The sequence below is a fragment of the Coregonus lavaretus genome (genome assembly GCF_964263955.1).
Source record: "Coregonus lavaretus genome assembly, contig: HAP1_SCAFFOLD_382, whole genome shotgun sequence".
NCBI lineage: Eukaryota > Metazoa > Chordata > Actinopteri > Salmoniformes > Salmonidae > Coregonus > Coregonus lavaretus.
The window spans coordinates 158,555-230,643 of record NW_028163971.1 but is presented as its reverse complement, the minus strand read 5'-3'; the positions used below and the strand labels follow the sequence as shown (position 1 = coordinate 230,643).

General features: G+C 46.4%; 3 protein-coding genes across 5 annotated transcripts; 2 read left to right on the top strand and 1 right to left on the bottom strand.

Annotated features, from left to right (window-relative positions):
* Positions 1-12,589: 12,589 nt before the first annotated feature.
* LOC311117621 (TSC22 domain family protein 4-like) lies at positions 12,590-47,719 on the top strand. Of its 3 annotated transcripts, none has more exons than XM_084192555.1 (5): positions 12,590-13,288; positions 20,159-20,854; positions 32,962-33,119; positions 44,503-44,554; positions 47,445-47,719. In XM_084192555.1, the coding sequence occupies exons 2-5, from the start codon at positions 20,159-20,161 to the stop codon at positions 47,583-47,585; spliced, it is 1,047 nt and encodes a 348-aa protein (XP_084048681.1). In that variant the 5' UTR covers positions 12,590-13,288; the 3' UTR covers positions 47,586-47,719. The 3 variants fall into 3 exon arrangements, with proteins under 3 accessions (XP_084048681.1, XP_084048682.1, XP_084048680.1); XM_084192556.1 differs by having other exon boundaries at positions 12,600-13,334; XM_084192554.1 differs by having other exon boundaries at positions 12,601-13,125.
* On the bottom strand, positions 44,726-46,955 carry LOC311117611 (uncharacterized protein; the record flags this gene model as incomplete). The annotated part of the gene is made up of 3 exons (XM_084192546.1): positions 44,726-44,765; positions 44,905-45,805; positions 46,949-46,955. The coding sequence occupies 3 exons, from the start codon at positions 46,953-46,955 to the stop codon at positions 44,726-44,728; spliced, it is 948 nt and encodes a 315-aa protein (XP_084048672.1).
* A 1,566-nt stretch (positions 47,720-49,285) lies between the features above and the next one.
* On the top strand, positions 49,286-71,243 carry LOC311117610 (eukaryotic translation initiation factor 4E type 2-like). Its single transcript, XM_084192545.1, has 8 exons — positions 49,286-49,502; positions 52,224-52,308; positions 61,056-61,190; positions 61,329-61,433; positions 63,896-63,944; positions 68,112-68,215; positions 70,615-70,751; positions 70,837-71,243. Exons 1-8 carry the CDS (start codon positions 49,486-49,488, stop codon positions 70,874-70,876), a joined length of 672 nt encoding a protein of 223 aa, XP_084048671.1. The 5' UTR covers positions 49,286-49,485; the 3' UTR covers positions 70,877-71,243.
* Positions 71,244-72,089: the final 846 nt, after the last annotated feature.

Below are 72,089 nucleotides of genomic sequence, written 5' to 3'. Positions count from 1 at the left end.
TAGCCTATAGGCCAATACAGCAGTAGGTCTATAACTCAGAGATAGCCTATAGGCCAATACAGCAGTAGGTCTATAACTCAGAGATAGTCTATAGGCCAATACAGCAGTAGGTCTATAACTCAGAGATAGCCTATAGGCCAATACAGCAGTAGGTCTATAACTCAGAGATAGCCTATAGGCCAACACAGCAGTAGGTCTATAACTCAGAGATAGCCTATAGGCCAACACAGCAGTAGGTCTATAACTCAGAGATAGCCTATAGGCCAATAGAGCAGTAGGTCTATAACTCAGAGATAGCCTATAGGCCAATACAGCAGTAGGTCTATAACTCAGAGATAGCCTATAGGCCAATACAGCAGTAGGTCTATAACTCAGAGATAGCCTATAGGCCAATACAGCAGTAGGTCTATAACTCAGAGATAGCCTATAGGCCAATACAGCAGTAGGTCTATAACTCAGAGATAGCCTATAGGCCAATACAGCAGTAGGTCTATAACTCAGAGATAGCCTATAGGCCAATACAGCAGTAGGTCTATAACTCAGAGATAGCCTATAGGCCAATACAGCAGTAGGTCTATAACTCAGAGATAGCCTATAGGCCAACACAGCAGTAGGTCTATAACTCAGAGATAGCCTATAGGCCAATACAGCAGTAGGTCTATAACTCAGAGATAGCCTATAGGCCAATACAGCAGTAGGTCTATAACTCAGAGATAGCCTATAGGCCAATACAGCAGTAGGTCTATAACTCAGAGATAGCCTATAGGCCAATACAGCAGTAGGTCTATAACTCAGAGATAGTCTATAGGCCAATACAGCAGTAGGTCTATAACTCAGAGATAGCCTATAGGCCAATACAGCAGTAGGTCTATAACTCAGAGATAGCCTATAGGCCAACACAGCAGTAGGTCTATAACTCAGAGATAGCCTATAGGCCAACACAGCAGTAGGTCTATAACTCAGAGATAGCCTATAGGCCAATACAGCAGTAGGTCTATAACTCAGAGATAGCCTATAGGCCAATACAGCAGTAGGTCTATAACTCAGAGATAGCCTATAGGCCAATACAGCAGTAGGTCTATAACTCAGAGATAGCCTATAGGCCAATACAGCAGTAGGTCTATAACTCAGAGATAGCCTATAGGCCAACACAGCAGTAGGTCTATAACTCAGAGATAGCCTATAGGCCAATACAGCAGTAGGTCTATAACTCAGAGATAGCCTATAGGCCAATACAGCAGTAGGTCTATAACTCAGAGATAGCCTATAGGCCAATACAGCAGTAGGTCTATAACTCAGAGATAGTCTATAGGCCAATACAGCAGTAGGTCTATAACTCAGAGATAGCCTATAGGCCAATACAGCAGTAGGTCTATAACTCAGAGATAGCCTATAGGCCAACACAGCAGTAGGTCTATAACTCAGAGATAGCCTATAGGCCAACACAGCAGTAGGTCTATAACTCAGAGATAGCCTATAGGCCAATAGAGCAGTAGGTCTATAACTCAGAGATAGCCTATAGGCCAATACAGCAGTAGGTCTATAACTCAGAGATAGCCTATAGGCCAATACAGCAGTAGGTCTATAACTCAGAGATAGCCTATAGGCCAATACAGCAGTAGGTCTATAACTCAGAGATAGCCTATAGGCCAATACAGCAGTAGGTCTATAACTCAGAGATAGCCTATAGGCCAATACAGCAGTAGGTCTATAACTCAGAGATAGCCTATAGGCCAATACAGCAGTAGGTCTATAACTCAGAGATAGCCTATAGGCCAATACAGCAGTAGGTCTATAACTCAGAGATAGCCTATAGGCCAACACAGCAGTAGGTCTATAACTCAGAGATAGCCTATAGGCCAATACAGCAGTAGGTCTATAACTCAGAGATAGCCTATAGGCCAATACAGCAGTAGGTCTATAACTCAGAGATAGCCTATAGGCCAATACAGCAGTAGGTCTATAACTCAGAGATAGCCTATAGGCCAATACAGCAGTAGGTCTATAACTCAGAGATAGTCTATAGGCCAATACAGCAGTAGGTCTATAACTCAGAGATAGCCTATAGGCCAATACAGCAGTAGGTCTATAACTCAGAGATAGCCTATAGGCCAACACAGCAGTAGGTCTATAACTCAGAGATAGCCTATAGGCCAACACAGCAGTAGGTCTATAACTCAGAGATAGCCTATAGGCCAATAGAGCAGTAGGTCTATAACTCAGAGATAGCCTATAGGCCAATACAGCAGTAGGTCTATAACTCAGAGATAGCCTATAGGCCAATACAGCAGTAGGTCTATAACTCAGAGATAGCCTATAGGCCAATACAGCAGTAGGTCTATAACTCAGATAGCCTATAGGCCAATACAGCAGTAGGTCTATAACTCAGAGATAGCCTATAGGCCAATAGAGCAGTAGGTCTATAACTCAGAGATAGCCTATAGGCCAATACAGCAGTAGGTCTATAACTCAGATAGCCTATAGGCCAATACAGCAGTAGGTCTATAACTCAGAGATAGCCTATAGGCCAATACAGCAGTAGTAAAATACAAAGGCCTAAAGCCGACAAATAAAAACAGTAGAAAATATCCTGATGAAACTCAGGCCTATATAAATATCCTGATGAAACTCAGGCCTATATAAATATCCTGATGAAACTCAGGCCTATATAAATATCCTGATGAAACTCAGGCCTATATAAATATCCTGATGAAACTCAGGCCTATATAAATATCCTGATGAAACTCAGGCCTATATAAATATCCTGATGAAACTCAGGCCTATATAAATATCCTGATGAAACTCAGGCCTATATAAATATCCTGATGAAACTCAGGCCTATATAAATATCCTGATGAAACTCAGGCCTATATAAATATCCTGATGAAACTCAGGCCTATATAAATATCCTGATGAAACTCAGGCCTATATAAATATCCTGATGAAACCCAGAGATAGCCTTTATAAATATCCTGATGAACATTCTGGTTCTTTCACATGAATCTCTCTACTCTATGCCTGTCTGCATCTCTTTCTATCTGTCTTGACTTATTTCTAGTGAAGTGCAACATTGTATCAAGTAGTCCAGGTTTTTTACCTTGTGGGGCGTTGACCCTGGTTGCTTCTGTGTGTCGCTCTGGATGGGAGTCTGTTGGATGACTAATGTGATGGGAGTCTGTTGGATGACTAATGTGATGGGAGTCTGTTGGATGACTAATGTGATGGGAGTCTGTTAGATGACTAATGTGATGGGAGTCTGTTAGATGACTAATGTGATGGGAGTCTGTTGGATGACTAATGTGATGGGAGTCTGCTGGATGACTAATGTGATGGGAGTCTGCTGGATGACTAATGTGATGGGAGTCTGTTGGATGACTAATGTGATGGGAGTCTGTTGGATGACTAATGTGATGGGAGTCTGTTGGATGACTAATGTGATGGGAGTCTGTTAGATGACTAATGTGATGGGAGTCTGCTGGATGACTAATGTGATGGGAGTCTGCTGGATGACTAATGTGATGGGAGTCTGTTGGATGACTAATGTGATGGGAGTCTGCTGGATGACTAATGTGATGGGAGTCTGCTGGATGACTAATGTGATGGGAGTCTGCTGGATGACTAATGTGATGGGAGTCTGCTGGATGACTAATGTGATGGGAGTCTGTTGGATGACTAATGTGATGGGAGTCTGTTAGATTACTAATGTGATGGGAGTCTGTTGGATGACTAATGTGATGGGAGTCTGTTAGATGACTAATGTGATGGGAGTTTGTTGGATGACTAATGTGATGGGAGTTTGTTGGATGACTAATGTGATGGGAGTCTGTTAGATGACTAATGTGATGGGAGTCTGTTGGATGACTAATGTGATGGGAGTCTGTTAGATTACTAATGTGATGGGAGTCTGTTGGATGACTAATGTGATGGGAGTCTGTTGGATGACTAATGTGATGGGAGTCTGTTAGATGACTAATGTGATGGGAGTTTGTTGGATGACTAATGTGATGGGAGTTTGTTGGATGACTAATGTGATGGGAGTCTGTTAGATGACTAATGTGATGGGAGTCTGTTAGATGACTAATGTGATGGGAGTCTGTTAGATGACTAATGTGATGGGAGTTTGTTGGATGACTAATGTGATGGGAGTCTGTTGGATGACTAATGTGATGGGAGTCTGTTGGATGACTAATGTGATGGGAGTCTGTTGGATGACTAATGTGATGGGAGTCTGTTGGATGACTAATGTGATGGGAGTCTGTTGGATGACTAATGTGATGGGAGTCTGTTAGATGACTAATGTGATGGGAGTTTGTTGGATGACTAATGTGATGGGAGTTTGTTGGATGACTAATGTGATGGGAGTCTGTTGGATGACTAATGTGATGGGAGTCTGTTAGATGACTAATGTGATGGGAGTCTGTTAGATGACTATTGTGATGGGAGTCTGTTAGATGACTAATGTGATGGGAGTCTGTTGGATGACTCATGTGATGGGAGTCTGTTGGATGACTAATGTGATGGGAGTCTGTTGGATGACTAATGTGATGGGAGTCTGTTGGATGACTAATGTGATGGGAGTCTGTTGGATGACTAATGTGATGGGAGTCTGTTAGATGACTAATGTGATGGGAGTCTGTTAGATGACTAATGTGATGGGAGTCTGTTAGATGACTAATGTGATGGGAGTCTGTTGGATGACTAATGTGATGGGAGTCTGTTAGATGACTAATGTGATGGGAGTCTGTTGGATGACTAATGTGGTGGGAGTCTGTTGGATGACTAATGTGATGGGAGTCTGTTAGATGACTAATGTGATGGGAGTCTGTTATATGACTAATGTGATGGGAGTCTGTTAGATGACTAATGTGATGGGAGTCTGTTAGATGACTAATGTGATGGGAGTCTGTTGGATGACTAATGTGATGGGAGTCTGTTGGATGACTAATGTGATGGGAGTCTGTTAGATGACTAATGTGATGGGAGTCTGTTGGATGACTAATGTGATGGGAGTCTGTTAGATGACTAATGTGATGGGAGTCTGTTGGATGACTAATGTGATGGGAGTCTGTTGGATGACTAATGTGATGGGAGTCTGTTGGATGACTAATGTGATGGGAGTCTGTTGGATGACTAATGTGATGGGAGTCTGTTGGATGACTAATGTGATGGGAGTCTTTTGGATGACTAATGTGATGGGAGTCTGTTAGATGACTAATGTGATGGGAGTCTGTTGGATGACTAATGTGATGGGAGTCTGTTAGATGACTAATGTGATGGGAGTCTGTTGGATGACTAATGTGATGGGAGTCTGTTGGATGACTAATGTGATGGGAGTCTGTTGGATGACTAATGTGATGGGAGTCTGTTGGATGACTAATGTGATGGGAGTCTGTTAGATGACTAATGTGATGGGAGTCTGTTGGATGACTAATGTGATGAGAGTCTGTTAGATGACTAATGTGATGGGAGTCTGTTGGATGACTAATGTGATGGGAGTCTGTTGGATGACTAATGTGATGGGAGTCTGTTAGATGACTAATGTGATGGGAGTCTGTTGGATGACTAATGTGATGGGAGTCTGTTGGATGACTAATGTGATGGGAGTCTGTTAGATGACTAATGTGATGGGAGTCTGTTAGATGACTAATGTGATGGGAGTCTGTTGGATGACTAATGTGATGGGAGTCTGTTGGATGACTAATGTGATGGGAGTCTGTTGGATGACTAATGTGATGGGAGTCTGTTGGATGACTCATGTGATGGGAGTCTGTTAGATGACTAATGTGATGGGAGTCTGTTAGATGACTAATGTGATGGGGGTCTGTTGGATGACTAATGTGATGGGAGTCTGTTGGATGACTAATGTGATGGGGGTCTGTTGGATGACTAATGTGATGGGAGTCTGTTGGATGACTAATGTGATGGGAGTCTGTTAGATGACTAATGTGATGGGAGTCTGTTAGATGACTAATGTGATGGGAGTCTGTTAGATGACTAATGTGATGGGAGTCTGTTAGATGACTAATGTGATGGGAGTCTGCTGGATGACTAATGTGATGGGAGTCTGTTGGATGACTAATGTGATGGGAGTCTGTTGGATGACTAATGTGATGGGAGTCTGTTGGATGACTAATGTGATGGGAGTCTGTTATATGACTAATGTGATGGGAGTCTGTTAGATGACTAATGTGATGGGAGTCTGTTAGATGACTAATGTGATGGGAGTCTGTTGGATGACTAATGTGATGGGAGTCTGTTGGATGACTAATGTGATGGGAGTCTGTTAGATGACTAATATGATGGGAGTCTGTTGGATGACTAATGTGATGGGAGTCTGTTAGATGACTAATGTGATGGGAGTCTGTTGGATGACTAATGTGATGGGAGTCTGTTGGATGACTAATGTGATGGGAGTCTGTTGGATGACTAATGTGATGGGAGTCTGTTGGATGACTAATGTGATGGGAGTCTGTTAGATGACTAATGTGATGGGAGTCTGTTGGATGACTAATGTGATGGGAGTCTGTTAGATGACTAATGTGATGGGAGTCTGTTGGATGACTAATGTGATGGGAGTCTGTTGGATGACTAATGTGATGGGAGTCTGTTGGATGACTAATGTGATGGGAGTCTGTTAGATGACTAATGTGATGGGAGTCTGTTGGATGACTAATGTGATGGGAGTCTGTTAGATGACTAATGTGATGGGAGTCTGTTAGATGACTAATGTGATGGGAGTCTGTTGGATGACTAATGTGATGGGAGTCTGTTGGATGACTAATGTGATGGGAGTCTGTTGGATGACTAATGTGATGGGAGTCTGTTGGATGACTAATGTGATGGGAGTCTGTTAGATGACTAATGTGATGGGAGTCTGTTAGATGACTAATGTGATGGGGGTCTGTTGGATGACTAATGTGATGGGAGTCTGTTGGATGACTAATGTGATGGGGGTCTGTTGGATGACTAATGTGATGGGAGTCTGTTGGATGACTAATGTGATGGGAGTCTGTTAGATGACTAATGTGATGGGAGTCTGTTAGATGACTAATGTGATGGGAGTCTGTTAGATGACTAATGTGATGGGAGTCTGTTAGATGACTAATGTGATGGGAGTCTGTTAGATGACTAATGTGATGGGAGTCTGTTGGATGACTAATGTGATGGGAGTCTGTTGGATGACTAATGTGATGGGAGTCTGTTGGATGACTAATGTGATGGGAGTCTGTTATATGACTAATGTGATGGGAGTCTGTTAGATGACTAATGTGATGGGAGTCTGTTAGATGACTAATGTGATGGGAGTCTGTTGGATGACTAATGTGATGGGAGTCTGTTGGATGACTAATGTGATGGGAGTCTGTTGGATGACTAATGTGATGGGAGTCTGTTGGATGACTAATGTGATGGGAGTCTGTTAGATGACTAATGTGATGGGAGTCTGTTGGATAACTAATGTGATGGGAGTCTGTTGGATGACTAATGTGATGGGAGTCTGCTGGATGACTAATGTGATGGTTGAGTTACTGACGTGATCTTCCTGTCTGGGTTGGCGCCCCCCCCCCCCCTTGGTTTGTGCTGTGGTGGAGACCTCTGTGGGCTATACTCGGCCTTGTCTCAGGATTGTAAGTTGGTGGTTGGGGATATCCCTCTAGTGGTGCGGGGGCTGTGCTTTGGCGGAGTGGGTGGGGTTATATCCTTCCTGTTTGGCCCTGTCCGGGGGTTTCTTCGGATGGGGCCACAGTGTCTCCGGACCGCTCCTGTCTCAGCCTCCAGTATTTATGCTGCAGTAGTTTATGTGTCGGGGGGCTGGGGTTAGTTGGTTATACCTGGAGTACTTCTCCTGTCTTATCCAGTGTCCTGTGTGAATTTAAGTATGCTCTCTCTAATTCTCTCGTTCTCTCTTTCTCTCTGAGAACCTGAGCCCTAGGACCATACGTCAGGACTACCGGGCATGATGACACCCTGCTGCCCCCAGTCCGCCTGGCCTTGCTGCTATTCCAGTTTCAACTGTTCTGCCTGCGGCTACGAAACCCCTACCTGTCCCAGACCTGCTGTTTTCAACTCTAAATGATCGGCTATGAAAAGCCAACTGAGAGACCTGAGCCCTAGGACCATACGTCGGGACTACCGGCCGTGGTGACTCCTTGCTATCCCCAGTCCGCCTGGCCTTGCTGCTATTCCAGTTTAAACTGTTCTGCCTGCGGTTATGGAACCCCTACCTGTCCCAGACCTGCTGTTTTAAACTCTAATGATCGGCTATGAAAAGCCAACTGAGATTTATTCCTGATTATTATTTGACCATGCTTGTCACTTATGAACATTTTTGAACATCTTGGCATGGTTCTGTTATAATCTCCACCCGGCACAGCCAGAAGAGGACTGGCCACCCCTCATAGCCTGGTTCCTCTCTAGGTTTCTTCCTAGGTTTTGCCTTTCTAGGGAGTTTTTCCTAGCCACCGTGCTTCTACACCTGCATTACTAGCTGTTTGGGGTTTTAGGCTGGGTTTCTGTACAGCACTTCGAGATATTAGCTGATGTAAGAAGGGCTATATAAAATAAAATTGATTGATTGATTGATGTAGATGTTGAGCGGCTTCACTGCAAGTAGATTGTATGTTTTAAATATTCAATAAATATACAAATAAATACAAATTAACAACAAAAAAACAATGTATCAAAATCACTGGGTCGGCCCGAAGCTGTCACTAGCAAACTTGCAACATTTACATTTAGCAGATGCTCTTATCCAGAGCGACTTACAGGAGCAATTAGCGTTAAGTGCCTTGCTTAAGGGCACATCGACAGATTTTTCACCTAGTCGGCTCAGGGATTAGAACCAGCGACCTTTTGGTTACTGGCACAACGCTCTTAACCACTAAGCTACCTGCCGCCCAGGTAGCCTATTCCGGGCCCTCAGAGTTTCCTGCGGCAGTGAGCTCAGGACTGACAGCTGTTTCCCCTGGATATATGGGATCATCAGATCATGATATTTTGCTCTTTCAGACCGAGGCTTTGTGATTATCGAGGATCAGGAGTGTTGGAAAGATTTTTTCAAATACTGTGGAACGATCATTCGCAATGGAAGTTTAAAAAACTGACTTAGTTGACTTGTGTGAGGTGAAGAAAAAATTACTCAGATGCTCAGCTTATTCGATTCATTATACTATTCAGCAACTCAATCAGCTAGACCTATTGCTACGAGCAGCAACTCAATCAGCTAGACCTATTGCCACGAGCAGCAACTCAATCAGCTAGACCTATTGCTACGAGCAGCAACTCAATCAGCTAGACCTATTGCTACGAGCAGCAACTCAATCAGCTAGACCTATTGCCACGAGCAGCAACTCAATCAGCTAGACCTATTGCTACGAGCAGCAACTCAATCAGCTAGACCTATTGCCACGAGCAGCAACTCAATCAGCTAGACCTATTGCCACGAGCAGCAACTCAATCAGCTAGACCTATTGCCACGAGCAGCAACTCAATCAGCTAGACCTATTGCTACGAGCAGCAACTCAATCAGCTAGACCTATTGCTACGAGCAGCAACTCAATCAGCTAGACCTATTGCCACGAGCAGCAACTCAATCAGCTAGACCTATTGCCACGAGCAGCAACTCAATCAGCTAGACCTATTGCCACGAGCAGCAACTCAATCAGCTAGACCTATTGCTACGAGCAGCAACTCAATCAGCTAGACCTATTGCTACGAGCAGCAACTCAATCAGCTAGACCTATTGCTACGAGCAGCAACTCAATCAGCTAGACCTATTGCTACGAGCAGCAACTCAATCAGCTAGACCTATTGCTACGAGCAGCAACTCAATCAGCTAGACCTATTGCTACGAGCAGCAACTCAATCAGCTAGACCTATTGCTACGAGCAGCAACTCAATCAGCTAGACCTATTGCCACGAGCAGCAACTCAATCAGCTAGACCTATTGCCACGAGCAGCAACTCAATCAGCTAGACCTATTGCTACGAGCAGCAACTCAATCAGCTAGACCTATTGCCACGAGCAGCAACTCAATCAGCTAGACCTATTGCTACGAGCAGCAACTCAATCAGCTAGACCTATTGCCACGAGCAGCAACTCAATCAGCTAGACCTATTGCCACGAGCAGCAACTCAATCAGCTAGACCTATTGCCACGAGCAGCAACTCAATCAGCTAGACCTATTGCCACGAGCAGCAACTCAATCAGCTAGACCTATTGCTACGAGCAGCAACTCAATCAGCTAGACCTATTGCTACGAGCAGCAACTCAATCAGCTAGACCTATTGCCACGAGCACTACCCAAATTGCGGGCTTCTGAAGTAGGCCTACACACTTGTGATTTGAAATAATCCACAGCTATTTTTTTTTTATGAAGCTAATGATCCTCTGTGGATAAATCATGCTCGCTGGTGAAGTATTTTGAATGATTTTATTTCCACAGGAGTAATTATATAATTTTGGTGAAACATCAATTTGCTTTAGGGCAATCCAGCTTCCTAACAGTGCACTATGCACCCGCCAACTTTCGTTTCCAATCCGACAACGATGAGACAGCCTATAGGGAGGAGGTCAGAGATCTGGCCGTGTGGTGCCAGGACAACAACCTCTCCCTCAACGTGACCAAGACAAAGGAGATTATTGTGGACTATTGTGTCCACATCACCAACAAACTATCATGGTCCAAACACACCAAGACAGCCGTGAAGAGGGCACGACAAAGCCTATTCCCCCTCAGAAGACTGAAAAGATTTGGCATGGGTCCTCCGATCCTCAAAAAATTATTCAGCTGCACCATCGAGAGCATCCTGACTGGTTGCATCACCGCCTGGTATGGCAACTGCTCGGCCTCCGACCACAAGGCACTACAGAGGGTAGTGCGTACGGCCCAGTACATCACTGGGGCCAAGGTTCCTGCCATCCAGGACCTCTATACCAGGCATTGTCAGAGGAAGGCCCTCAAAATTGTCAAAGACTCCAGCCACCCTAGTCATAGACTGTTCTCTCTGCTACCGCACGGCAAGCGGTACCGGAGTGCCAAGTCTAGGTCCAAAAGGCTCCTTAACAGCTTCTACCCCCAAGCCATAAGACTGCTGAACAATTCATCAAATGGCTACCCAGACTATTTGCATTGACTCGGTACCGGTACGCTGCTGTTACTCTGTTAATTATTTATGCATGGTCACTTTAACTCTACCCACATGTACATATTACTTCAACTACCTCAACTAGCCGGTGCCCCCGCACATTGACTCTGCACCGGTACCTCCCTGTATATATAGCCTCCCTACTGTTATTTTATTTTACTTCTGCTCTTTTTTTCTCAACACTTTTTTGTTGTTGTTTTATTTTACCAGTTTATATAAAAATAAATAAATGCATTGTTGGTTAAGGGCTGTAAGTAAGCATTTCACTGTAATGTCTCCACCTGTTGTATTCGGCGCATGTGGCCAATAAAATTTGATTTGATTTGAAGAGGCTGAAACCAGCGATCTGTATATAATACGCTCATGTCTCCGCCCTAACAATGGGAGTCTTTGTCCCTAAGGCGGGAAGGCAGGCAACACGCTTAGGTCTGCATATTATTCCAATAGAAACGCATTGGGTTTATTCTGGACAGATTTTGGAGATAGTGAGCCCTCTCGCTTCGCCTCTTCCTCTCTGCTGAAACTATATCACCGGAGAAAGCATCCGCACGAGCGAAACAGCGCCCCTCTATATGTAGCCCATGTATGTGATGCTGTCTGGCCAGAAATAGTATGACATGCCATACTCTGGTCCAGACAGCATCAGATACATGGTCTACACCTACTGAGACAGAGGGGGCGCTGTTTCACTCGCTCGGATGCTTTAACTGAGACTGATGTATATTTTTGTCGGCGTGCGTCTCCGTCAAATAAATGACCAATATTTCAATATTTTATTTGGAAGGGCAAGGAGGTACGGTCAACACGTCATCAAAAAACATGGCAGACATTGGATGAATATAAAATCTTCAGCCTCAGTGACAATAGTTTGAATAATTCAATGGATGTTTTGTGCACAAAGGTGATGACTAAAGTGTCTTATTAGGAATATTCAAATCTGATTTATCTAAGTGGCCATGTATGGAAATGTATTTCCGGGCCGGGCGTCAGTTAAACTGTAGTAGCAGTCGAAACCGTGCTTCCAGACCGGAGCTTCGAGACCGGAACCCTTGCTGCTAACACCTGTAAAGCTGTAGTAATCTGATCTGGCCAGCAGGGGGCCTGTAAAGCTGTAGTAATCTGATCTGGCCAGGCGTCAGTTAAACTGTAGTAGCAGTCGAACCCTTGCCCCTGGCTGCTAACACCTGTAAGGCTGTAGTAATCTGATCTGGCCAGCAGGGGGCCTGTAAGGCTGTAGTAATCTGATCTGGCCAGCAGGGGGCCTGTAAGGCTGTAGTAATCTGATCTGGCCAGCAGGGGGCCTGTAAGGCTGTAGTAATCTGATCTGGCCAGCAGGGGGCCTGTAAGGCTGTAGTAATCTGATCTGGCCAGCAGGGGGCCTGTAAGGCTGTAGTAATCTGATCTGGCCAGCAGGGGGCACCATAAACACGAGGCTCCACGGGGGCGTAACTTCCGGGTTTATACAAGTTGTCAACAGTTTGCTAAATAGAAAAACATGTAGCTAGATACTGAGACCACAACCGGTTCTTTTATAGCTGAATCAGAAAGCTACCCTTATTTTTCCTGTAGCGAAAGAGAGACAGGGGAGGGAGGGAAGGACTGAAGACAGACAGACGGCGCCGCCGCCGCGGAAAGCAGAAGTAGCGAGTTACAGTAGTTAACTAGCTAGCTAGAATGTTTAGCTAGCTAGCTAACTTGTATTGTGAAAAGTATCAACGGGCTGGTGTGTGTGATAACTCCAGCCTGCTCTCCCTCTACTGATGCTGGTCTCTGTCTCGGCCGGGGCTCCATGGAAGAGCTGCTAGCACAGTGCGGAACAAGGAACGGGACTGCAGCCGATTCTCCTCACCCCTGCCCGGCCAAGCCCTCTGCCGGGTACGGTCCCTACTCATCTCTCCGGTCCAACGGGATATTATTACTGTGGGGTGAGCCTGGAAACGGGAGCTACGGCCGACAGAGCGAGCCTGCGATGGGGCCAGAAGTACTTTTCCAACTTTTTCTACAACTTTTATAGAAGTCTTCTTATTAAGTTGAGATTTATTTAGCCCTACGTCGAACTGGTTAAGGTTCTGCAGTGTGTTTGTCCAGCTGTGATGAGATGAAACATCTCTAGATGCTCCACAGACCCTGGAACCCTGAACAAGGTGCGTCATCTTTGGCCTGAAACAAACTGAAACAAATAATGTTAAAGTAAGTTGGGCAAGAGAGAGAAGGAGAGATTTAATTGAAATTGAGAGAGGGAGAGGAGGAGAGAGAGATTTAATTGAAATTGAGAGAGGGAGAGGAGGAGAGAGAGATTTAATTGAAGTTGACAGAGAGAGAAGGAGGGACATGCGGAATGGCACAATGTTGTGCAACTGCAGCCTGCAATGTGGACATTCCTCTATCTGCAGGAATGAGCATCCCAGTGGTTCCTGCATGGCTCCCCCCTTTAGGGTTAGCAGTAGGTTAGTACTACGCTACACTGGTCTAACAGGAATACTCAGGGTTATATCTGTCCTATGAAGACCCTAGCCCTCTGAAGGCTACTGTAGATTACTGCTAACCCTACTGTATATCATTGTCCTCTATGAAAACCAGTGTTGTGAAGTAATACTGTAATATCTATATTAGGGTTGGGCGATATTTGGGGAAAACTCTTCTACGATATGCTACTCCAAATATCGTGATATCCGACATAATCCTTTTGCGCCTTTAATGACTAGAGCATTCCGAACTGCAATGTTGCACTTATTTACAATATTATAGTCTCATTATTGAATGAGAATCTTATAATGGCGAAAAAATAAGCCTTAAGTTAATTAATTTAGACTTCATTTTCAAGATATTGATACAGCCTAACTGATAAAACAGTTTTTATTTGTGAAGTTCAAAATTGTATCTTGATGTGCAAGACTCTCTATATATACAAAAGTATGTGGACACCCCTTCAAATTAGTGGATTCGGCTAATTCCGCCACACCCATTTCTGACAGGTGTATAAAATCGACCACACAGCCATGCAATCCCCATAGACAAACGTTGGCAGTAGAATGGCCTTACGGAAGAGCTGTGACTTTCAACGTGGCACCATCATAGGATGCCACCTTTCCATCAAGTCAGTCTGTCAAATTTCTACCCTACTAGAGCTGCCCCCGGTCAACTGCAAGTGCAATTATTGTGGAAATGTCTAGGAGCAACAACGGCTCAGCCGTGAAGTGGTAGGCCACACAAGAACACCGAACGGGACCGGCGAGTGCTGAAGCGCGTAGCGGTAATAAATGGTCTGACCTCGGTTGCAACACTCACTACCGAGTTCCAAACTGCCTCTGGAAGCAACGTCAGCACAATAACTGTTCATCGGTAGCTTCATGAAATGGGTTTCCATGGCCGAGCAGCCGCACACAAGCCTAAGATCATAATGTGCAATGCCAAGCATCGGCTAGAGTGGTTTAAAGCTCGCCGCCATTGGACTCTGGAGCAGTGGAAACGCATTCTCTGGAGTGATGAATCACGCTTCACCATCTGGCAGTCCGATGGACAAATCTGGGTTTGGTGGATGCCAGGAGAACGCTACCTGCCCAAATGCATAGTGCCGACTGTAAAGTTTGGTGGAGGAGGAATAATGGTCTGGGGCTGTTTTTCATGGTTCATGCTAGGCCCCTTAGTTCCAGTGAAGGGAAATCTTAACGCTACAGCATACAATGACATTAAAGACGATTCTGTGCTTCCAACTTTGTGGCAACAGTTTGGGGAAGGCCCTTTCCTGTTTCAGCATGACAATGCCCCGTGCACAAAGCGAGGTCCATACAGAAATGGTTTGTCGAGATCGGTGTGGAAGAACTTGACTGGCCTGCACAGAGCCCTGACCTCAACCCCATCGAACACCTTTAGGATGAATTGGAACGCCGACCGCAAGCCAGGCCTAATCGTCCAACATCAGTGCCCGACGTCACTAATGCTCTTGTGGCTGAATGAAAGCAAGTCCCTGCAGCAATGTTCCAACATCTAGTGGAAAGCCTTCCCAGAAGAGTGGAGGCTGTTATAGCAGCAAAGGGGGAACCAACTCCATATTAATGCCCATGGTTTTGGAATGAGATGTTTGACGTGCAGGTTTCCATCTCCAATGTTTCATACACACATAAAGCTTATTTCTCTCAAATGTTGTGCACAAATTTGTTTTCATCCCTGTAAGTGACCATTTCTCATTTGCCAACATAATCCATCCACCTGACAAGTGGAAGCTGATTAAACAGCATGATCATTACACAGGTGCACCTCGTGCTGTGGACAATAAAAGGTCACTCTAAAATGTGCTGTTTTGTCACAATGCCATAGATGTCTCAAGTTGAGGGCGCATGCAATTGGCGTGCTGACTGCAGGAATGTCCACCTGAGCTGTTACCAGAGAATTTAATGTTCATTTCTTTACCATAAGCCGCCTCCGTCGTTTTAGAGAATTTGTCAGTACGTCCAACCGGTCTCACAATCACAGACCACGTGTATGTGAGCGGTTTGCTGATGTGGGTGAGCGGTTTGCTGATGTCAACGTTGTGAACAGAGTGCCCCATGGTGGTGGTGGGGTTATGGTATGGGCAGGCATAAGCTACGGACAACGAACACAATTGCATTTTATCGATGGCAATTTGAATGCACAGAGATACCGTGATGAGATCCGGAGGCCCATTGTCGTGCCATTCATCCGCCGCCATCACCTCATGTTTCAGCATGATAATGGATGGCCCCATGTCACAAGGATCTGTCCACAATTCCTGAATGCTGAAAATGTCCCAGTTCTTTCATGGCCTGCATACTCACCAGACATGTCACCCATTGAGCATGTTTGGGATGCTCTGGATCGACGTGTATGACCGCATGCTCCAGTTCCGGCCAATATCCAGCAACTTCGCACAGCCATTGAAGAGGAGGGGGACAACATTCCACAGGCCACAAACAGCCTGATCAACTCTATGTGAAGGAGACGTCACGCTGCATGAGGCAAACTGTAGCATTAACAACTGTTCTAGTGATGATACACAAACTGTAGCGTTAACAACTGTTCTAGTTATGAAATAGAGTTAACACATTGCCGATACGAACTGTCAGACAGACAGACAGACAGACAGACAGAGAAACGGATGTCTTATAACCACACTTACTTCCTCACCACCAGCATTTCTTCCTTAGTTCCTTCCTGTCTTTGGATGCCAGTGTATAATCCATTAACCCTGTGGTAGCAGGGTAAGTGGTGTATAATCCATTAACCCTGTGGTAGCAGGGTAAGTGGTGTATAATCCATTAACCCTGTGGTAGCAGGGTAAGTGGTGTTCCTGCCTTACTAGATGTGCAGGCGTTGCATTGGAACAACCAATGGTTTCGTGCCACATCATCGACTGCTCAGTCGGTCATCAGATTGTTGTACCATATGATGTGGTTATCTGACATGTTAAACACCTATCCAGCTGTTGAGAAATCTGTCATGTGTCTAATGTTGTCCTGCAGGAATACCACCTGTTTCTTCTTAATCATAATTATGTAGTAATGTTGGCGGTAAACTGTCACAACTAGGCTGGTTTAGATCTGTCAGCACTAGGCTGGTTTAGATCTGTCAGCACTAGGCTGGTTTAGATCTGTCAGCACTAGGCTGGTTTACATCTGTCAGCACTAGGCTGGTTTAGATCTGTCAGCACTAGGCTGCACAATCTGTATTCACACACACACTTCAGGGCTCGAAATGAAGGGGACGATAAAAAAATATCACTTTCACTCTAGTGGTAGCATGAGACGGAGTCTACAACCCACACAAGTGGCTCAGGTAGTGCAGCTCATCCAGGATGGCACATCAATGCGAGCTGTGGCAAGAAGGTTTGCTGTGTCTGTCAGCGTAGTGTCCAGAGCATGGAGGCGCTACCAGGAGACAGGCCAGTACATCAGGAGACGTGGAGGAGACCGTAGGAGGGCAACAACCCAGCAGCAGGACCGCTACCTCCGCCTTTTTGCAAGGAGGAGCAGGAGGAGCACTGCCAGAGCCCTGCAAAATGACCTCCAGCAGGCCACAAATGTGCATGTGTCTGCTCAAACGGTCAGAAACAGACTCCATGAGGGTGGTATGAGGGCCCAACGTCCACAGGTGGGGGTTGTGCTTACAGCCCAACACCGTGCAGGACGTTTGGCATTTGCCAGAGAACACCAAGATTGGCAAATTCGCCACTGGCGCCCTGTGCTCTTCACTGATGAAAGCAGGTTCACACTGAGCATGTGACAGAGTCTGGAGACACCGTGGAGAACGTTCTGCTGCCTGCAACATCCTCCAGCATGAACGGTTTGGCGGTGGGTCAGTCATGGTGTGGGGTGGCATTTCTTTGGGGGGCCGCACAGCCCTCCATGTGCTCGCCAGAGGTAGCCTGACTGCCATTAGGTACCGAGATGAGATCCTCAGACCCCTTGTGAGACCATATGCTGGTGTGGTTGGCCCTGGGTTCCTCCTAATGCAAGACAATGCTAGACCTCATGTGGCTGGAGTGTATCAGCAGTTCCTGCAAGAGGAAGGCATTGATGCTATGGACTGGCCCGCCCGTTCCCCAGACCTGAATCCAATTGAGCACATCTGGGACATCATGTCTCGCTCCATCCACCAACGCCACGTTGCACCACAGACTGTCCAGGAGTTGGCGGATGCTTTAGTCCAGGTCTGGGATGAGATCCCTCAGGAGACCATCCGCCACCTCATCAGGAGCATGCCCAGGCGTTGTAGGGAGGTCATACAGGCACGTGGAGGCCACACACACTACTGAGCCTCATTTTGACTTGTTTTAAGGACATTACATCAAAGTTGGATCAGCCTGTAGTGTGGTTTTCCACTTTAATTTTGAGGGTGACTCCAAATCCAGACCTCCATGGGTTGATAAATTTGATTTCCATTGATCATTTTTGTGTGATTTTGTTGTCAGCACATTCAACTATGTAAAGAAAAAAGTATTTAATAAGATTATTTCATTCATTCAGATCTAGGATGTGTTACTTTAGTGTTCCCTTTATTCTTTTGAGCAGTGTATAAAATACAACAGTGGTTTCATACTAAAATGTTTAAACATAAAGACGAGGCTGATGAAACTGATCACAGCATTTAGCTTCAAAGTTGATAAACTATGAATAATTCCCAGAAGCAGAGCAATATGTTCACTCGTCTCGGCCATATTCATGAATGTTACAAAATGCGGGAGAACACCGTTCTCAAACGCACACCAGATGCAAGCGGTTTTTATAACGCGACAGAGCTGGATATACAGCCTAATGGTAGAAACTTAGAGGGAATATCAGAAGATGCAACAACAGGATTCAACCTTACTGCCTTTGGACAGTAGAAGAAGAATAAATGCTGGTTTCAAGATCAGGAAATCTTCGCTATTTTTCTATGGTGGGATTTTGGCTGTAGGCTATTGAAAGCAAGGTAAGATAGGGTTAAACGTCCAGGCTTTGATATGGCTGGCTAGGGTTAGGGTTAGGGCTAGGGCTAGGGCTAGGGTTAGGGTTAGGGTTAGGGTTAGGGTTAGGGCTAGGGCTAGGGCTAGGGCTAGGGTTAGGGTTAGGGTTAGGGTTAGGGCTAGGGCTAGGGCTAGGGTTAGGGTTAGGGTTAGGGTTAGGGCTAGGGTTAGGGTTAGGGTTAGGGTTAGGGCTAGGCGTCGCATATGGAATTATTTAGGTTATGGAAATGTATAATATTAGAATATCATTCCAATGTTGGGCAAATAGGCCTATTAGAATGCACATCTGACTCCGTGTCTGCGGTCCGCCGTCCCGGAGCTGAGGTTTCGTGTGCCAATAGTTGTGGCATTTGCCTTGTCTGTAGTCTATGGCTAGCTACTATGGTATTCTGACCTGAACTGAATGCACATTGTAAAATGTGCAAAGTATTTCTGCGTCACGCTACAACACTGCCTGGCTGGGGGCTGGCTGGGGGCTGGCTGGGGGGCTGGCTGGGGGCTGGCTGGGGGCCTGGCTGGGGGCTGGCTGGGGGCTGGCTGGGGGCCTGGCTGGGGGCTGGCTGGGGCCTGGCTGGGGGCTGGCTGGGGGCTGGCTGGGGCCTGGCTGGGGGCCTGGCTGGGGGCTGGCTGGGGGCCTGGCTGGGGGCCTGGCTGGGGGCTGGCTGGGGGCTGGCTGGGGGCCTGGCTGGGGGCTGGCTGGGGCCTGGCTGGGGGCTGGCTGGGGGCTGGCTGGGGGCTGGCTGGGGGCCTGGCTGGGGTCTGGCTGGGGGCCTGGCTGGGGGCCTGGCTGGGGGCCTGGCTGGGGCCTGGCTGGGGGCTGGCTGGGGGTCTGGCTGGGGGCCTGGCTGGGGGCTGTGTGCAGAGCTGAGTGACAGATACATTTTTAGAAGCCCTGTGTACAGGCATAAAAGTTTGTTTAATTTACTTAAAACAGAAGTCTACTGAAGTGAGACTTTGTCCTTGTTCCTTGGCTATTTACATTGTTTTGTTCAGAAGCTAGGTTGTTTTTCAATGTTTGAGTTTCAACTGCTAGGGAGAAGCAACGCGGATACTAATCAGACTCTCAATCTCACAGGCACAAACATGATTCACATTACCACAGCAACCTCCCGCCCTTTAAAGGGGCAGGTCAACATTTTGGTTAAAAGACTAGGGTCACAAAACATTTAATAAAATCAAACAATATACCACATGACTTTTTACTAGTAATACATGTATTGTTTTAGAAACATTACAAAGCACATCCTTTTTTGCCATGTGTGTTTTCTTGGTGTAATTTTACTGAAAATAATATTTGTCTGGTTAAAAAAAGAGTGAGAGAGAACTCACTGCATGTCTCTGTGTGGTTTTAGATGAGTGGGGGGAAGAGGAGTGGCTTCCAGATTACAGTCTAACAACTGTTGTCTGTCTCTCTCTCTGTCTCTCTCTCTCTGGCTGTCTCTCTCTGGCTGTCTCTCTCTGGCTGTCTCTCTGGCTGTCTCTCTGGCTGTCTCTCTCGCTGTCTCTCTCACTGTCTCTCTCGCTGTCTCTCTCTCTCGCTGTGTGTGTTTAGATGAGTGGGGGGAAGAAGAGGAGTGGCTTCCAGATTACCAGTGTGACGTCAGACTACACCGGGAGCTCTGGGGAAGCCCCACCCCCTGTCCAGGCCTCTAGCCAATCAAATGCCTCCCTGCAGTCCTCCAGCCAATCCACTGCTTCCTCCCAGCCTGGCCCCTCCCACCAGCAGGGAAGCTCCTCCCAGCCGACGACTCCTCTCTCTCTGAGGAAATACAACTCACAAGATGCTGTGGGGCAGGGCTCCAGGTTCCGAGTTGTCCGATTGGGCCATGGAGAACCCTATCACCGGGGTCGATGGACCTGCACAGACTTTCTGGAACGAGAGGAAGGGGTGGGGCTTAGATGGGTGATGGACAGCATGAGACATGCCCACTCTCTGGAGTCGCTTGAGGGGATTGGTCTAGAGAGGGCAGGGGGAGGGGCTGGCGGCAGGCTGCTGGGACAAGTGCGCACTCTCAGGACGGGACACCTTGTGCACTCTCAGGGTACCTCCCACTTGCTGGGCCAGCCAATAGGGTCAGATGGGGAGGGGTTTGGAGGGCTCAAGCCCCTCCTCCACAGCGACCCGCCCTCCCCCACACATCTGGAAAGATTCAACTTACGATTGGTCGACTCCATGCCCCCCTTGCCCAGCCCCCGCCCACGGAACATCCCACCCCCTCTACGCCTGGATGTGGACGCTACCGGGAGGGTGAGAACACACAATACACACACATAATACACACACACAATACACACACACAATACACACACAATACACACATATAATACACACACACAATACACACACACAATACACACAGATAATACACACACACAATACACACACATAATACACACATATAATACACACACACAATACACACAGATAATACACACACATAATACACACACATAATACACACAGATAACACACACACATAATACGCACACACAATACACACACACAATACACACACACAATACACACAGATAATACGCACACATAATACACACACATAATACACACAGATAATACACACAGATAATACACACACATAATACACACAGATAATACACACAGATAATACACACAGATAATACACACAGATAACACACACAGATAACACACACAGATAATACACACAGATAATACACACAGATAACACACACAGATAATACACACAGATAATACACACAGATAATACACACAGATAATACACACAGATAATACACACACATAATACACACACATAATACACACACATAATACACACAGATAATACACACAGATAACACACACAGATAACACACACAGATAATACACACACTTTCCTACATTCCCAACCAGAAGTTTGTTGATAGCGTGTGTAAGAAAGTGTCTCTCCCCCTCTGCCCCTCTCCCCCCTCTCTGTCTCTCTCTCTCTCTCTGCCTCTGTCCCCCCTCTCTCTCTCTCTCTCTCTCTGTATCTCCCTCTGTCTCTGCCTCTCTCTGCCTCTGTCCCCCCTCTCTCTCCCCCTCTGTCTCTCTCCCCCCTCTCTGTCTCTCTCCCCTCTCTCTCGCTCACTGTCTCTCGCCCCTCTCTGTCTACCCCTCTGTCTCTCTCCAATATTTCTCTCTCCCCTCTGTCTGTCTCCCCCTCTCTCTCTCTCTCTCTGTATCTCTCTCCCCCTCTCTCTCTCTCTCTCCCCCTCTGCCTCTCTCTCTCTGCCTCTCTCTGTCTCTCGCTGCCCCTCTGTCTCTGCCTCTCTCCCCCTCTCTCTCTCCCCCTCTCTCTCTCTCTCTCTCTCCCCCTCTATCTCTCTCTCTCTCCCCCTCTCTCCCCCTCTCTCTCCCCCCCTCTAACTCTCTCTCTCCCCCTCTCTCTCTCCCCCTCTCTCTCTCCCCCTCTATCTCTCTCTCTCCCCCTCTCTCTCCCCCTCTATCTCTCTATCTCTCTCTCTCTCCCCCTCTATCTCTCTCTCTCTCCCCCTCTCTCTCCCCCTCTATCTCTCTCTCTCCCCCTCTATCTCTCTCTCTCCCCCTCTCTCTGTCTCTCTCCCCCTCTCTCTCGGTCTCTCTCTCCCCCTCTCTCTCGGTCTCTCTCTCCCCCTCTCTCTGTCCCTCTCTCTCTGCCTCTCTCCCCCTCTCTCCGTCTCTCTCTGTCTCTCTCTGCTGTATCTCTCTCCATCTCTCTCCCCCACTCTCTCTGCCTCTCTTCCCCTCTCTCTCGCCCCCCTCTCTCTGCCTCTTTCTCTCTCTCTCTGCCTCTCTCCCTCTCTCTCGGTCTCTCTCTCCCCCTCTCTCTGTCCCTCTCTCTCTGCCTCTCTCCCCCTCTCTCTGTCTCTCTCTCCCCCTCTCTCTGTCTCTCTCTGCTGTATCTCTCTCCATCTCTCTCCCCCACTCTCTCTGCCTCTCTTCCCCTCTCTCTCGCCCCCTCTCTCTGCCTCTTTCTCTCTCTCTCTGCCTCTCTCCCCCTCTCTCTGTCTCTCTCTGCCCCTCTCTCTCTCACCCCCTCTGTCTCTCTCTCACCCCCTCTGTCTCTCTCTCACCCCCTCTGTCTCTCTCTCTCCCCCTCTGTCTCTCTCTCACCCCCTCTGTCTCTGTCTTGTGGGGTATGCATGGGTGTCCGAGCTGTGTGCCAGTAGTTCAAACAGACAGCTCGGTGCATTCAACATGTCAATACCTCTCACAAATACAAGTAGTGATGAAGTCAATCTCTCCTCCACTTTGAGCCAGGAGAGATTGACATGCATATTATTAATGTTAGCTCTCCGTGTACATCCAAGGGCCAGCCGTGCTGCCCTGTTCTGAGCCAATTGCAATTTTCCTAAGTCCCTCTTTGTGGCACCTGACCACACGACTGAACAGTTGTCCAGGTGCAACAAAACTAGAGCCTGTAGGACCTGCCTTGTTGATAGTGCTGTTAAGAAGGCAGAGCAGCGCTTTATTATGGACAGACTTCTCCCCATCTTAGCTACTTTTGTATCAATATGTGTTGCAGTCATTTCAGTCGCTGTAGTAGCTGACGTGTATAGTGTTGAGTCATCCGCATACATAGACACTCTGGCTTTACTCAAAGCCAGTGGCATGTCGTTAGTAAAGATTTAATAAAGTAAGGGGCCTAGACAGCTGCCCTGGGGAATTCCTGATTCTACCTGGATTATGTTGGAGAGGCTTCCATTAAAGAACACCCTCTGTGTTCTGTTAGACAGGTAACTCTTTATCCACAATATAGCAGGGGGTGTAAAGCCGTAACACATATGTGTTTCCAGCAACAGACTATGATCGATAATGTCAAAAGCCATGCTGAAGTCTGACAAAAAAGCCATCACAATCTTTTTATCATCAATTTCTCTGCGCCAATCATCAGTCATTTGTTTAAGTGCTGTGCTTGTTGAATGTCTTTCCCTATAAGTGTGCTGAAAGTCTGTTGTCGATTTGTTTACTGTAAAATAGCATTTTATCTGGTCAAACACAATTTGTCCCCAAAGTTTACTAAGGGTTGGTAACAGGCTGATTGGTCGGCTATTTGAGCCAGTTAAGGGGGCTTTCCTATTCTTAGGAATAACTTTTGCTTCCCTCCAGGCCTGGGGGAACACACTTTCTAGTAGGCTTAAATTGAAGATATGGCAAATAGGAGTGGCAATAAATTCCGCCATTATACATATATATTATATACATTATTCCGCCAGTAATTTTCCATCCAAGTTGTCAGACCCCGGTGGCTTGTCATTGCTGATCAGTAATTTTCCATCCAAGTTGTCAGACCCCGGTGGCTTGTCATTGCTGATCGACAATAATAATTTGTTCACCTCTTCCACACTTACTTGACGGAATTCAAAATTACAATGCTTGTCTTTCATAAATTGGTCAGATATACTTGATGTGAAGTGTCAGTGTTTGTTGCTGGCATGTCATGCTTAAGTTTGCTAATGAAAAAGTTATTAAAGTAGTTGGCAATATCAGTGGGTTTTGTGATGAATGAGCCATCTGATTCAATGAATGATGGAGCTGAGTTTGCCTTTTTGCCCAAAATGTCATTTGAAGGTGCTCCAAAGCTTTTTACTATCATTCTTTAAGTCATTTATCTTTGTTTCATGGTGTAGTTTCTTCTTCTTTTTATTCAGTTCAGTCACATGATTTCTCAATTTGCAGTACGTTTGCTAATCGGTTGTGCTGCCAGACTTATTTGCCATACCTTTTGCCTCATCCCTCTCAACCATACAATTTTTCAATTCCTCATCAATCCACGGGACTTTAACAGTTTTACAGTCATTTTCTTAATGGGTGCATGCTTATTAGTAACTGGAATAAGCAATTTCATAAATGTGTCAAGTGCAGCGTCTATTTGCTCCTCATTACACACCACAGACCAACAATATTATTTACATCAACAACATAGGAATCACTACAAAACGTATTGTATGACCTCTTATACACTATATTAGGCCCAGCCTTTGGAACTTTGGTTTTCCTAGATATGGCTACTATATTGTGATCACTACATCCAATGGATTTGGATACTGCTTTCAAACAAATCTCTGCAGCATTAGTAAAGATATGATCAATACATGTTGATGATTTAATTCCTGTGCTGTTTGTAACTACCCTGGTAGGTTGATTGATAACCTGAACCAGGTTGCAGGCACTGGTTACAGTTTGAAACTCTCTCTTGAGTGGGCAGCCTGATGACAGCCAGTCAATATTTAAATCACCCAGAAAATATACCTCTCTATTGATATCACATACATTATAAAGCATTTCACACCTGTTATCCAGATACTGACTGTTAGCACTTGGTGGTCTATAGCAGCTTCCCACCAGAATGGGCTTTAGGTGAGGCAGATGAACCTGTAGCCATATTACTTCAACAGTATTTAACATGAGATCCTCTCTAAGGTTCTGAATATAAACAGCAACACCTCCACCACTGGCATTTCTCTCTTTTCTGTAGATCTTATAACCATGTGTTGCTACCACTGTATCCTCAAAGGTAATATCTAAGTGAGTTTCAGAGATAGTCAGAATATGAATGTCATCTGTTACTAGCAAATAGTTGATTTCATGAACCTTGTTTCTTAAGCTACGTTAACGTGGGCTATTTTGAGCACTTTTCTTCTGGGATGCTTACTTGTTTTTATTGCTTTACTGGGAAGCTTAGCGGCAGTAGATGTGCTCATGTTCTTTATGTTAGTGCAGGGTGAGCTGCACACTGTGGACTGCCTCCTTGGGCACACCGGCTCATTGCTAACAGCATAAATCTGGTTCATATACACATGATTACTGCATACAATAGCTGTAGGATCAGCAGAGGCATTTAAGGGACATTAAAGGGCAGTTAAAGGGACATAAATTAGGTTACTTATATTGTGTCTTCCAATGCCCCTGTTGTAATGTACATTTGCTGAAGCATTTTGACAACTGCGTCACAATGGTAGGGATTAGCTGAGCTGGGCTTGGGTCATTGCTAAATCATTGTCTCAATGCAGCCTTATAATGCTGTGAAAGGATCCAGGAACCCAAACGATTTGGGTGGATCCCATCCTCCTTATAAAATGTGTTTTGTTTCCAAAAGTTATCGAAATTGTGACCAGAAGTTACACCTATTGAGCTGCAACACCGACAGGGCGGAGATGTATCCAACAAGCGCGAACGCCGTCCAGCCACCGGCGTAGAAAATGTAAACATTCCACTCTGCGTTTTCCCCAGTTTCTTACGTAGGCTGGCGACCTGCGTGATCAAGGAAGCCACCTGGTGACCTGCGTGATCAAGGAAGCCACCTGGTGACCTGCGTGATCAAGGAAGCCACCTCAAGCCTATAATCCTCGCCAAGTAAACAATTGCTGCATTGGAACTCTGAGTGATCCGGTTTGTCCAGAAACAAAGCGTAGTAGATGCAGCTCCTACAGAACTGGAACCGTTCATTTAGTTCTCCAGACAAAGAGGCTCCATTGGAAAACTCATCTGGGACTAACTTCGTTAGCTTGATGGCTAGCAGCTTAGCTAGGTTAGCGGCTCTTTCAAGCAGACTTTAACCTGTCAGTTAAGCGAGATTCCGGGACAAGAGATAGTGGTCCTAACTGGTAAAAGCTAACCGCGATGCGGAATCCATGCAAAAACACGTTTGGTGTTTATGTTTAACAAAGATTGGTCATATTTTAGTTAAAATAACAAACCGAGTGTTTCATGCATACAGTGTTCAGCAGTGCTGATAAGTCATTGTCTCAATGCAGCCTTAAAATGCTGTGAAAGGATCCAGGAACCCAAATGATTTGGGTGGATCCCATTCTCCTTATAATGCGAGCTTTGTTTCCAGAAGGTATCAAAATTGTCAATAAATGTTACACCTACAGAGCTGCAAGAGTCTCGTAGCCAGTTATGGAGGGCTAAAAGTCTGCTGAACCGTTCAATGCCATGATTTAGGGAGGGCAGAGGGCCAGATATTATGGGGTGTTTGTTGGTGTCAAGTAGAGACCCAATCAGTTCTTCTATGGGGTTGGTTTGGGTTAGTGAACTGAGCCTCAGAACCAGCTGGCTGAGGGGACTCTTCTCTTGTTTCATCTCTTGACATTGTAGAGCTGTGTGATGGAATGTTTTGGGGTCACTTGTTTTTAGATGGTTGTAAAATTTGATGGCTATTTTTTCTATTCGAATAAGGAGGGGGTATTGGCCCAATTCTGCTCTAAATGTGTTATTTTGAGTTTTTCTTTGCACTTGCAATGCAGTCTTGCAAAACTCTGCATGCAGTATTTCGATTGGATGTTTGTCCCATTTGGTAAATTCAGTATTAGAGAGCAGACCCCATACTTCGCTGCCATATAGAGCAATTGGTTCTATAACTGATTGGAAAAGTTTGACCAGATTCTGTTCCTTTTAATGACATAAAATGCTCTTCTTGCTTTCTCTCAGCTCATTCACAGCCATGTGAAAGCTACCTGTGTTGCTGATATTTAGTCCTAGATATGTGTAATTTTTGGTGTGTTCTAATAGAACTGTGTCCAAATAGAATTTATATTTGTGATCCTGATTTCCTGACCTTTTTTGGAATATCATTATATTCGTTTTCTTTAGATTAACGGTCAGAGCCCAGGTCTGACAGAATCTGTGCAGATGATCTAGATGCTGCTGTAACCCCTCCTTAGTGGGAGACAGTAGCACCAGGTCATCTGCGTACAGCAGACACTTGATTTCAGTGTTGTGTAGGGTGAGACCAGGTGCTGCCGATTCTTCTAATGTTTTAGCCAATTCATTAATGTAGATGTTAAATAGTGTTGGACTTATTGAGCAGCCCTGTTTCACTCCACGTCCCTGAGAGAAGAAGTCTGTTTGCTTGTTGCCAATTTTAACTGCATATTTGTTTTTAGTGTACATTGATTGAATAACATCATATGTTTTCCCTCCAATACCACTTTCTATTAGTTTATAAAAAAGACCTTTGTGACAAATTGAATCAAATGCTTTATTGAAGTCTACAAAACACGAATAGATTTTGCCTTTGTTTTGGTTGACTTGTTTGTCAGTTAGATTGTAGAGGGTAGAAATGTGGTTTGTTGTGATTTGTTAAAAACCCAATCTGCCTTCTGCTCAGGACGTTGTGTTCATCAAGAAAACGACGTAGTCTGCTATTTATGATACTGCAGAGAATTGTCCCCAAGTTGCTGTTAACACACATTCCTCTGTAATTATTTGGGTCAAATTTGTCTCCATTTTTATAGATTGGTGTGCTCAATCCTTGGTTCCAAATATCAGGGGAAATGACTGCAGTTAGGATAATGTTGAAGAGTTTGAGTATAGCCAATTTGAATTTGTGGTCTGTATATTTGATAATTTCATTTAAAATACCATCAGCACCACAGGCCTTTTTGGGTTGGAGAGTGCAAAGTTTTTCCAATAATTCTTGTTCTGTAATTGGGGTATCCACAGGATTATGATAGTCTTTGACTGCTGATTCGAGGATTTGTAATTGTTCTTGTACATCTTGTTGTTCTGGGCTCTTTGTTATATTGCTGTAGAGGTTTGCAAAGTGATTTCTTCACATATCCCCATTCTGGATAGCCAATTCCTCATTATGAGGTTTGTTTAATTTATTCCAATTCTCCCAGAAGTGGTTTGATTCAATGGATTCCTCAATTCCATCTATCTGATTTCTAATGTGCTGTTCCTTTTTTGTTCTTAGGGTCAATGAATAGCATTCTCACGTAGGTGTTCCTCTTCTCCAGGTGGGAAAGGGCAGTGTGGAGTGCAATAGAGATTGCATCATCTGTGGATCTGTTGGGGCGGTATGCAAATTGGAGTGGGTCTAGGGTTTCTGGGATAATGGTGTTGATGTGAGCCATGACCAGCCTTTCAAAGCACTTCATGGCTACAGACGTGAGTGCTACGGGTCGGTAGTCATTTAGGCAGGTTACCTTAGTGTCCTTGGGCACGGGGACTATGGTGGTCTGCTTGAAACATGTTGGTATTACAGACTCAGTCAGGGACATGTTGAAAATGTCAGTGAAGACACTTGCCAGTTGGTCAGCGCATGCTCGGAGTACACGTCATGGTAATCCATCTGGCCCTGCGGCCTTGTGAATGTTGACCTACTTAAAAGTCTTACTCACATCGGCTATGGAGAGCGTGATCACATAGTCATACGGAACAGCTGATGCTCTCAAGCATGCTTCAGTGTTGCTTTCCTCGAAGTGAGCATAGTAGTGATATAGCTCATCTGGTAGGCTTGTGTCACTGGGCAGCTCACGGCTGTGCATCCCTTTGTAGTCTGTAATAGTTTTCAAGCCCTGCCACATCCGACGAGCGTCAGAGCCGGTGTAGTACGATTTAATCTTAGTTCTGTATTGACTCTTTACCTGTTTGATGGTTCGTCGGAGGGCATAGCGGGATTTCTTATAAGCGTCCGGGTTAGAGTCCCGCTCCTTGAAAGCGGCAGCTCTACCCTTTAGCTCAGTGTGGATGTTTCCTGTAATCCATGGCTTCTGGTTGGGGTATGTTCGTACGGTCACTGTGGGGATGACGTCATCGATGCACTTATTGATGAAGCCAGTGACTGATGTGGTGTACTCCTCAATGCTATCTGAAGAATCCCGGAACATGTTCCAGTCTGTGCTAGCAAAACAGTTCTGTAGCTTAGCATCTGCGTCATCTGACCAATTTTTTATTAACCGAGTCACTGGTGCTCCCTGCTTTAGTTTTTGCTTATAAGCAGGAATCAGGAGGATAGAGTTGTGGTCAGATTTGCCAAATGGAGGGCGAGGGAGAGCTTTGTACGGGTCTCTGTGTGTGGAGTAAAGGTGGTCTAGAGTTTATTTTCCCCTGGTTGCACATTTAACATGCTGGTAGAAATTTGGTAGGACGGATTTAAGTTTCCCTGCATTAAAGTCCCCGGCCACTAGGAGCGCTGCCTCTGGATGAGCGTTTTCCTGTTTACTTATGGCCTTATACAGCTCATTGAGTGCAATCTTAATGCCAGCATCAGTTTGTGGTGGTAAATAGACAGCTATGAAAAATATAGATGAAAACTCTCTTGGTAAATAGTGTGGTCTACAGCTTATCATGAGATACTCTACCTCAGGAGAGCAAAACCTAGAGACTTCCTTAGTATTAGATTTCGTACACCAGCTGTTGTTTACAAATATACACAGACCGCCACCCCTTGTCTTACCGGAGTCAGCCGTTCTATCCTGCCGATGTAGCGTAGATCCCGCCAGCTGTATGTTGTCCATGTCATCGTTCAGCCACGACTCGGTGAAACATAAGATATTACAGTTTTTAATGTCCCGTTGGTAGGATAACCGTAATATTAGGTAATCTCATTTATTTTCAAATGATTGAAGATTGGCTAATAGGATGATGAAAGAGGCAGATTACTCGCTCGCCGTCGGATCCTTACAAGGCACCCCGACCTACTTCCACGATATCTCTGTCTCTTTCTCCTGCGAATGATGGGGATTTGGGCCTTGTCGGGTGTCTGTAGAATATCCTTTGCGTCCGACTCAAATCTTCGTCCAATACGAGGTGAGTAATCGCTGTCCTGATATCCAGAAGCTCTTTTTGGTTATATGAGACGGTGTCAGAAACATTATGTACAGAATAAATTACAAATAATGCAAAAAAACGCACATAATAGTACAATTGGTTAGAGGGCTGTAAAACGGCAGCCATCTTCTCCGCCTCCGTTTTTTGAGCTGGTTGAGAGATGCCAAGAGTGTGCAAAGCTGTCATCAAGGCAAAGGGTGGCAAAGCACCCCCACACCATAACTTCTCCTCCTCCATGCTTTACGGTGGGAAATACACATGTGGAGATCATCCGTTCACCCACACCGCGTCTCACAAAGACACGGCAGTTTGAACCAAAAATCTCCAATTTGGACTCCAGACCAAAGGACAGATTTCCACCGGTCTAATGTCAATTGCTCGTGTTTCTTGGCCCAAGCAAGTCTCTTCTTCTTATTGGTGTCCTTTAGTAGTGGTTTCTTTGCAGCAATTCGACCATGAAGGCCTGATTCACTCCTCTGAACAGTTGATGTTGAGATGTGTTACTTGAACTCTGAAGCATTTATTTGGGCTGCAATTTCTGATGCTGGTAACTCTAATGAACGTATCCTCTGCAACAGAGGTAACTCTGGGTCTTCCATTCCTGTGGTGGTTCTCATGAGAGCCAGTTTCATCATAGCGCTTGATGGTTTTTGCGACTGCACTTGAAGAAACGTTCAAAGTTCTTGAAATGTTCCGTATTGACTGACCTTCATGTCTTAAAGTAATGATGGACTGTTATTTCTCTTTGCTTATTTGAGCTGTTCTTGCTATAATATGGACTTGGTCTTTTACCAAATAGGGCTATCTTCTGTATACCCCCCCTACCTTGTCACAACACAACTGATTGGCTCAAACGCATTAAGAAATTAAGAAATTCCACAAATTAACTTTTAAGAAGGCACACCTGTTAATTGAAATGCATTCCAGGTGACTACTTCATGAAGTTGGTTGAGAGAATGCCAAGAGTGTGCAAAGCTGTCATCAAGGCAAAGGGTGGCTATTTGAAGAATCTCAAATATAAAATATATTTTGATTTGTTTAACTCTTTTTGGTTACTACATGATTCCATATGTGTTATTTCATAGTTTTGATGTCTTCACTATTATTCTACAATGTAAAAAATAGTAAAAATAAAGAAAGACCCTTGAATGAGTAGGTGTTCTAAAACGTTTGACCGGTAGTGTATATTTCTCAATGACTTTCTTAGATTTTTGCTATCATTATCAAACCATTTTTCATTATCTGTTCTTTTTGGTTTGCTCTCATGTTTATTTAGATTAGCCAAGGAGGCTAATTTGTAAAATATAAAGTTAATGTTCCAAACGGCCAAATTTACACCTTCATTGCTGTAGGAGAATGTTAAGGCTAAAAAGTTGTCCAGGAGAGATTGTATTTTTTGGCTACTAATTGCTTTTTGGTAGATTTCTGTACTGTTTGCACTCCATCTATAGGCCTGTTTAGTACCATGTAATTTATTGGGCCGTGATGTTCATGGTTGGTTTCTGCTCTTCTCAGATACACTGTGATTTTACTGTGGTCTGAGAGAGGTGTTAGTGGGCTGACTGTGAAGGCTCTGAGACTCTGTGTTGAGGTCGGTGATGAAGTAGTCTACAGTACTGCTGCCAAGGGATGAGCTGTAGGTGTACCTACCATAGGAGTCCCCTCCAAGCCTACCATTGACTATGTACAGACCCAGTGTTCGACAGAGCTTCAGGAGCTGTACTCCATTTTTGTTTTTTACTTTGTCATAGTTGTTTCTAGGGGGGTATGTGGGGAAGGAAAGGTTGTTGCTTCCCGGTAGGGGTTTGTCCCCATGACTGTTAATAGTGTCTAGTTCTTCTGCTGTTCTAGCATTCAGGTCTCCACAGACCAGCACATTGCCTTGGGCCTGAAAGTGACTAATCTCCCCCTCTACAATGGAGAAACTCTCTTCATTGAAGTAGGGTGACTCTGAGGGGGGAATGTATGTGGCACAGAGGAAGACAGCCTCCTTGTTGATTTATAGTCAGATAAAGAATTCTCCTGTTTTGATCAATTCGATTGAATGAGTTAGTTCAGATTTATACCATATTAGCATTCCCCCTGAGTCTCTGCCCTGTGTGATTCCTTTTAATTTGGTGGATGGTACGATTATCTCCCTATAATCTAGTGGACAGCCAGTGGAAACATCACCTCTGCACCATGTTTCCTGTAGTACTACAATATCAACATCATCAATTTCTTTAAGGAAGTCTGGGTTTCTGCTCTTCAAAAATATTTCATAACTGTTTTTTTCTCCGTCTCTCCCCTCTCTGTCTCTTCTCCCCTCTCTCTCTCCCCCCTCTCTCCGTCTCTCTCTGTCTCTCTCCCCCTCTCTCTGTCTCTCTCCCCCCTCTCTCTGTCTCTCTCCCCCTCTCTCTCTCTCTCCCCCTCTGTCTCTCTCCCCCTCTCTCTTCTCCCCTCTCTGTCTCTCTCCCCTCTCTCTGTCTCTCCCCCCCTCTCTGTCTCTCCCCCCTCTCTCTGTCTCTCTCCCCCCTCTCTCTGTCTCTCTCTGTCTCTCTCCCCCCTCTCTCTGTCTCTCTCTGTCTCTCTCCCCCCTCTCTCTGTCTCTCTCCCCTCTCTCTCTCTCCCCCTCTCTGTCTCTCTCTCCCCCTCTGTCTGTCTCTTCTCCCCTCTCTCTGTCTCTCTCCCCCTCTCTCTCTCTTCTCCGTCTCTCTCCATCTCTCTCCCCCTCTCTCTGTCTCTCTCTCCCCCTCTGTCTCTCTCTCCCCCTCCACTCTCTCTCCCCCTCCACTCTCTCTCCATGTCCACTCTCTCTCTAGTCTCTATTGAGAGTGTCTCATTCCCAGCCCAGCTCCCCTGGACCCCCTCTACAGGGTAGAGATGGTACTTTCCTACCCAGTCTGACTCCCATCCAGACTTCTTCGGCCTGGTCCATGTTCGGCTCCGGGGAGGCTGTCCATCTGCCGGGGGACGACAGGTATGGTGTGGTGTGGTGTGGTAGACCCCCCTCCAGTGCAGTGTGTGGATTTGACCTCCGTCATGTTTCTGTTGGGTGGAAGGAGGTGTTTTTGAGCGAGCGCTGTGTTTCTCTATTGTGTGTGTGTGTGTGTGTGTGTGTGTGTGTGTGGGGGGGGGGGGGGGGGGGTAGCAGCAGAGCCCCAAATACCTCACAGTGTGATAGAGAGGCCACCCAGAGTTGTGTGTATACGGATGAACCCCAGGTTGGACTTGTGAAAGTATCACTCTCCTGTCAGTCATGCCGGCTCAATGCCAGGCTCCACACCTTCCCAGTTTCTCTGCTCAGAATAGAGAAGTAAGGCAACTAGTGCCTGCACTTCACAGTACAGTGAACACAATCACAGATATGGCCTAAATACTGCAACACCCCCCACACACACAAACACACACACACACATATCTCCATTCTGGTTGTTTATAACCCTAACCCTAACTTGGCATTTTATTAGGGATCCCCATTAGCTGTTGTGAAAGCAGCAGCTACTCTTCCTGGGGTTTATTAGGGATCCCCATTAGCTGTTGTGAAAGCAGCAGCTACTCTTCCTGGGGTTTATTAGGGATCCCCATTAGCTGTTGTGAAAGCAGCAGCTACTCTTCCTGGGGTTTATTAGGGATCCCCATTAGCTGTTGTGAAAGCAGCAGCTACTCTTCCTGGGGTTTATTAGGGATCCCCATTAGCTGTTGTGAAAGCAGCAGCTACTCTTCCTGGGGTTTATTAGGGATCCCCATTAGCTGTTGTGAAAGCAGCAGCTACTCTTCCTGGGGTTTATTAGGGAGCCCCATTAGCTGTTGTGAAAGCAGCAGCTACTCTTCCTGGGGTTTATTAGGGATCCCCATTAGCTGTTGTGAAAGCAGCAGCTACTCTTCCTGGGGTTTATTAGGGATCCCCATTAGCTGTTGTGAAAGCAGCAGCTACTCTTCCTGGGGTCCACACAGAACATGAAACATGACATAATACAGAACATTAATAGACACGAACAGCTCAAGGACAGAACAACATCCATTTAAAACAAGAACAATCTAACTAGAAGGTTCTGAACTGAGAAGAAACCCATAGAGACACCTACTATTCTAGGACTTCATTTGACTATATTACATTGATATTCAGTAGCATCTAGGCTGTCTGTTACACAGCCTACATATCAGGACATACACTGTCTGTTACACAGCCTACATATCAGGACATACACTGTCTGTTACACAGCCTACATATCAGGACATACACTGTCTGTTACACAGCCTACATATCAGGACATACACTGTCTGTTACACAGCCTACATATCAGGACATACACTGTCTGTTACACAGCCTACATATCAGGACATACACTGTCTGTTACACAGCCTACATATCAGGACATACACTGTCTGTTACACAGCCTACATATCACGACATACACTGTCTGTTACACAGCCTACATATCAGGACATACACTGTCTGTTACACAGCCTACATATCAGGACATACACTGTCTGTTACACAGCCTACATATCACGACATACACTGTCTGTTACACAGCCTACATATCACGACATACACTGTCTGTTACACAGCCTACATATCAGGACATACACTGTCTGTTACACAGCCTACATATCAGGACATACACTGTCTGTTACACAGCCTACATATCAGGACATGCACTGTCTGTTACACAGCCTACATATCAGGACATGCACTGTCTGTTACACAGCCTACATATCAGGACATACACTGTCTGTTACACAGCCTACATATCAGGACATACACTGTCTGTTACACAGCCTACATATCACTGTCTGTTACACAGCCTACATATCAGGACATACACTGTCTGTTACACAGCCTACATATCACGACATACACTGTCTGTTACACAGCCTACATATCACGACATACACTGTCTGTTACACAGCCTACATATCACGACATACACTGTCTGTTACACAGCCTACATATCAGGACATGCACTGTCTGTTACACAGCCTACATATCAGGACATACACTGTCTGTTACACAGCCTACATATCAGGACATACACTGTCTGTTACACAGCCTACATATCAGGACATACACTGTCTGTTACACAGCCTACATATCAGGACATACACTGTCTGTTACACAGCCTACATATCAGGACATACACTGTCTGTTACACAGCCTACATATCAGGACATACACTGTCTGTTACACAGCCTACATATCAGGACATACACTGTCTGTTACACAGCCTACATATCACGACATACACTGTCTGTTACACAGCCTACATATCAGGACATGCACTGTCTGTTACACAGCCTACATATCACAACATACACTGTCTGTTACACAGCCTACATATCAGGACATACACTGTCTGTTACATAGCCTACATATCAGGACATACACTGTCTGTTACACAGCCTACATATTAAAAAAATAAAATAATTTAACCTTTATTTAACTAGGCAAGTCAGTTAAGAACAAATTCTTATTTACAATGACGGCCTACACCGGCCAAACCCTGACGACGCTGGGCCAATTGTGCACCGCCCTATGGGACTCCCAATCACGGCCGGTTGTGATACAGCCTGGAATCGAACCAGGGGGTCTGTAGTGACGCCTCAAACACTGAGATGCAGTGCCTTAGACCGCTGCGCCACTCGGTCTGTAGTGACGCCTCAAGCACTGAGATGCAGTGCCTTAGACCGCTGCGCCACTCGGTCTGTAGTGACGCCTCAAGCACTGAGATGCAGTGCCTTAGACCGCTGCGCCACTCGGTCTGTAGTGACGCCTCAAGCACTGAGATGCAGTGCCTTAGACCGCTGCGCCACTCGGTCTGTAGTGACGCCTCAAGCACTGAGATGCAGTGCCTTAGACCGCTGCGCCACTCGGTCTGTAGTGACGCCTCAAGCACTGAGATGCAGTGCCTTAGACCGCTGCGCCACTCGGTCTGTAGTGACGCCTCAAGCACTGAGATGCAGTGCCTTAGACCGCTGCGCCACTCGGTCTGTAGTGACGCCTCAAGCACTGAGATGCAGTGCCTTAGACCGCTGCGCCACTCGGTCTGTAGTGACGCCTCAAGCACTGAGATGCAGTGCCTTAGACCGCTGCGCCACTCGGTCTGTAGTGACGCCTCAAGCACTGAGATGCAGTGCCTTAGACCGCTGCGCCACTCGGTCTGTAGTGACGCCTCAAGCACTGAGATGCAGTGCCTTAGACCGCTGCGCCACTCGGGAGCCAAACAGGACATACACTGTCAGTTACACATAGTCAGAGGGTGATGCGTGCAGCTGAACGCACCACTGGGTGCTCACTGCCTGCCCTCCAGGACACCTACGCCACTGGGTGCTCACTGCCTGCCCTCCAGGACACCTACGCCACTGGGTGCTCACTGCCTGCCCTCCAGGACACCTACGCCACTGGGTGCTCACTGCCTGCCCTCCAGGACACCTACGCCACTGGGTGCTCACTGCCTGCCCTCCAGGACACCTACGCCACTGGGTGCTCACTGCCTGCCCTCCAGGACACCTACGCCACTGGGTTGTTCACTGCCTGCCCTCCAGGACACCTACGCCACTGGGTGCTCACTGCCTGCCCTCCAGGACACCTACGCCACTGGGTGCTCACTGCCTGCCCTCCAGGACACCTACGCCACTGGGTGCTCACTGCCTGCCCTCCAGGACACCTACGCCACTGGGTGCTCACTGCCTGCCCTCCAGGACACCTACGCCACTGGGTGCTCACTGCCTGCCCTCCAGGACACCTACGCCACTGGGTGCTCACTGCCTGCCCTCCAGGACACCTACGCCACTGGGTGCTCACTGCCTGCCCTCCAGGACACCTACGCCACTGGGTTGTTCACTGCCTGCCCTCCAGGACACCTACGCCACTGGGTGCTCACTGCCTGCCCTCCAGGACACCTACGCCACTGGGTGCTCACTGCCTGCCCTCCAGGACACCTACGCCACTGGGTGCTCACTGCCTGCCCTCCAGGACACCTACGCCACTGGGTGCTCACTGCCTGCCCTCCAGGACACCTACGCCACTGGGTGCTCACTGCCTGCCCTCCAGGACACCTACGCCACTGGGTGCTCAATAGACACCACTAGTCTGCTGAATAGACACCACTAGTCAGGTACCTCCACCTTTTATTACCATTGTCATTCTGTTATTTCATTAGTCCTGCATGTTGCAGCTCAGAGCCTAAGATTTCCACTGTACCCTACAATCACACCTGCAACACTTGTGACTATTAAACACAGATGTGCCAAGTTTTGAGGGAGTGTGCGATTGGCATGCTGACTGCAGGAATGTCCACCAGAGAATATCATTGTAATTTCTCTACCATAAGTTGTTTTAGAGAATTTGGCAGTACGTCCAACCGGCCTCACAACCACAGACCACATGTAACCAGCCCAGGACCTAACCCTAACCTAACCCATCCAGCCCATGACCTAACCCTAACCACACCAGCCCAGGACTAACCCTAACCCTAACCCTAACCTAACCCTAACCCATCCAGCCCAGGACCTAACCCTAACCACACCAGCCCAGGACCTAACCCTAACCTAACCTAACCCTAACCCTAACCACACCAGCCCAGGACCTAACCCTAACCCTAACCTAACCCTAACCTAACCCTAACCCATCCAGCCCAGGACCTAACCCTAACCACACCAGCCCAGGACCTAACCCTAACCTAACCTAACCCTAACCCTAACCACACCAGCCCAGGACCTAACCCTAACCTAACCCTAACCACACCAGCCCAGGACCTAACCCTAACCTAACCCATCCAGCCCAGGACCTAACCCTAACCCTAACCACACCAGCCCAGGACCTAACCCTAACCCTAACCCTAACCTAACCCTAACCCTAACCTAACCCTAACCCTAACCTAACCCTAACCCATCCAGCTTCTTCACCTGCGGGATCATGTAAGACCAGCTGATGAAAGTGGATTTGCACAACCGAAGAATTTATGCACAAACTTTCGGCGTTGTAACCGACTTCATTGGGCAAATGATCACCTTCAGTGGCCACTGGCACGCTGGAGAAGTGTGCTCTTCACGGATAAATCCTGATTTCAACTGTACCGGGCAGATGGTAGACAGCATGTATGGTGTTGTGTGGCAAGCGTATTGCTGATGTCAACGTTGTGAACAGAGTGCCCCATGGTGGTGGTGGGGTTATGGTATGGGCAGGCAGGCAGGCATAAGCTACGGACAACGAACACAATTGGATTTTATTGATGGCAATTTGAATGCACAGAGATACCGTGATGAGATCCGGAGGCCCATTGTCATGCCATTTATCCACCGCCATCACTTAATGTTTCAGCATGATAATGGATGGCCCCATGTCACAAGGATCTGTCCACAATTCCTGGAAGCTGAAAATGTCCCAGTTCTTTCATGGCCTGCATACTCACCGGACTTGTCACCCATTGAGCATGTTTGGGATGCTCTGGATCGACATGTACGACAGCGTGTTCCAGTTCCCGCCAATATCCAGCAACTTCGCACAGCCATTGAAGAGGAGGGGGAAAACATTCCACAGGCCACAATCAACAGCCTGATCAACTCTATGTGAAGGAGACGTGTCACGCTGCATGAGGCAAATGGTGGTCACACCAGATACTGACTGGTTTTCTGATCCATGCCCCTACCTATTTTTTAAGGTATCTGTGACCAATAGATGCATATTTACATTTACATTTTAGTCATTTAGCAGACGCTCTTATCCAGAGCGACATACAGTTAGTGAGTGCATACATTATTTCATACTGGCCCCCCGTGGGAATCGAACCCACAACCCTGGCGTTGCAAGCGCCATGCTCTACCAACTGAGCTACACGTCATGTGAAATCCATAGATTAGGGCCTAATGAATTTATTTAAATTGGTTGATTTTCTAATATGAACTGTAACTCAGTAAAATCTTAGAAATTGTTGCATTTTGCGTTTTATATTTTTGTTGAATGTAGGTCCTTCTTTGCAGCACTTGACCATATGACTGGACAATAATCAAGACACAACCAGAGCCTGCAGGACTTGCTTTGTGGAGTGTGGTGTCAAAAAAGCAGAGCATCTCTTTGTCATGGACAGATCTCTCCCCATCTTTACAGCCATTGAATCGATATGTTTTGACCATGACAAGTTTACAATCCAGGGTAACGCCAAGTCATTTAGTCTCCTTAATATTATTGTGGCTGATGTGGGGGATGGGAGATGAGGAAGTGAATGAGCTAGAGGCCTGAGACAGGCTGGGGGCTGATTAGGCTGCCTCCTCCCCTAAGCAGGCACTCTTTCCTCTCTGTTTAAAGTATATTTCAGCCTCTTCAGTGTCCCCTTCTCATTCCTCCCTCTCACACTCTCACTCTCACTCACACTCTCACTCACACTCTCTCACACTCACTCAAGGTTGTTTGTGTTGTCAATATCAGCCCTGTGTCTCTGGATGATGTACTCCTGAGTGGTGCAGTGGTCTAAGGCGCTGCATCGCAGTGCTAACTGTGCCACTAGAGATCCTGGTTCGAATCCAGGCTCTGTCGCAGCCGGCCGCGACCGGGAGACTCATGGGCGGCGCACAATTGGCCCAGCGTCGTCCAGGGTAGGGGAGGGAATGGCCGGCAGGGATGTAGCTCAGTTGGTAGAGCATGGCATTTGCAACGCCAGGGTTGTGGGTTCGATTCCCACGGGGGACCAGTATTTAAAAAAAATATGTATTCACTAACTGTAAGTCGCTCTGGATAAGAGCGTCTGCTAAATGACTAAAATGTAAAATGTAAAATGTATGGATGAGGTTGAGAGATTGAACAGCTCTGTGTCTCTGGATGAGGTTGAGAGATTGAACAGCTCTGTGTCTCTGGATGAGGTTGAGAGATTGAACAGCTCTGTGTCTCTGGATGAGGTTGAGAGATTGAACAGCTCTGTGTCTCTGGATGAGGTTGAGAGATTGAACAGCTCTGTGTCTCTGGATGAGGTTGAGAGATTGAACAGCTCTGTGTCTCTGGATGAGGTTGAGAGATTGAACAGCTCTGTGTGTCGGTCAGTGGATTCTGGTGTGTTGTATCCCAGCCTGACTCTCTCCTGTGGTGACACCTAATCCTCCACTCAATATTTATACGATAACACAGACGAGTCCGAGTATGTTGATCCTGGAAAGATAATCAACATACTCAGCGCGAGTGGGCAGCTGAGAATGCCACGTGTTGTCATTGGCTAACACACTGAGTGGGTGGGGTTTAGAATGAGTTTGCACCTGTGTGAACCAATGAGAGTGCAGGACAGTGTGGCGTGTAGGAGAGGCAGAATGGTACCTCGTGAGCACACACACTCCCCCCCCCTCGCCTTGAAAAAAGGATTAGCCAATGAGACGCGTGGATAGAATCAGGACATAATCTACAGACAAAGTCTTCTCTCTTCTGGGATTGATTGGCTGGCTGGGGCTGGGTTAACGTTGGGGCTCAGCTGGCTCTGTGGGGTTAGGGAAGCTGGCTGGGGCTGGGTTAACGTTGGGGCTCAGCTGGCTCTGTGGGGTTAGGGAAGCTGGCTGGGGCTGGGTTAACGTTGGGGCTCAGCTGGCTCTGTGGAGTTAGGGAAGCTGGCTGGGGCTGGGTTAACGTTGGGGCTCAGCTGGCTCTGTGGGGTTAGGGAAGCTGGCTGGGGCTGGGTTAACGTTGGGGCTCAGCTGGCTCTGTGGGGTTAGGGAAGCTGGCTGGGTTAACGTTGGGGCTCAGCTGGCTCTGTGGGGTTAGGGAAGCTGGCTGGGTTAACGTTGGGGCTCAGCTGGCTCTGGGGTTAGGGAAGCTGGCTGAGGCTGGGTTAACGTTGGGGCTCAGCTGGCTCTGTGGGGTTAGGGAAGCTGGCTGGGGCTGGGTTAACGTTGGGGCTCAGCTGGCTCTGTGGAGTTAGGGAAGCTGGCTGGGGCTGGGTTAACGTTCGGGCTCAGCTGGCTCTGTGGGGTTAGGGAAGCTGGCTGAGGCTGGGTTAATGTTGGGGCTCAGCTGGCTCTGTGGGGTTAGGGAAGCTGGTTGGGGCTGGGTTAACGTTGGGGCTCAGCTGGCTCTGTGGGGTTAGGGAAGCTGGCTGGGTTAACGTTGGGGCTCAGCTGGCTCTGTGGGGTTAGGGAAGCTGGCTGGGGCTGGGTTAACGTTGGGGCTCAGCTGGCTCTGTGGGGTTAGGGAAGCTGGCTGAGGCTGGGTTAACTTTGGGGCTCAGCTGGCTCTGTGGGGTTAGGGAAGCTGGCTGGGTTAACGTTGGGGCTCAGCTGGCTCTGTGGGGTTAGGGAAGCTGGCTGAGGCTGGGTTAACGTTGGGGCTCAGCTGGCTCTGTGGGGTTAGGGAAGCTGGCTGGGTTAACGTTGGGGCTCAGCTGGCTCTGTGGGGTTAGGGAAGCTGGCTGGGGCTGGGTTAACGTTGGGGCTCAGCTGGCTGTATGCTGGGTGATCTGAAGATACTGTGGGCAAATCTGATGGCAATCTAATCCCTGGTTTATATACTGCACTTTGTAGGGAATAGGGTGCCATTTTAGATTGGTGTGTGTGTGTTTTCGCTGCAGTGGAATGTGCTAGATTGTTTGAGGTGTTCAGTTTAGGAATAGACATGAATATGAACCAGAGTATTTGAGCGGAGCTGGAGCGGAGCGAGGAGCAGAGGGTGCCCAAGTTGACTGGAGCGTTGGCCTTCTCACCTGCTCCAATGTCGCTCCAGTAACGCTCACTTCACCAGCTCAGGGCGTGCCCGGCCCAGCATGCATCTGTAGTCTACTTGTGTGCTGCTATAGCCCCTTGCTTTAGCTACTGTCACGGAGTTCACTAAATATTTTCATAAAGAAACTGATAAAACACACAGGTGCTAAATCAAGGTGATTTTACAAAGATGAGGACCAAGAGCAAGAGAGGGACTGTGGTGATGTACTGTCCATTTGGTGCGATTATTCGCAAATGGAAGAAACACAAAATAACTGTCAATCTCCCTCGGCCTGGGGCTCCATGCAAGATCTCACCTCGTGGAGTTGCAATGATCATGAGAACGGTGAGGAATCAGCCCAGAAATAAACGGGACGATCTTGTCAATGATCTCAAGGCAGCTGGGACCATAGTCTCCAAGAAAACAATTGGTAACGCACTACGCCGTGAAGGACTGAAATCCTGCAGCGCCCGCAAGGTCCCCCTGCTCAAGAAAGCACAAATACAGGCCCGTCTGAAGTTTGCCAATGAACATCTGAATGATTCAGAGGAGAACGGGTTGAAAGTGTTGTGGTCAGATGAGACCAAAATCGAGCTCTTTGCCATCAACTCAACTCGCCGTGTTTGGAAGAGGAGGAATGCTGCCTATGACCCCAAGAACACCATCCCCACCGTCAAACATGGAGGTGGAAACATTATGCTTTGGGGGTGTTTTTCTGCTAAGGGGACAGGACAACTTCACCGCAACAAAGGGACGATGGATGGGGCCATGTACCGTCAAATCTTGGGTGAGAACCTCCTTCCCTCAGCCAGGGCATTGAAAATGGGTCGTGGATGGGTATTCCAGCATGACAATGACCCAAAACACACGGCCAAGGCAACAAAGGAGTGGCTCAAGAAGAAGCACATTAAGGTCCTGGAGTGGCCTAGCCAGTCTCCAGACCTTCATCCCATAGAAAATCTGTGGAGGGAGCTGAAGGTTCGAGTTGCCAAACGTCAGCCTCGAAACCTTAATGACTTGGAGAAGATCTGCAAAGAGGAGTGGGACAAAATCCCTCCTGAGATGTGTGCAAACCTGGTGGCCAACTACAAGAAACGTCTGACCTCTGATTGCCAACAAGGGTTTTGCCACCAAGTACTAAGTCATGTTTTGCAGAAGGGTCAAATACTTATTTCCCTCATTAAAATGCAAATCAATTTATAACATTTTTGACATGTGTTTTTCTGGATTTTTTTTGTTGTTATTCTGTCTCTCACTGTTCAAATAAACCTACCATTTAAAATTAGAGACTGATCATGTCTTTGTCAGTGGGCAAACGTACAAAATCAGCAGGGGATCAAATACTTTTTTCCCTCACTGTATATATATTTAAAAATCTTGCGTCTCTTAATTTCCACAATTAACAAATATAATGCGTAATAATGTAGGCAGTTAATGCAAAGGATTGTTACCTAGAACCCGGATTGTTACCTAGAACCCGGATTGCCAATACAAAAATAAAATGTTTGGCAAACAATTACCGTAATTTTCGGACTATAAGCCGCGCCTTTTTCCCCATTTTTCGACCCTGCGGCTTATATAACGGTGCGGCTAATCTATGGATTTTTACAGCTAACGGCCACTAGAAGACCTCCTAAATCTATGGATTTTACAGGTTACAGTCCACCAACTTTAACTCTATGGGCTCTATGACCGGTCCGCACCCCCCACCTTTTAAGCGGCGGGCTCCAGCAGGAAAAGCTGGAGGCCGGAAAAGAGTGAGACAGGTAGCGCGCAAAAGTAAAAGTGGAACTGAGAGTGGTACGAGAGACAGAACGAGAGCAAGACAGACAGACATTACGAGAGCGAGACAGTTTGTCTCTTTCCCGACAATCCCCTCTGTGCACGAACCCTTACATATGGTAATTAAACATTAAAACACCTGCGGCTTATAGTCCAGTGCGGCTTATATATGTACACATCATTCAATATCATTCAATTTAGCTGCTGCGGCTTATACTCCGGTGCGCCTTATAGTGCGGAAAATACGGTATTGGGATTCATCCTGTATTGTCCCTAACATCAATCATTACCCCATAGCAACAGATGTGGGATACATACATACACACATACTCAAACACACTCGACACCTTTCCCCCACAAACAACCACAAGCGCAGATGTTCAACAGTTGTTCCATCCCAGAGCCCAACTCAAGAAAGGACTTGATGTGCGAATGCATATACAGTTGCAGCTGTTTGAGAAGGCATGCAAAATCCAAAAACTCCACTCACATACTCTGATGTGAACCATGTGCCACCACATTACAATGGATCTAGACACACACACACACACACATAAACACACACATAAACACACACACACACATAAACACACACACATAAACACACACACATAAACACACACACACACATAAACACAGTGGTTAAGAGCGTTGTGCCAGTAATCGAAAGGTCGCTGGTTCTAATCCCCGAGCCGACTAGGTGAAAAATCTGTCGGTGCCCTTAAGCAAGGCACTTAACCCTAATTGGTCCTGTAAGTGGCTGTGGATAAGAGCTTCTGCTAAATGACTGTAATGACCCTAACCCTTAACCCTAATTGGTCCTGTAAGTGGCTCTGGATAAGAGCTTCTGCTAAATGACTAATGTAAACACTATTCTAAACTGTTTATTGTGTTGTGTTTGCAGTGGGTCTAGCAGCAGCATGACCGCAATAGACAACAAGATCGAGCAAGCCATGGTAGGTCTCTGTTGTTTAACAACCTTAACCTTATTCTGATGTTAGGGTTAGGGTTAGGGTTAGGGTTAGGGTTAGGGTTAAAGCCATGGTAGGTCTCTGTTGTTTAACAACCTTAACCTTATTCTGATGTTAGGGTTAGGGTTAGGGTTAGGGTTAGGGTTAGGGTTAGGGTTAAAGCCATGGTAGATCTCTGTTGTTTAACAACCTTAACCTTATTCTGATGTTAGGGTTAGGGTTAGGGTTAGGGTTAGGGTTAGGGTTAAAGCCATGGTAGGTCTCTGTTGTTTAACAACCTTAACCTTATTCTGATATCATGTATTGTGATATACAGGTCTCTGTTGTGTAATAACCTTATTCTGATGTCATGTATTGTGATATACAGGTCTCTGTTGTGTAATAACCTTATTCTGATATCATGTATTGTGATATACAGGTCTCTGTTGTGTAATAACCTTATTCTGATGTCATGTATTGTGATATACAGGTCTCTGTTGTGTAATAACCTTATTCTGATATCATGTATTGTGATATACAGGTCTCTGTTGTGTAATAACCTTATTCTGATGTCATGTATTGTGATATACAGGTCTCTGTTGTGTAATAACCTTATTCTGATGTCATGTATTGTGATATACAGGTCTCTGTTGTGTAATAACCTTATTCTGATATCATGTATTGTGATATACAGGTCTCTGTTGTGTAATAACCTTATTCTGATATCATGTATTGTGATATACAGGTCTCTGTTGTGTAATAACCTTATTCTGATATCATGTATTGTGATATACAGGTCTCTGTTGTGTAATAACCTTATTCTGATATCATGTATTGTGATATACAGGTCTCTGTTGTGTAATAACCTTATTCTGATGTCATGTATTGTGATATACAGGTCTCTGTTGTGTAATAACCTTATTCTGATGTCATGTATTGTGATATACAGGTCTCTGTTGTGTAATAACCTTATTCTGATGTCATGTATTGTGATATACAGGTCTCTGTTGTGTAATAACCTTATTCTGATGTCATGTATTGTGATATACAGGTCTCTGTTGTGTAATAACCTTATTCTGATGTCATGTATTGTGATATACAGGTCTCTGTTGTGTAATAACCTTATTCTGATGTCATGTATTGTGATATACAGGTCTCTGTTGTGTAATAACCTTATTCTGATGTCATGTATTGTGATATACAGGTCTCTGTTGTGTAATAACCTTATTCTGATATCATGTATTGTGATATACTGGTCTCTGTTGTGTAATAACCTTATTCTGATGTCATGTATTGTGATATACTGGTCTCTGTTGTGTAATAACCTTATTCTGATATCATGTATTGTGATATACAGGTCTCTGTTGTGTAATAACCTTATTCTGATATCATGTATTGTGATATACAGGTATCTGTTGTGTAATAACCTTATTCTGATATCATGTATTGTGATATACAGGTCTCTGTTGTGTAATAACCTTATTCTGATATCATGTATTGTGATATACAGGTCTCTGTTGTGTAATAACCTTATTCTGATATCATGTATTGTGATATACAGGTCTCTGTTGTGTAATAACCTTATTCTGATATCATGTATTGTGATATACAGGTCTCTGTTGTGTAATAACCTTATTCTGATATCATGTATTGTGATATACAGGTCTCTGTTGTGTAATAACCTTATTCTGATATCATGTATTGTGATATACAGGTCTCTGTTGTGTAATAACCTTATTCTGATATCATGTATTGTGATATACAGGTCTCTGTTGTGTAATAACCTTATTCTGATATCATGTATTGTGATATACAGGTCTCTGTTGTGTAATAACCTTATTCTGATGTCATGTATTGTGATATACAGGTCTCTGTTGTGTAATAACCTTATTCTGATGTCATGTATTGTGATATACAGGTCTCTGTTGTGTAATAACCTTATTCTGATATCATGTATTGTGATATACAGGTCTCTGTTGTGTAATAACCTTATTCTGATATCATGTATTGTGATATACAGGTCTCTGTTGTGTAATAACCTTATTCTGATATCATGTATTGTGATATACAGGTCTCTGTTGTGTAATAACCTTATTCTGATATCATGTATTGTGATATACAGGTCTCTGTTGTGTAATAACCTTATTCTGATGTCATGTATTGTGATATACAGGTCTCTGTTGTGTAATAACCTTATTCTGATATCATGTATTGTGATATACAGGTCTCTGTTGTGTAATAACCTTATTCTGATATCATGTATTGTGATATACAGGTCTCTGTTGTGTAATAACCTTATTCTGATATCATGTATTGTGATATACAGGTCTCTGTTGTGTAATAACCTTATTCTGATATCATGTATTGTGATATACAATGAGTAGACAAAACATTAAGAACTTTCCATGACAGACTGACCAGGTGAATCCATGTGAAAGCTATGATCCCTTATTGATGTCACTTGTTAAATCCACTTCAATCAGTGTAGATGAAGGGGAGGAGGCAGGTTAAAGAAGGATTTTTAAGCCTTGAGACAATTGAGACACAGATTGTGTGCCATTCAGAGGGTGAATGGGCAAGACAAAATATTAAAGTGCCTTTGAATTGGGTATGGTAGTAGGTGCCAGGCGCACCGGTTTGTGTCAAGAACTGCAACAGTTTCCTGCGTGTATCAAAAATGGTCTACCACCCAAAGGACATCCAGCCAACTTGACAACTGTGGGAAGCATTGGAGTCAACATCTGCCAGCATCCCTGTGGAACGCTTTCAAGACCTTGTAGAGTCCATGCCCCGATGAATTGAGGCTGTTCTGAGGGCAAAACGGGGTGGAACTCAATATTAGGAAGGTGTTCTTAATGTTTTGTACACTCAGTGTAGATTGTTTTCTATATTTCAGGACCTTGTAAAGACCCACCTGATGCTGGCGGTCAGAGAGGAAGTGGAGTCGCTATGGGAACAGATTAAAGAACTATCAGAAAGGAACGCCCAGCTGGAGAGAGAGAACTATATCCTCAGGACTCTGAGAGACAGAGACTGACACACCAACAGCATGTTAAACTCCTGTAATGATCACTCTGTTGTTGAAATCATTAAGACCTGTAACATGACTGATGATGAAGAGTGATTCTCTCTAACTGCAGAAAACAATAATAAATAACTGTTACTAAAGAGCACTCTCACTCACAGCGTTGTCGGGGGTAACCGGCTGAGCCGGGTCAGAATGTGGATTGGAACACTAAGAGGATGGGAAGGAAAGGATCCAACAGTATCAGGTGTCAATGTGGGTCAGCACACACCACACCTCTATACACACACCACACCTCTATACACACACCACACCTCTATACACACACCACACCTCTATACACACACCACACCTCTATACACACACCACACCTCTATACACACACCATACCTCTATACACACACCACACCTCTATACACACACCACACCTCTATACACACACCACACCTCTATACACACACCACACCTCTATACACACACCACACCTCTATACACACCACACCTCTATACACACACCACACCTCTATACACACACCACACCTCTATACACACACCACACCTCTATACACACACCACACCTCTATACACACCACACCTCTATACACACACCACACCTCTATACACACACCACACCTCTATACACACCTCACCTCTATACACACACCACACCTCTATACACACACCACACCTCTATACACACACCACACCTCTATACACACACCACACCTCTATACACACCACACCTCTATACACACACCACACCTCTATACACACACCACACCTCTATACACACACCACACCTCTATACACACACCACACCTCTATACACACACACTGGCTCTTTCTCAATTCATCTTAATTCCTCGCATCCTTTCCCAGTGTCTGAGGAAAGGGAACTTGAACCCTCTCCTTCAATACAGTTGACAAGGAGGCGAGGAGGAGAGGAGAGAGGATGGAAGGAATCAAGGAAAGATTAATTGAGATAAACCCATTGATTAAAACATGTTCTAAAACTTGATAGACCCATTGATTAAGACGTGTTAGGATACTTGATAGACCCATTGATTAAGACGTGTTAGGATACTTGATAGACCCATTGATTAAGACGTGTTAGGATACTTGATAGACCCATTGATTAAGACGTGTTAGGATACTTGATAGACCCATTGATTAAGACGTGTTAGGATACTTGATAGACCCATTGATTAAGACGTGTTAGGATACTTGATAGACCCATTGATTAAGACGTGTTAGGATACTTGATAGACCCATTGATTAAGACGTGTTAGGATACTTGATAGACCCATTGATTAAGACGTGTTAGACCATTAGGCTACCTGGGCGGCAGGCATGGTTTGAAATACCTGAAAAATTGAATCAAATACTTTATCTGTGATTGTTTGAGCTTGCCTGGCTTAATAAACCAATAGAGAAGTCCCAAAACTGCAAACCATCACCATTGCCACGCTGGTATTACAGCTGACGACAGACAGCGCCCTCCTATGGTGAACAATTATATTACAACTACAGTTCTTCAGATACTGTATGATCATACCGTTCCGCAACATGTAGAACATGATGCTGTTTATTATTAATTATTTAAAATACGAAAGCAGGGCATCCATCCAACAATACATCAATACATTCGAGTAATGAACGGAGCTGGGGCATTCAAAGGGTGTTTCGCTTTCAACTTCGACTTTTTTTCGTTTGTCCCATCTACCGACCCGTCTGCTTACCTTCACATGTGCAGAGACGCAGCTAGCTGGCTATTTTGCTTGTTGTTTGAAATGAGTTGGCGAGTTTAGCCAGCTAGCTAATAAAAACGATTAGCTAGTAACTTTTAAACTCATCAACAAACCAGGTTGTCGTGAGTTTCGCTACTCTGTGAAGAAGACTGATCGAAGCTGAGATGAACCAATTTGAACAGTAAGTTGTGTGTCTGCCCGTGCTAGCCATCATGCTAGCTATGGTGCCCATTTTGTAGTGTAGTTAGCTACTCATTAAGATGCTAGGGTTGATTTAGTAAGCTAGTAACTACCCACATTCACCACTTAGCTAGTAACTACCCACATTCAACACTTAACTAGCAGCTACCCACATTCACCACTTAGTTAACAGATACCCACAGTCAACACTTATCTAACGTTAGCTAGCAGCTACCCACAGTCCCCACTTGGTTAACATCATGTCTCATTGTACATTCAGACTTGGTTGTAACCTGCATGAAACTGGTAACTATTTAGCTCAGGCCTGGCTCCAGGATGACATGTCTCGGGGGTGGGGGGGGCACAACTAGTATTGCTTTAGCACCCTAATAACACAATTGTAGATTACATTAACCGGATGGTTATTAACCGGAACCGGATGGTTATTAACCGGATGGTTAATGTAATGTATCGACTTAGTAACAAACCCCCACCTCGCGACCCCAAACTGTTCACACCCCTCTTGTTGACTGAGAGATAATGTTTCCGTTTTAAAGCCAATGTCCCGCAATTCTATGCAATCTTCCACATCTTATGTGTGTTTATATGATTCCAGGATTCGAAGCCCGAAACGTAAAAAAGAAACTGCTCCGTCCAGTTGAGTATGGAGGCTCTAGGCGGTATTCTGCCTTCTCCCTACAGTTTTCAGCCATTAGCTTCGCCCACTACTTCCTCATGTGAATTACAATCCCGACGCGGTGTTTTAACGTTTAGAAACTTCAATATTCTCTGTAGCTCAGCTGGTAGAGCACGGCGCTTGTAACGCCAGGGTAGTGGGTTCGATCCCCGGGACCACCCATACACAAAAATGTATGCACACATGACTGTAAGTCGCTTTGGATAAAAGCGTCTGCTAAATGGCAAATTATATTATATTATAAATTATATTATAATCATCGCTTGGGATACAGCTTTCAAAACATATGGCCCTTAGGAGTGGGAGCGAATTAGAGGGAGCATACGTTCTAGGGCCCGACAAAAAGAAATCGATTGGTCAAAATTTAAGGAAGTTACGGTATTAAGACTAAACGGAATGCGCTCTTAGGCCTACAGCTCGATGGTGGTTATACAGCCTACTAATGATAATGACATTACTTATTATTATAATGATCATCATAATAATTATAATAATAGTAATAATAAGGAGATCAAGGAAAAAGGAGGATTATTATAAATATATAATTTGGAATAGTGTAAACAACACAAAATAAATCATTAATAATAGCAGAGGTTGGTCTAAGCCTTTATTGCAGCATGGCAAAGATTAAAAACAGCTGAATTTGGGAAATTGTTGCGTCAGGCTTGGTGCTCACGGAATCAGTAGGCTATCAGGCAACAGAAGCAGGATCTGTCTTATTTTGTGCATTCGGAAAGTACATTCTTTAGGGTGGAGAAGGAATTGTCGCAAATTGCTGTAGATGGTTCAAATGTTAATCCATGTTTCAGTACCAGCAGCACAGTCGGCATTGCTGACAAAGGCCCACCGTGTCTTTGAAGAACACTGAGTGGGGTCTATTTGTTGTTGCTGGCTGTGATTGCGATTTCACTTTGCAAGAATGTGCAAGCCACAAACTCTGCTTCCACTTGTTCAGTTTTGGTTAGATCAAACAATTGCTTGACCTTGTTCACATCCCAAAAGTTTGGGCTCTAGGGATCCATGGCACAGCGAGCTTCCACGAGTTGTCTATTTCCTTCGTGATGAGATTTCCCCCAGCACGGCATCCAAAGTGCTGAAAAACAGTTGCTTACTCTCGTCTCATCGTGCTGACCCACTGTGCTTTCAACTACATACTCTTACAGTTTTACTGAGTCTCCATCGTTTGCTTGGAGCTGGTGTGCTCGTGCCTTCCCGTTTGCTTGGAGCTGGTGTGCTCGTGCCTTCCCGTTTGCTTGGAGCTGGTGTGCTCGTGCCTTCCTGACATGCCTCGCAAAAGCTTTTTGAATTTAGCATCACATTGCAGTTTAACGCACCCATATGTACTGCGGACCAGTTTGACACCGGTGTGCAGATCAGTAGCTTCTGAGTGCAGTAACCTGTTAGGAGGGTTTTGGAACATCTACATTTAATAAATCAATGTAACACACACCACAATTCATCCATTTATTTATTTTAGTCAGGTCTAAAGAAACATTATGATATGAAGAACATTGAGTGGGCCAACTCATTCTGTTATGTGGTTATGCTCCATGCCGTAGGCTGCTGGCTTGTTCATTTAGCATTTAGATATTTTTCCCATTACGGAGCGAGTACACGTACACTACATAGCCAAAAGTATGTGGACACCTGCTCGTCGAACATCTCATTCCAAAATCATGGGCATGAATATGGAGTTGGTCCCCCCTTTGCTGCTATAACAGCCTCCACTCTTCTGGGAAGGCTTTCCACTAGATGTTGGAACATTGCTGCAGGGACTTGCTTTAATTCAACCAAGAGCATTAGTGAGGTCGGGCACTGATGTTGGACGATTAGGCCTGGCTCGCAGTCTGCATTCCAATTCATCCCAAAGGTGTTCAATAGAATTGAGGTCAGGGCTCTATCCAGCAAACTAGCTATCCGTGTGTGTGTGTGTGTGTGTGTGTGTATATACACATACACATATTAAAGATGACCCAGAGTGTTAGGGTGTATAATGTGTGTGTGTAAATGCCCCCCCCCCCCCAGTCTGAAAGACGACGACCCAGAGGATCAGGATGAGACTGTCTGTAACCAGGAGGAAGACGGCTCCATCAACAACAACCGGCGCAAGGTACGCAACACACACTAAACAACACACACATACACACACAGTGAATCCAAAACCAGCCCCTCCCAAAACCCCAACCCCTATCAACGTGTTGACTCAACCTAACCCAGCCCCTCCCAAAACCCCAACCCCTATCAACGTGTTGACTCAACCTAACCCAGCCCCTCCCAAAACCCCAACCCCTATCAACGTGTTGACTCAACCTAACCCAGCCCCTCCCAAAACCCCAACCCCTATCAACGTGTTGACTCAACCTAACCCAGCCCACTGTGGCGCCAGTCCCACCCAATCAGATTGAGCAAAACATTTATTTAATGCTCTCTACTTATCAGTATTCCAAACTGAACATTGTTTGTCTTTTTACCTAAACATTAGATAGAAGTCATAGCAAGCAGTGTGCACTGGAATGACATTCAGATGAACTGGAATGACATTCACTCTCATGGGATGGGTGGCCAAAAATATCTAACTGAAAGCCACACCCCCAATAAGCCAGGAATATGACTGCATTGACATTTGAAACCCCACCTCTTTAAGGAATACCTGGGATAGGATAAAGTTATCCTTCTACCCCCCCTGTGGAGAAGTACAGATCAGGGTTGGGTTATAAAAAAATATCAAACTTTTAACATCCCACGGAGCACCATTAAATCCATTATTTAAAAATTGAAAGAATATGGCACCACAACAAACCTGCCAAGAGAGGGCCGCCCACCAAAAGTCAAGGACCGGGCAAGGAGGGCATTAATCAGAGAGGCAACAAAGATACCAAAGATAACCCTGAAGGAGCTGCAAAGCTCCACAGCGGAGATTGAATATCTGTCCATAGGACCACTTTAAGCTGTACACTCCACAGAGCTGGGCTTTACGGAAGAGTGGCCAGAAAAAAGCCATTGCTTAAAGAAAAAAATAAGCAAACACGTTTGGTGTTCGCCAAAAGGCATGTGGGAGACTCCCCAAACATATGGAAGAAGGTACTCTGGTCAGATGAGACTAAAATTGAGCTTTTTGGCCATCAAGTAAAACACTATGTCTGGCGCAAACCCATCACCTCTCATCACCCCGAGAACACCATCCCCACAGTGAAGCATGGTGGTGGCAGCATCATGCTGTGGGGATGTTTTTCATCAGCAGGGACTGGGAAACTGGTCAGAATTGAAGGACTGATGGATGGCGCTAAATACAGGGAAATTCTTGAGGGGAAACCTGTTTCAGTCTTCCAGAGATTGAGACTGGGACGGAGGTTCACCTTCCAACAGGACAATGACCCTAAGCATACTGCTAAAGCAACACTTGAGTGGTTTAAGGGGAAACATTTAAATGTCTTGGAATGGCCTAGTCAAAGCCCAGACCTCAATCCAATTGAGAATCTGTGGTATGACTTAAAGATTGCTGTACACAGTGGAACCCATCCAATTTGAAGGAGCTGGAGCAGTTTTGCCTTGAAGAATGGGCAAAAATCCCAGTGGCTAGATGTGCCAAGCTTATAGAGACATACCCCAAGAGACTTGCAGCTGTAATTGTTGCAAAATGTGGCTCTACAAAGTATTGACTTTGAGGGGGTGAATAGTTATGCACGCTCAGGTTTTCTGTTTTTTTGTCTTATTTCTTGTTTGTTTCACAATAAAACATATTTTGCATCTTCAAAGTGGTAGGCATGTTGTGTAAATCAAATGATACAAACCCCCCAAAAATCCATTTTAATTCCAGGTTGTAAGGCAACAAAATAGGAAAAATGCCAAGGGGGGTGAATACTTTCGCAAGCCACTGTATATCCACCATGCCACTGTATATCCACCATGCCACTGTATATCCACCATGCCACTGTATATCCACCATGCCACTGTATATCCACCATGCCACTGTATATCTACCATGCCACTGTATATCCACCATGCCACTGTATATCCACCATGCCACTGTATATCCACCATGCCACTGTATATCCACCATGCCACTGTATATCCACCATGCCACTGTATATCCACCATGCCACTGTATATCCACCATGCCACTGTATATCCACCATGCCACTGTATATCCACCATGCCACTGTATATCCACCATGCCACTGTGCTTCTATGACACAACACTGTCCTCCACCTCCTGTCACAACACTGTCCTCCTCCACCTCCTGTCACAACACTGTCCTCCTCCTCCTCCTGTCACAACACTGTCCTCCTCCTCCTCCTGTCACAACACTGTCCTCCTCCTCCTCCTGTCACAACACTGTCCTCCACCTCCTCCTGTCACAACACTGTCCTCCTCCACCTCCTGTCACAACACTGTCCTCCTCCTGTCACAACACTGTCCTCCTCCTGTCACAACACTGTCCTCCTCCTGTCACAACACTGTCCTCCTCCTGTCACAACACTGTCCTCCTCCTGTCACAACACTGTCCTCCTCCTGTCACAACACTGTCCTCCTCTTCCTCCTGTCACAACACTGTCCTCCTCTTCCTCCTGTCACAACACTGTCCTCCTCCTCCTCCTGTCACAACACTGTCCTCCTCCTCCTCCTCCTGTCACAACACTGTCCTCCTCCTCCTCCTGTCACAACACTGTCCTCCTCCTCCTCCTGTCACAACACTGTCCTCCTCCTCCTCCTGTCACAACACTGTCCTCCTCCTGTCACAACACTGTCCTCCTCCTGTCACAACACTGTCCTCCTCCTCCTCCTGTCACAACACTGTCCTCCTCCTCCTCCTGTCACAACACTGTCCTCCTCCTCCTCCTGTCACAACACTGTCCTCCTCCTCCTCCTCCTGTCACAACCCTGTCCTCCTCCTCCTCCTATCACAACACTGTCCTCCACCTCCTCCTGTCACAACACTGTCCTCCTCCTCCTCCTGTCACAACACTGTCCTCCTCCTGTCACAACACTGTCCTCCTCCTCCTGTCACAACACTGTCCTCCTCCTCCTCCTGTCACAACACTGTCCTCCTCCTCCTCCTGTCACAACACTGTCCTCCTCCTCCTGTCACAACCCTGTCCTCCTCCTCCTCCTGTCACAACACTGTCCTCCTCCTCCTGTCACAACACTGTCCTCCTCCTCCTGTCACAACCCTGTCCTCCTCCTCCTCCTGTCACAACCCTGTCCTCCTCCTCCTCCTGTCACAACACTGTCCTCGTCCTCCTGTCACAACACTGTCCTCCTCCTCCTGTCACAACCCTGTCCTCCTCCTCCTCCTGTCACAACACTGTCCTCCTCCTCCTCCTGTCACAACACTGTCCTCCTCCTGTCACAACACTGTCCTCCTCCTCCTCCTGTCACAACACTGTCCTCCTCCTCCTCCTGTCACAACACTGTCCTCCTCCTCCTGTCACAACACTGTCCTCCTCCTCCTCCTGTCACAACACTGTCCTCCACCTCCTCCTGTCACAACACTGTCCTCCACCTCCTCCTGTCACAACACTGTCCTCCTCCACCTCCTGTCACAACACTGTCCTCCTCCTGTCACAACACTGTCCTCCTCCTGTCACAACACTGTCCTCCTCCTGTCACAACACTGTCCTCCTCCTGTCACAACACTGTCCTCCTCTTCCTCCTGTCACAACACTGTCCTCCTCCTCCTCCTGTCACAACACTGTCCTCCTCCTCCTCCTGTCACAACACTGTCCTCCTCCTCCTCCTGTCACAACACTGTCCTCCTCCTCCTCCTGTCACAACACTGTCCTCCACCTCCTCCTGTCACAACACTGTCCTCCTCCTGTCACAACACTGTCCTCCTCCTGTCACAACACTGTCCTCCTCCTCCTCCTGTCACAACACTGTCCTCCTCCTCCTCCTGTCACAACACTGTCCTCCTCCTCCTCCTGTCACAACACTGTCCTCCTCCTCCTCCTCCTGTCACAACCCTGTCCTCCTCCTCCTCCTGTCACAACACTGTCCTCCACCTCCTCCTGTCACAACACTGTCCTCCTCCTCCTCCTGTCACAACACTGTCCTCCTCCTGTCACAACACTGTCCTCCTCCTCCTGTCACAACACTGTCCTCCTCCTCCTCCTGTCACAACACTGTCCTCCTCCTCCTCCTGTCACAACACTGTCCTCCTCCTCCTGTCACAACCCTGTCCTCCTCCTCCTCCTGTCACAACACTGTCCTCCTCCTCCTGTCACAACACTGTCCTCCTCCTCCTGTCACAACCCTGTCCTCCTCCTCCTCCTGTCACAACCCTGTCCTCCTCCTCCTCCTGTCACAACACTGTCCTCGTCCTCCTGTCACAACACTGTCCTCCTCCTCCTGTCACAACCCTGTCCTCCTCCTCCTCCTGTCACAACACTGTCCTCCTCCTCCTCCTGTCACAACACTGTCCTCCTCCTCCTCCTGTCACAACACTGTCCTCCTCCTCCTCCTGTCACAACACTGTCCTCCTCCTCCTCCTGTCACAACACTGTCCTCCTCCTCCTGTCACAACACTGTCCTCCTCCTCCTCCTGTCACAACACTGTCCTCCACCTCCTCCTGTCACAACACTGTCCTCCACCTCCTCCTGTCACAACACTGTCCTCATCCTCCTCCTGTCACAACACTGTCCTCCTCCTGTCACAACACTGTCCTCCTCCTCCTGTCACAACCCTGTCCTCCTCCTCCTCCTGTCACAACACTGTCCTCCTCCTCCTGTCACAACCCTGTCCTCCTCCTCCTCCTGTCACAACCCTGTCCTCCTCCTCCTCCTCCTGTCACAACACTGTCCTCCTCCTCCTGTCACAACACTGTCCTCCTCCTCCTGTCACAACCCTGTCCTCCTCCTCCTCCTGTCACAACACTGTCCTCCTCCTCCTGTCACAACCCTGTCCTCCTCCTCCTGTCACAACCCTGTCCTCCTCCTCCTCCTGTCACAACACTGTCCTCCTCCTCCTGTCACAACACTGTCCTCCTCCTCCTGTCACAACACTGTCCTCCTCCTCCTCCTGTCACAACACTGTCCTCCTCCTCCTCCTGTCACAACACTGTCCTCCTCCTCCTCCTGTCACAACACTGTCCTCCTCCTCCTGTCACAACACTGTCCTCCTCCTCCTGTCACAACACTGTCCTCCTCCTCCTGTCACAACACTGTCCTCCTCCTCCTGTCACAACACTGTCCTCCTCCTCCTGTCACAACACTGTCCTCCTCCTCCTGTCACAACACTGTCCTCCTCCTCCTGTCACAACACTGTCCTCCTCCTCCTGTCACAACACTGTCCTCCTCCTCCTGTCACAACACTGTCCTCCTCCTCCTGTCACAACACTGTCCTCCTCCTCCTGTCACAACACTGTCCTCCTCCTCCTGTCACAACACTGTCCTCCTCCTCCTGTCACAACACTGTCCTCCTCCTCCTGTCACAACACTGTCCTCCTCCTCCTGTCACAACACTGTCCTCCTCCTCCTGTCACAACACTGTCCTCCTCCTCCTGTCACAACACTGTCCTCCTCCTCCTCCTCCTGTCACAACACTGTCCTCCTCCTCCTGTCACAACACTGTCTTCCTCCTCCTGTCACAACACTGTCTTCCTCCTCCTGTCACAACACTGTCCTCCTCCTCCTGTCACAACCCTGTCCTCCTCCTCCTCCTGTCACAACCCTGTCCTCCTCCTCCTCCTGTCACAACACTGTCCTCCTCCTCCTGTCACAACCCTGTCCTCCTCCTCCTCCTGTCACAACACTGTCCTCCTCCTCCTCCTGTCACAACACTGTCCTCCTCCTGTCACAACACTGTCCTCCTCCTGTCACAACACTGTCCTCCTCCTCCTGTCACAACACTGTCCTCCTCCTCCTGTCACAACACTGTCCTCCACCTCCTCCTGTCACAACACTGTCCTCCACCTCCTCCTGTCACAACACTGTCCTCCTCCTCCTCCTGTCACAACACTGTCCTCCTCCTGTCACAACACTGACCTCCTCCTCCTGTCACAACCCTGTCCTCCTCCTCCTCCTGTCACAACACTGTCCTCCTCCTCCTGTCACAACACTGTCCTCCTCCTCCTGTCACAACCCTGTCCTCCTCCTCCTCCTGTCACAACCCTGTCCTCCTCCTCCTCCTGTCACAACACTGTCCTCCTCCTCCTGTCACAACACTGTCCTCCTCCTCCTGTCACAACCCTGTCCTCCTCCTCCTCCTGTCACAACCCTGTCCTCCTCCTCCTCCTGTCACAACACTGTCCTCCTCCTCCTCCTGTCACAACACTGTCCTCCTCCTCCTGTCACAACACTGTCCTCCTCCTCCTCCTGTCACAACACTGTCCTCCTCCTCCTCCTGTCACAACACTGTCCTCCTCCTCCTCCTGTCACAACACTGTCCTCCTCCTCCTCCTGTCACAACACTGTCCTCCTCCTCCTGTCACAACACTGTCCTCCTCCTCCTGTCACAACACTGTCCTCCTCCTCCTGTCACAACACTGTCCTCCTCCTCCTGTCACAACACTGTCCTCCTCTTCCTCCTCCTGTCACAACACTGTCCTCCTCCTCCTCCTCCTGTCACAACACTGTCCTCCTCCTCCTCCTCCTGTCACAACACTGTCCTCCTCCTCCTCCTCCTGTCACAACACTGTCCTCCTCCTCCTGTCACAACACTGTCCTCCTCCTCCTCCTGTCACAACCCTGTCCTCCTCCTCCTCCTGTCACAACCCTGTCCTCCTCCTCCTCCTGTCACAACCCTGTCCTCCTCCTCCTCCTGTCACAACCCTGTCCTCCTCCTCCTCCTGTCACAACCCTGTCCTCCTCCTCCTCCTGTCACATCCCTGTCCTCCTCCTCCTCCTGTCACAACACTGTCCTCCTCCTCCTGTCACAACCCTGTCCTCCTCCTCCTCCTGTCACAACACTGTCCTCCTCCTCCTCCTGTCACAACACTGTCCTCCTCCTGTCACAACACTGTCCTCCTCCTCCTGTCACAACACTGTCCTCCTCCTCCTGTCACAACACTGTCCTCCTCCTCCTGTCACAACACTGTCCTCCTCCTCCTGTCACAACACTGTCCTCCTCCTCCTCCTGTCACAACACTGTCCTCCTCTTCCTCCTGTCACAACACTGTCCTCCTCCTCCTCCTGTCACAACACTGTCCTCCTCCTGTCACAACACTGTCCTCCTCCTGTCACAACACTGTCCTCCTCCTCCTGTCACAACCCTGTCCTCCTCCTCCTCCTGTCACAACCCTGTCCTCCTCCTCCTCCTGTCACAACCCTGTCCTCCTCCTCCTCCTGTCACAACCCTGTCCTCCTCCTCCTCCTGTCACAACCCTGTCCTCCTCCTCCTCCTGTCACAACCCTGTCCTCCTCCTCCTCCTGTCACAACCCTGTCCTCCTCCTCCTCCTGTCACAACCCTGTCCTCCTCCTCCTCCTGTCACAACACTGTCCTCCTCCTCCTCCTGTCACAACACTGTCCTCCTCCTCCTGTCACAACCCTGTCCTCCTCCTCCTCCTGTCACAACCCTGTCCTCCACCTCCTCCTGTCACAACCCTGTCCTCCTCCTCCTCCTGTCACAACCCTGTCCTCCTCCTCCTCCTGTCACAACACTGTCCTCCTCCTGTCACAACACTGTCCTCCTCCTCCTGTCACAACACTGTCCTCCTCCTCCTGTCACAACACTGTCCTCCTCCTCCTCCTGTCACAACACTGTCCTCCTCTTCCTCCTGTCACAACACTGTCCTCCACCTCCTCCTGTCACAACACTGTCCTCCTCCTCCTCCTGTCACAACACTGTCCTCCTCCTCCTGTCACAACCCTGTCCTCCTCCTCCTCCTGTCACAACACTGTCCTCCTCCTCCTGTCACAACACTGTCCTCCTCCTCCTGTCACAACCCTGTCCTCCTCCTGTCACAACACTGTCCTCCTCCTGTCACAACACTGTCCTCCTCCTCCTCCTGTCACAACCCTGTCCTCCTCCTCCTCCTGTCACAACCCTGTCCTCCTCTTCCTCCTGTCACAACACTGTCCTCCTCTTGTCACAACACTGTCCTCCTCCTGTCACAACACTGTCCTCCTCCTCCTGTCACAACACTGTCCTCCTCCTCCTCCTGTCACTACACTGTCCTCCTCCTCCTGTCACAACCCTGTCCTCCTCCTCCTCCTGTCACAACACTGTCCTCCTCCTCCTCCTGTCACAACACTGTCCTTCTCCTCCTGTCACAACACTGTCCTCCTCCTCCTGTCACAACCCTGTCCTCCTCCTCCTCCTGTCACAACACTGTCCTCCTCCTCCTGTCACAACACTGTCCTCCTCCTCCTCCTGTCACAACCCTGTCCTCCTCCTCCTCCTGTCACAACCCTGTCCTCCTCCTCCTCCTGTCACAACACTGTCCTCCTCCTCCTGTCACAACACTGTCCTCCTCCTCCTGTCACAACACTGTCCTCCTCCTCCTGTCACAACACTGTCCTCCTCCTCCTGTCACAACACTGTCCTCCTCTTCCTCCTCCTGTCACTACACTGTCCTCCTCTTCCTCCTGTCACTACACTGTCCTCCTCCTCCTCCTGTCACAACCCTGTCCTCCTCCTCCTCCTCCTGTCTAAAAGACAACTAGTAAAGTAAGAGTACATATATTTGTATTATTAGACGTTCTGGCTTGTAGAGAATATTGCTTATTTTTTACAGCAACTTCCAGACTGAGATCCATGGAGTATCCATGGTAACAGTGATGTTAGACAATCAGTCCGTCTCTGTTCTCATCGTCTTTTCTAACTTGAACCCAAATGATTGAATCAGATGTTCTCCTTGCAGATGAATCTTGTGTAACCTGTTATAACTAATGGCTCATATACTGACTGTGTGTTAGACGGTGAGTCCTGCAGCAGGCGAACACCCTCTACAGTATAACTACTCCTTGTGGTATTCTCGGAGGACTCCGTCCCGGCCCGCCAACACACAGAGTTATGAACAGAACATCAGACAGATCGGCACCGTCGCCTCGGTCAGTACATATCATATACACACAGCACTGGGTTAAATATGTGGTTGACAGGGTTAGGATGTGACCAGCTGATTGGTTGTTATATTCTTGTGCTGTGATTGGTTGATATTGTAATGCTGTGCTGTGATTGGTTGACAGGTGGAACAGTTCTGGAAGTTTTACAGTCACCTGATGCGACCGGGAGATCTGACTGGCCACTCCGACTTCCACTTGTTTAAAGAGGGAATCAAACCCATGTGGGAGGTAACATATAGATACAGTGCATTTGAAAAGTATTCAGACCCCTTGACTTTTTCCACATTTTGTTACGTTACAGCCTTATTCTAAAATGGATTCAATTGTTTTTTTCTCAATCTACACACAATACCCCATAATGACAAAGCGAAAACAGGTTTTTCATTTTTTGTGTGCAAATTTATAAAAAAATAAACATACTTTATTTGCATAAGTATTCAAACCCTTTGCTGTGAGACTCGAAATTGAGCTTGGGTGCATCCTGTTTCCATTGATCATCGTTGAGATGTTTCTACAACTTGGAGTCCACCTGTGGTAAATTCATTTTATTGGACATGATTTGGAAAGGCACACACCTGTCTATATAACGTCCCACAGTTGACAGTGCAGAAACCAAGCCATGACGTCAAAGGAATTGTCCGTAGAGCTTCGAGACAGGATTTTGTCGAGGCACAGATCTGGGGAAGGGTACAAAAAATGTATTTGTATTTATTATGGATCCCGTTAGTTCCTGCCAAGGCAGCAGCTACTCTTCCTGGGGTCCAGCAAAATTAAGGCAGTTATACATTTAAAAAACATTACAATACATTCATTACAGATTTCACAACACACTGTGTGCCCTCAGGCCCCTACTCCACTACCACATATCTACAGTACAAAATCCATGTGTACGTGTGTGTATAGAGCGTATGTTATCGTGTGTGTGTCTGCATGTGTCTGTGTCTATGTTTGTGTTGCTTCACAGTCCCCGCTGTTCCATAAGGTGTATTTTTATCTGTTTTTTAAATCTGATTCTACTGCTGGCATCAGTTACCTGATGTGGAATAGAGTTCTATGTAGTCATGGCTCTATGTAGTACTGTGTGTCTCCCATAGTCCGTGTTCAAGACGCACAGTACTACATAGATAGTACTGTCCCCTGTATTTTGAGTTTTTTCCAATTGTTCTCTGTAGATCCTCTCAAGCTCTGTCAGGTTGGATGGGGAGCGTCGCTGCACAGCTATTTTCAGGTCTCTCCAGAGATATTTGATCGGGTTCAAGTCCAGACTCTTGCTGGGCCACTCAAGGACATTCAGAAACTTGTCCCGAAGCCACTCCTGCATTGTCTTGGCTGTGTGCTTAGGGTCGTTGTCCTTTTGGAAGGTGAACCTTCGCCCCAGTCTGAGGTCCTGAGTGCTCTGGAGCAGGTTTTCATCAAGGATCTCTCTAAACTTTGCTCCGTTCATCTTTCCCTTGATCCTGACTAGTCTCCCAGTCCCTACCGCTGAAAAACATCCCCACAGCATGATGCTGCCACCACCATGCTTCACCGTAGGGATGGTGCCAGGTTTCCTCCAGACGTGACGCTTGGCATTCAGGCCAAAGAGTTCAATCTTGGTTTCATCAGACCAGAGAATCTTGTTTCTCATAGTCTGAGAGTCTTTAGGTGCCTTTTGGCAAACTCCAAGTGGGCTGTCATGTGCCTTTTACTGAGGAGTGGCTTCCGTCTGGTCAATCTACCATAAAGGCCTGATTGGTAGAGTGCTGCAGAGGTGGTTGTCCTTCTGGAAGGTTCTCCCATCCCCACAGAGGAACTCTGGAGCTCTGTCAGAGTGACCATTGGGTTCTTGGTCACCTCCCTGACCAAGGCCCTTCTCCCCCGATTGCTCAGTTTGGCCGGGCGGCCAGCTCTCGGAAGAGTCTTGGTGGTCTTCCATTTAAGAATGATGGCGGCCGCTGTGTTCTTGGGGACCTTCAATGCTGCAGACATTTTTTGGTACCCTTCCCCAGATCTGTGCCTCGACACAATCCTCTCTGAGCTCTACGGACAATTCCTTCGACCTCATGGCTTGGTTTTTGTTCTGACATGCACTGTCAACTGTGGGACCTTATATAGATAGGTGTGTGCCTTTCCAAATCATGTCCAATCAATTGAATTTACCAATCAAGTTGTAGAAACATCTCAAGGATGATCAATGGAAACAGGATGAACCTGAGCTCAATTTTGAGTGTCATAGCAAAGGGTCTGAATACCTATGTAAATAAGGTATATAATTTTTTTAGCAAAAATTTCTCAACCCGTTTTCACTTATGGGGTATTGTGTGTAGATTGAGTTTTTATTAATTGAATCCATTTTAGAATAAGGCTGTAATGTAACAATATGGAGAAAGGGAAGGGGTCTGAATACTTTCTGAATGTGCTGTGTGCTCTAACTCCAGACATATGGTTCCTATTCAACCCTCAGACAGGCCCTCTTTCTCTCTGCCCAAAGACAATGCACAGAGATCATTCCATCTAACCCATAACAGAATGACTACTGCTAGGCTAATTATACAGTTGGAAACAGATTAAAATGTGCTCAAGTCAGTCTCCAACAGTATTCACTGTGTGTGTGATGTATGTAAGGTGGTGAGTCAATCAGCATGATAGCATCCCATCCACTATAACCATACCTTTTGGTATTCACTGTGTGTGTGTGTGTAACCCTCCAGGATGAAGCCAATAAGAACGGTGGGAAGTGGATCATCAGGCTGCGGAAAGGTCTGTAGTTAATAATATTATTATTATTAGGCCGAGCAACCTGTTTGCTTTTTTTCGTTCTCTAAACCTCCCTTTTTAAATGTCGACTTTGGGCAAAAACGCAAAAATAACAGCTTTAAACTGTATAAATGATCAATGCACCACATAGAGAATGATAGAAGCTTCTAGTGGCCAAAAGGCCATATTAGCATGGGCAGCACCATTGAGGGCTTCCGCCATTTTAAAGCAGTCAACTGGGTGGGGATTCCTATGGGTTGTAGCCTCAATGGTGCTGCCCATGCTTTCACAGACGCTCTGATGGCACAGATATAAAGAGGAGTCATCTCTATGATGTACCATCAGACCAGCTCATTAGGGTTAGGGTTATATAAAGAGGAGTCATCTCTATGATGTACCATCATACCAGCTCATTAGGGTTAGGGTTATATAAAGAGGAGTCATCTCTATGATGTACCATCATACCAGCTCATTAGGGTTAGGGTTATATAAAGAGGAGTCATCTCTATGATGTACCATCATACCAGCTCATTAGGGTTAGGGTTATATAAAGAGGAGACTCCTCTGTACCATCATACCAGCTCATTAGGGTTAGGGTTATATAAAGAGGAGTCATCTCTATGATGTACCATCATACCAGCTCATTAGGGTTAGGGTTATATAAAGAGGAGTCATCTCTATGATGTACCATCATACCAGCTCATTAGGGTTAGGGTTATATAAAGAGGAGACTCCTCTGTACCATCATACCAGCTCATTAGGGTTAGGGTTATATAAAGAGGAGTCATCTCTATGATGTACCATCATACCAGCTCATTAGGGTTAGGGTTATATAAAGAGGAGACTCCTCTGTACCATCATACCAGCTCATTAGGGTTAGGGTTATATAAAGAGGAGTCATCTCTATGATGTACCATCATACCAGCTCATTAGGGTTAGGGTTATATAAAGAGGAGACTCCTCTGTACCATCATACCAGCTCATTAGGGTTAGGGTTATATAAAGAGGAGTCATCTCTATGATGTACCATCATACCAGCTCATTAGGGTTATATAAAGAGGAGTCATCTCTATGATGTACCATCATACCAGCTCATTAGGGTTAGGGTTATATAAAGAGGAGTCATCTCTATGATGTACCATCATACCAGCTCATTAGGGTTAGGGTTATATAAAGAGGAGTCATCTCTATGATGTACCAGCTCATTTAAATGTTTAAATAATTGATGATTAAAATATTTAGCTACAGAAGTGCCATTTCTTACCGATCTCTACAGCTTCCGTCCTAAAACAAATCCTGTGAAATGACATCAACACATACTGGAGGAGTTACTGGATAGCTACAGTGGCTAGCTTAGATAACGAACTAGCTAAGTCTGGAGGAGTTACTGGATAGCTACAGTGGCTAGCTTAGTTAACGAACTAGCTAAGTCTGGAGGAGTTACTGGATAGCTACAGTGGCTAGCTTAGCTAACGAACTAGCTAAGTCTGGAGGAGTTACTGGATAGCTACAGTGGCTAGCTTAGATAACGAACTAGCTAAGTCTGGAGGAGTTACTGGATAGCTACAGTGGCTAGCTTAGATAACGAACTAGCTAAGTCTGGAGGAGTTACTGGATAGCTACACTGGCTAGCTTAGATAACGAACTAGCTAAGTCTGGAGGAGTTACTGGATAGCTACAGTGGCTAGCTTAGATAACGAACTAGCTAAGTCTGGAGGAGTTACTGGATAGCTACAGTGGCTAGCTTAGCTAACGAACTAGCTAAGTCTGGAGGAGTTACTGGATAGCTACAGTGACTAGCTTAGCTAACGAACTAGCTAAGTTGGTCACGACGCGCATGACCAGAATGACACATCGATGAACTACCAAAGGCGCACTCCATTTCTGTTAACAAATGTAGAAAGAGGTGGAGTTGGACAGTTTTTCGTGCACAAAGTATACCTTTAACTTTCTAAACCTCCCTTTAACATTCTGAACATCCCCTTAATGTTCTAAACCTCCTTTTTAAAATTCTAAACCGCCCTTTAACATTCTGAACATCCCCTTAATGTTCTAAACCTCCTTTTTAAAATTCTAAACCGCCCTTTAACATTCTAAATCTCCTTTTAACATTATAAACCTCCCTTTAGCGTTCTGCGCTGTTCTTTAAGCCTCCCTTTAATATTGTTATTGTTCATGTTGTTGTATTGATGTTATTGTTGTTGACAGGTCTGGCCAGCAGGTTCTGTAATAACATTATTCTGGCCATGTTGTTAATGTTGTTGTTGTTGTTGTTGACAGGTCTGGCCAGCAGGTTCTGTAATAACATTATTCTGGCCATGTTGTTAATGTTGTTGTTGTTGTTGTTGACAGGTCTGGCCAGCAAGTTCTGGGAGAACATTATTCTGGCCATGTTGTTAATATGGTATTTCTTAATATTGTTGTTGACAGGACTAGCCAGCAGGTTCTGTAATAACATTATTCTGGCCATGTTGTTAATATGGTATTTCTTAATATTGTTGTTGACAGGACTAGCCAGCAAGTTCTGGGAGAACATTATTCTGGCCATGTTGTTAATATGGTATTTCTTAATATTGTTGTTGACAGGTCTGGCCAGCAAGTTCTGGGAGAACATTATTCTGGCCATGTTGTTAATGTTGTTGTTGTTGACAGCTCTGGCCAGCAAGTTCTGGGAGAACATTATGCTGGCCATGTTGTTAATATTGTTCTTAATGTTATTGTTGTTGTTGTTGACAGGTCTGGCCAGCAGGTTCTGGGAGAACATTATTCTGGCCATGTTGTTAATGTTGTTGTTGTTGTTGTTGTTGACAGGTCTGGCCAGCAGGTTCTGGGAGAACATTATTCTGGCCATGTTGTTAATATTGTTGTTGTTGTTGACAGGACTGGCCAGCAGGTTCTGGGAGAACATTATTCTGGCCATGTTGTTAATATTGTTCTTAATGTTATTGTTGTTGTTGTTGACAGGTCTGGCCAGCAGGTTCTGGGAGAACATTATTCTGGCCATGTTGTTAATATTGTTCTTAATGTTATTGTTGTTGTTGTTGACAGGACTAGCCAGCAGGTTCTGTAATAACATTATTCTGGCCATGTTGTTAATGCTGTTGTTGTTGTTGTTGACAGGTCTGGCCAGCAGGTTCTGGGAGAACATTATTCTGGCCATGTTGTTAATATGGTATTTCTTAATATTGTTGTTGACAGGACTAGCCAGCAGGTTCTGTAATAACATTATTCTGGCCATGTTGTTAATGCTGTTGTTGTTGTTGTTGACAGGTCTGGCCAGCAAGTTCTGGGAGAACATTATTCTGGCCATGTTGTTAATATGGTATTTCTTAATATTGTTGTTGACAGGACTAGCCAGCAGGTTCTGTAATAACATTATTCTGGCCATGTTGTTAATATGGTATTTCTTAATATTGTTGTTGACAGGACTAGCCAGCAAGTTCTGGGAGAACATTATTCTGGCCATGTTGTTAATATGGTATTTCTTAATATTGTTGTTGACAGGTCTGGCCAGCAAGTTCTGGGAGAACATTATTCTGGCCATGTTGTTAATGTTGTTGTTGTTGACAGCTCTGGCCAGCAAGTTCTGGGAGAACATTATGCTGGCCATGTTGTTAATATTGTTCTTAATGTTATTGTTGTTGTTGTTGACAGGTCTGGCCAGCAGGTTCTGGGAGAACATTATTCTGGCCATGTTGTTAATATTGTTCTTAATGTTATTGTTGTTGTTGTTGACAGGTCTGGCCAGCAGGTTCTGGGAGAACATTATTCTGGCCATGTTGTTAATATTGTTGTTGTTGTTGTTGACAGGTCTGGCCAGCAGGTTCTGGGAGAACATTATTCTGGCCATGTTGTTAATGTTGTTGTTGTTGACAGGACTGGCCAGCAAGTTCTGGGAGAACATTATTCTGGCCATGTTGTTAATGTTGTTGTTGTTGTTGACAGGACTGGCCAGCAAGTTCTGGGAGAACATTATTCTGACCATGTTGTTAATATTGTTCTTAATGTTGTTGTTGTTGTTGACAGGTCTGGCCAGCAGGTTCTGGGAGAACATTATTCTGGCCATGTTGTTAATGTTGTTGTTGTTGTTGTTGTTGACAGGTCTGGCCAGCAGGTTCTGGGAGAACATTATTCTGGCCATGTTGTTAATATTGTTGTTGTTGTTGACAGGACTGGCCAGCAGGTTCTGGGAGAACATTATTCTGGCCATGTTGGGAGAACAGTTCATGGTGGGAGAGGAGATCTGTGGAGTGGTGGTCTCTATACGCTTCCAGGTACACACACACACGGGCTGGATCTCTTGGCTCTAAGCCCTTTATCGAGTGGCCACTTGCTGATGTGTTTGATAGTAATCACTAAGTTTTTTTTGGGCAAAATTATCATTGAGACGATGCCCACTCTACGTCCCACTTGTCAATATTCAAAAATTCTAAATCCATTCGCGACCATTATCTCCCGCGACTCGTCTTGTAACATAACTCGCTATGAAACGCGGGCACTTGGACCTGGCGCAGACAGAGGCACAGGCTACTCCGGAAGACAGTGAGTAAGTTGTACAAAATATGTGCAAGTATATCGATTGCCAATGACTTCATCAGCTGATTTAGCTTGTTGTAGCCTGCTGCTAGCTAGCTTCACTGACAAACAGTGGGATGGAATTTAAGCTAGTTAAGGATTTAAGGACACTGCATTGATAATGTTTTAGCTTTTCACTGATTGACGATAGTTTGACAGCTTGCTGATGAATTTGTAGACTTGTTCACTTCCCAGCAGTCAGTCCGTAGGCTACTTCCGCATGTTTTCACCAATCGCTACGTTGTGGGACAGCTGAGCTCACAGTGCAGCAGCAGCTGATTGGATAAGGCAATGAGTCGGGACAGAACAGGCAGTTGCTACTTCATTACAATTTGTTCATTGTGATAAGATAATGTTACTACAGTAGTAGTAATAATAACAACTTTGGGGGTGCTGATATTTGTCCTGTTAGCTAGCTTATTGAAGGAACATTGCATTTATTATTATTATTATTATTATTATTATTAGTGTTGCACAGCTGATTTAGCTTATTTCGTTTCATATGAAGTGGTTGGCTCAGGATTACAGTTTAGCAAACTAATGGAATTGGAATATGAAGAGACTGGCTCATGCTTACAGCTAGCTAGCAAGCTAATGGAATTGGAATATGAAGAGACTGGCTCATGCTTAGAGCTAGCTAGCAAGCTAATGGAATTGGAATATGAAGAGACTGGCTCATGCTTAGAGCTAGCTAGCATGCTAATGGAATTGGAATATGAAGACTGGCTCATGCTTAGAGCTAGCTAGCAAGCTATTGTAATATGAAGAGACTGGCTCATGCTTAGAGCTAGCTAGCAAGCTAATGGAATTGGAATATGAAGACTGGCTCATGCTTAGAGCTAGCTAGCAAGCTATTGTAATATGAAGAGACTGGCTCATGCTTAGAGCTAGCTAGCAAGCTAATGGAATTGGAATATGAAGACTGGCTCATGCTTAGAGCTAGCTAGCAAGCTAATGGAATTGGAATATGAAGACTGGCTCATGCTTAGAGCTAGCTAGCAAGCTAATGGAATTGGAATATGAAGACTGGCTCATGCTTAGAGCTAGCTAGCAAGCTAATGGAATTGGAATATGAAGACTGGCTCATGCTTAGAGCTAGCTAGCAAGCTAATGGAATTGGAATATGAAGACTGGCTCATGCTTAGAGCTAGCTAGCAAGCTATTGTAATATGAAGAGACTGGCTCATGCTTAGAGCTAGCTAGCAAGCTAATGGAATTGGAATATGAAGACTGGCTCATGCTTAGAGCTAGCTAGCAAGCTATTGTAATATGAAGAGACTGGCTCATGCTTAGAGCTAGCTAGCAAGCTAATGGAATTGGAATATGAAGACTGGCTCATGCTTAGAGCTAGCTAGCAAGCTAATGGAATTGGAATATGAAGACTGGCTCATGCTTACAGCTAGCTAGCAAGCTAATGGAATTGGAATATGAAGAGACTGGCTCATGCTTAGAGCTAGCTAGCAAGCTAATGGAATTGGAATATGAAGACTGGCTCATGCTTACAGCTAGCTAGCAAGCTAATGGAATTGGAATATGAAGACTGGCTCATGCTTACAGCTAGCTAGCAAGCTAATGGAATTGGAATATGGGCTCAGGATTACAGCTAGCTAGCAAGCTAATGGAATTGGAATATGAAGAGACTGGCTCAGGATTACAGCTAGCTAGCAAACTAATGGAATTGGAATATGAAGAGACTGGCTCATGCTTAGAGCTAGCTAGCAAGCTAATGTAATGGACAAGTTTGTGTGTACATTAAACATTAGAAATACAGCTCATTCAAGCACTAAACTCCTTAGCTAGATGGAAAATCGCATGACTAAGACCTCCTCGGTAAAACTTGATTTCTGTTGACTTATTCAGACTATTTTTGAGGGCGAAGTAGTTGTCACATGCTGAAATTCTTGGGAAGAACTTGCTGCCATGGGCACAAAGTTGGCAAAGGATTCACACTTGAGGAAGAGGCTTCCAAAGGGTGCAGTGGAGCCCTCGATGACTCGACAACTAGCGTTTTGGGGATGACTGAACGCGCATATCGAAGTGGTCAAAGTGTTGGGTTTGAGATTCAGCCTCACTCACTCGTGTGTGTCTCTCTCTCTAGGAAGACATCCTGTCTATATGGAATAAGACGGCCAGCGATCAGGTGACGACATCTAGAATCCGAGACACTCTTCGACGTGTCCTGAACCTCCCTCCCAACACCATCATGGAGTACAAGACACACAACGACAGTCTCAAGTACGATTCACACACACTCCCACCATCGTGTACACACTATGGATAATTCTGTTTATTGATCTCTCTCTGTCTGTTTTCTTTTTAGGGATAATTCCAGCTTCCGCAACACAAAGATCACCCTGTGAAGAGAGACGGAGGAGAACCACCTGACCGTATCTGTTTCCTCTGGGACCATAACATCTCTCTCCCTGCCTCCCGTTCTCTCTCTCTCTCCCTGCCTCCCGTTCTCTCTCTCTCCCTGCCTCCCGTTCTCTCTCTCTCCCTGCCTCCCGTTCTCTCTCTCTCTCCCTGCCTCCCGTTCTCTCTCTCTCTCCCTGCCTCCCGTTCTCTCTCTCTCTCTCCCTGCCTCCCGTTCTCTCTCTCTCCCTGCCTCCCGTTCTCTCTCTCTCTCTCTCCCTGCCTCCCGTGTTCTCTCTCTCTCTCTCTCCCTGCCTCCGTTCTCTCTCTCTCTCCCTGCCTCCCGTTCTCTCTCTCTCCCTGCCTCCCGTCTCTCTCTCTCTCTTCTCCCTGCCTCCCGTTCTCTCTCTCTCTCCCTGCCTCCCGTTCTCTCTCTCTCTCCCTGCCTCCGTTCTCTCTCTCCCTGCCTCCCGTTCTCTCTCTCTCTCTCCCTGCCTCCCGTTCTCTCTCTCTCTCCCTGCCTCCTGTTCTCTCTCTCTCTCCCTGCCTCCCGTTCTCTCTCTCTCTTCCCGCCTCCGTTCTCTCTCTCTCCCTGCCTCCCGTTCTCTCTCTCTCTCTCTCCTGCTCCCGTTCTCTCTCTCTCTCCCTGCCTCCCGTTCTCTCTCTCTCTCCTGCCTCCCGTTCTCTCTCTCTCCCTGCCTCCCGTTCTCTCTCTCTCTCTCTCCCCTGCCTCCCGTTCTCTCTCTCTCTCCCTGCCTCCCGTTCTCTCTCTCTCTCCCTGCCTCCCGTTCTCTCTCTCTCCCTGCCTCCCGTTCTCTCTCTCTCTCTCCCTGCCTCCCGTTCTCTCTCTCTCCCTGCCTCCTGTCTCTCTCTCTCTCCCTGCCTCCCGTTCTCTCTCTCTCTCCCTGCCTCCCGTTCTCTCTCTCTCCCTGCCTCCCGTTCTCTCTCTCTCTCTCTCTCCCTGCCTCCCTGCTCCGTTCTCTCTCTCTCTCTCTCTCCCTGCCTCCCGTTCTCTCTCTCTCTCTCCTCCCTTCTCTCTCTCTCCCTGCCTCCCGTTCTCTCTCTCTCTCTCCCTGCCTCCCGTTCTCTCTCTCTCTCTCCCTGCCTCCCGTTCTCTCTCTCTCTCTCCCTGCCTCCGTTCTCTCTCTCTCTCTCCCTGCCTCCCGTTTCTCTCTCTCTCTCTCTCCTGCCTCCCGTTTCTCTCTCTCTCTCTCCCTGCCT

What these genes read in the sequence shown, in the direction of transcription:
- LOC311117621 (XM_084192554.1), top strand. Translation starts at nt 12,934, where the DNA reads ATGGAAGAGCTGCTAGCACAGTGCGGAACAAGGAACGGGACTGCAGCC. An exon ending in AGCCTGCGATGGGGCCAGAA is followed by an intron (nt 13,126 to 20,158) that starts GTACTTTTCCAA and finishes GTGTGTGTTTAG; the next exon opens with ATGAGTGGGGGGAAGAAGAG. An exon ending in ACAAGATCGAGCAAGCCATG is followed by an intron (nt 44,555 to 47,444) that starts GTAGGTCTCTGT and finishes TCTATATTTCAG; the next exon opens with GACCTTGTAAAGACCCACCT.
- LOC311117610 (XM_084192545.1), top strand. An exon ending in TCAACAACAACCGGCGCAAG is followed by an intron (nt 52,309 to 61,055) that starts GTACGCAACACA and finishes ACTGTGTGTTAG; the next exon opens with ACGGTGAGTCCTGCAGCAGG. An exon ending in ACACACAACGACAGTCTCAA is followed by an intron (nt 70,752 to 70,836) that starts GTACGATTCACA and finishes TTTTCTTTTTAG; the next exon opens with GGATAATTCCAGCTTCCGCA.